General features: G+C 45.2%; 1 protein-coding gene across 1 annotated transcript; it reads left to right on the top strand.

Annotated features, from left to right (window-relative positions):
* The first annotated feature begins 7,915 nt into the window (after positions 1-7,915).
* F11r (F11 receptor) lies at positions 7,916-37,874 on the top strand. Its single transcript, XM_028860087.2, has 10 exons — positions 7,916-8,089; positions 33,699-33,767; positions 33,873-33,980; positions 34,186-34,332; positions 34,605-34,807; positions 34,964-35,066; positions 35,203-35,310; positions 35,688-35,700; positions 35,962-36,013; positions 36,133-37,874. The coding sequence occupies exons 1-10, from the start codon at positions 8,029-8,031 to the stop codon at positions 36,166-36,168; spliced, it is 900 nt and encodes a 299-aa protein (XP_028715920.1). The 5' UTR covers positions 7,916-8,028; the 3' UTR covers positions 36,169-37,874.
* The last annotated feature ends 18,353 nt before the right edge of the window (positions 37,875-56,227 follow it).

Genomic DNA, 56,227 nt, shown 5'->3' with positions numbered 1-56,227 from the left:
ATGATATCCACAGCAGTATCCCATTTACACTCGTACTCTATACTCTCCTTTTGGCCTCAAACTTGGAATCCTCCTGTTTCAGGCTCCTAAATGCTGGGATTATAGGCCAGCTTTTTTTTTTTTTTTCTTCTGTAAGTTAGTCTCACTACATAGCCCAGGCTGGTCGCAAATGCACGCACCTTCTACATTTGCTTGGCATGTGCCAGCATGCTTAGTTTCTAGGCAATAACTTTTTTCTGTCAGCATAAATTAACTAATTTCTAGCTGCCCTCCTGGAATGCCAACATCTTTCTTGTCTCCTGTGGCTTCATAGCTGAGGGTTCAAGAGACTCCTAGAAGGAAAGTGACAAGGGCCTTTACCTGGCTGACCTCTTGTTTGTTCACTGGGAGAAAATTCCTTTCTCTCTTATTACGGAGTTGGTTCATAACCTTGGTAGGCTTTTCAAAAATCTATTACCCACCCTTTAAATTTTTTTTTTTCCTTTTCTCATAGCTATTTCATCAGGACTCCAGGGCTAACCAGCTATACATAGCCCCCTTGCCATTTTTTGGCTTTCCTTTTGATACTAAAGAGGGCCCTTCCAACACACATTCATCCTATTTTATGTCAGATTTCGCTTACCAAGTGTCTGAATCATTGTATCCATCACACTACATTTTTGTTGCTCATCTCCTGAATGGGTGCCTTTAAACGCATGAACCCTTTCTTTCTTTTGCCTGGGTGTTGGGGTTTTTTCCTATCTTTTTTGTTTTGTTTTGTTTGTTTTTTATTTGAGACAGGGCTTCTGTGTGTAACAGCCCTAGCTGTCCTGGAACTCACTCTGTAGACCAGGCAGGCCTGGAACTCGCAGGGATCCCCTGCCTTTGCCCCTTGAGTGCTGGGTTTAAAGGAGTCCACCACCACGCCTGGCATGTACTCTTTCTTGACCTCAAGCACCTTGACCATCAGCTCTCAATGGGTATTTATTGAGCCTTGCTAATCTACTGACCTTCAGAATCTTCTGAAGATTGGCTGCCTGTCTAACCTTGAACTAACATTTTTTTATTAGCCAGAGAGTTGATAATTTACAGCAGGTCTTTGTTGCCTAGTGGCTGGAACATGTCTCATCCCGACTCTTGGAGCAATCTGTGGTTCAGATTTGGTTTCACCCTGCCTTACCAAACTCCTGCCAGTGCTTGCTCCTGGCCCCCCCCCCCGCCTGGGCCCCCCCCCGCCCCCCACTCCCCCCGGGCCTGGTATCCTCAGTGATCCAAACAGTCCTTTTTGACCCTGGCCATCGCTCATCATTTCTTCTGCTTGGGAAGCTTCCAGACCTTCAAACCCTCTGGATTTCATAAGAATTAGGAGAATGTATTTGGCAGGAGCTTTGTGGTTCTCCTCAAGAGGGTTCTTTGAACTCAGGAAGGATGAAAAATAGCCGATGAATATGTAGAGCTGGATTCCCTGAAGGACACAGATGCAAAACAGTAAGGCTCACGTGTAGCCCTCTCTGGTAACCCTTACCACACGGTATAATCACTTGCTTTCTTTCTCTTCAGGCTTATCTCTTTTTTAAGAAAAAATATAATTTAATTTTTAAAATTTTTATTCTATCTGCATTGATGTTTTGCCTGCATGTGTGTCTGTGTGAGGGTGTTGATTCTTGCAGCTACAGATAGGTGTGAGCTGCCAGGTGGGGGCTGGGAAGTGAACCCAGGTCTTCTGAAAGAGCAGTCGGTGCTCTTAACCACTGAGTCATCTCTCCAGCTACCTAGGCTCGGTTTTTTTTTTTTTTACAGAGTGGGATCTTTATTTTATTTTTATAAACTAACCATGAAACCAGATCATGACATACATTCAGTAAGTGAGTTTAGTAATTTCAAGGGGGAAAGTTGGAAATATTAACGAGTGGTAGTAGTTTATTGTGGAAAGGGAATGTTGAGTTCTAGGTCTGGCTAACCATAACTGAATAGTTACCACAAGGCACTTTTAACTATTTCATTTCTTTCATTATTTGTAAAATGGAAATTATAAGATTTATGGCCATATCGAGTTTGGTGACTCTTGCCTATAATCCCAGCAGTTGGGAGGCTGAGGCAGAAAGATTGCCATGAGTTCAAGGCCAGCCTCAACTATAGCAAATTTTTCTCTGTGGATTGTTATGAGAGTTTAATCCCCGTGAAGTACCTGTCACATAGAACTGTACGTGGAAGTTCCTGTCCCACAGCCACTCTCAAATAAACACACTGAGGCTTATATTAATTACAAATGCTTGGCCAATAGCTCAGGCTTATTACTAGTTAGCTCTTAGCTTTAAGTTAACCTTTATTACCATGGCACATTCATCTCCTGCTCCCACTGCTCCTGGCTGTTGACTCCTGACTCTGTCCTTCTTCCAGCATTCTCAATTTGGCTTTCCTGACTAACTTTATCCTGTTCAGCTATTAGCCAGTCAGCTTGTGTATTAAATCAATCATAATGACAAATCTTCCTAGTGTACAAAAGGATTATTCCACAGCATAGAACATATGGATTTGTATACATGTATACAAGTGTAAATAATAAACATCAGAAGCCAGGCAATGGTGGCACATGCCTTTAATCCCATTTGGGAGGCAGCAGCAGGAGGATTTCTGAGTTTGAGGCCAGCTTGGTCTACAGAGTCCAGGACAGGCAGCTTGGTCTACAGAGTCCAGGACAGGCCGGGTTACACAGAGAAACCTTATCTTGAAAAACAAAAGGCATCACACACATCCAGATGATAAAGTTTTACAAATGAATGTATTCATTTGACCAGTACTGGTGGGTGGGACAGAAAACATACACTGTATTATTTAATAAAAACATGTTGCAGTATGCCTTGTGGCTAATTTTTGCTCATGGTCCATGATTACTTAAGAGGGCACAGCGTCAGGTATAGTGACATACACCGGTAATGTTAGCAGTAGGAAGGCTGAGGCAGAAGGATAATGGGTTCAAGGCTAGCCTGGGCTACCTGCAGAATTCCTATTTCAAGAGGAGTGGTAGTGATAGTCAATCTTGATTATCAACTTGAGTCGACTTTGAATCCTACAGGAGACACACATCAGGGAACATCTGTGAGACTTAGTTGAGAGGCTCAATTGAGGTCCCTAAATGTGGACCCCTGGGCTGGGGTCCAGGCCGAACAAAAAGGAGAAGGCAAGCGGAGGACCAGCATTCACCTTTCTCTGCTTTTTGACTGTGGAGGCAATGTGAGCAACTGCCTTACACACCTGTTATCACAGCTGGAGCTGTTCTCTCTACCATGCTTTCTGCCCACAACAGACCGACTCAGACTGCAGCCAAAATAACCCTTTCCTTCCTTCAGTTTCTCTTCTTGGGCGTGTATCACAGCAACGTGAAAAGCAATGCACTTGTGAGCACCGTGTAAGTAGATAAACAGACCAGTTCCATACTTCATGTAATAGATGATATATATGTCTGTGGATCAAAGGTCGAAAACATGGAAACTACCAACAACAGTTTATTATCTTAAAGAGGTAAAGACATCCCTATAACTATCACTCAACACTAAAAGCCACAGAAGAAGCTGATGATGCCAGGTGTGGTGGGTCACACCTTTAATCCCAGCACCCAGTAAGCAGAGGCAGGAGAATGAGTTGGAGGCCAGCCTGCTAGTCTGTGTGGCGAAATTCATTCAAAACCAAAATGCGGTGCAGTGGTAGCACTTGGGTGAAGAAGGAGATGGATCTCTGAGATTGAGGCCAGCATGGTCTACAGAGTGAATTCCAGGACAACAAAGAAAACCTGTCTCAAAAACAAGAACAATAACCACCAAGCTGCCAAGAAATCCACCAATCGAATAACCAAAAAACAAAACCAAAAATCTGTTGAAGTAAAATCTAAACAACCAAGCAAAGCCTTCTGCATGATAGATACATGGCTGCATTGGTAAACATGTGCATAAACACACAAATCAGAACAGCAAATGGGAAATTTTCAACTGAGAGCATACATGGGTGGGCTAATTCATTTAAATATGTGAAGAACACTTACAAACGTGTAAGAAAAAGACACTTATCTTGCTGTAGTTTGCATCAGGTTTGGGTGTCGCCTAAGAGGCCATGTGTTGGACTTGGTCACTAGGGTAGGTGACTGGAAGGTTCTACAGGCCTTTAGAGCAGGGGGTAGTGGTGCAGCCCTTTAATCTTAGTACTTGAGATCCAGAGGCAGGCGAATCTCTGAGTTCGAGGCCAGACTTCTTTACTGGGTAAGTTCAAGGCCAGCAAGGGCTAAATAGTGAAACTGTCTTTATTTATTTTTGTTTTGTTCTTTGAGCCAAGGATTCTCTATGTAGCTCTGGCTCTTCTGGAACTTGCTCTGTAGACCAGGCTGGTCTCAGACTCAGAGATCCACCTGTCTTTGCCTCATAAGTGCTGCCCACCCATGAGGATCTGAGTTCAAGTTCCCAGAGCTCATGTTAAAAGGCCAGCATTCATTGTGTATGTCTGTGACTCCAGGGCTGTGGTGGGTGGAGAAGGGGATCCCAGGGCTGGCTGGCTACTAGTCTAGCTGTAAGTTCAATGAGAGACTCTATTCACGGGAATGCAGTAGAGAGTGACAGAACGGGACACCTGGCATCCTCTGACTCTGCATGTTACCGGGAGTGCATACCGGCACACATACAAGCATTCACATCACACATGGTGGGGGAAGGGAAGGGAGGGAGAAGGAGGGGCCGACAGGAGATCCTCGGGTTACTGGAAACCCTCAAAGGAGATTAAGGAATTTGTGTGACTGCTTAGTGGACTGCTTTTTGGAGGCTGTCACAGGGGAAGCCCAGCTGTACCCAATCCCTGCATCCTGGTTTGAGAGATGACTGCTTTTGAATGCATTCCTGCCATTGCCAACTGCCACCATTCAAGGTAACTCAGAAAGGACCCTCACAGGAATTGAGCTGGTGGGCTAGAGAGATGCCTCAGTGACTGCTCTTCCAGAGGTCCTGAGGTCAGTTCCCAGCAACCATGTGGTGGCTCACAACCATCTCTAGTGGGGTCTGAAGCCTCTTCTGGCATAAAGGCATACATGCAGATAGGGCACTCATACATAAAAGAAGTAAATCTTAAAAAAAAAAAAAAAAAAGACTTGAGCTGATGCCTCTGGAGGAGCCTCAAAAATTCCAGGTTTAACATGCCTCTGTGGTCTGTGTCAAGGATTTTGCAACAGTGATAAAAGCTGACTAGATGTCTTAGGGTTTCTACTGCTGTGATACAACACCATGACCAGAAGCACCTTGGGGAGGGAAGGGTTTGTAGTCCACACCAGAGAAGTCAGGGTGAGAATTCAAGCAGAAAGCTGGAGGCAGGAACTGATGCAGAGGCCTTGGAGGGGTGCTGCTCACTGGACTGGTCAGCCTGCCTTCTTCTATCACCCAGGATCATCAGTCCAGGGGTGGCACAACCTACTGTGAGCCAGTCTGGTGGGGGCATTTTCTCAATTGAGATCCTCTTTTCCCAAATGACTCCATTTTGTGTCAAGTTGACACAAAACTAGCCAGCACACTAGTATATATTCTAATTAAAAAAAAAAAATTGAAGCAAGATGTGATAGTTTATTTCTTGTATTGGGAGGCTGAAGAATAAGGATTGCCAAGAGTTCAAGGCTAAGCTAGACCACATAATGAGAGGCTGGGACAAGCCTGGACAATACAGCAAATCCCTATTTCATCCTGTTCCCAAATAAAATAAAATGAAAACAAAAATAAAAGACGGGTCTGCCAGGGGTGGTGGCTCATGCCATTAATTCCAGCACTTGAGAGACAGAGGCAGGCAGATCTCTGTAGGTTCCAGGCCAGCCTGGTCTACAGAGCTAATTCCAAAACAGCCAGGGCTATTTCACAAAGAAACCCTGACTCAACCCCCCCCACCCCAATATGGCTAAAAATTCAGTGGGTCCTCTGGAAGAGCAGTACACACTCTTAACCACTAAGCCACCATTCCAGCTTTTAATATTTATGTATTTATTTATTTGGTTTTTTGAGACAGAGTTTCTCTGTGTAGCTCTGGCTGTCTGGATCTTGCTCTGCAAACCAGGCTGGCCTCGAACACACAGAGATCTGCCTGCCTCTGCCTCCTGAGTGTTGGGATCAAAGGTGTGCACTACCATTACCAGGTTTTTATTTATTTGTTTATTTTCCAAGACAGGGTTTCTCTGTGTGAGTACTCTAAGTGTACCACCACTGCCCAGCTTATTTTTATTTTTTCTTTAAAGGAAAGCCTACCAGGGGAAAAGAATATTAAACATTTTGTGTAATGTCAGAGCACAGTGGCTGGAAATTTAAAAAAAAATATTTTCACATATTCACTAGGTATAGTTGTTCACACTATAATCTTGGTATTTGGAGAGGCTGAGACATCATGGATTCAAGGACATTTTGGACTGTATAGTGAGTTTCAGACCAGCCTGGGCTAAAGTGAAACCATCCAAAACAAGTCCAAAACTGTGTATCTCTCACCTTACGACTTTAAATTTGTTTGAGAGTGAATAACAAGTTTGCACTTAGCAGGTACCAGATATTTGTTTCAATTTAGTGGTACAAAGTTTCATTCTTGGTTAGGTACTTTCCTGCTTACTCTGTTATGGCTTGCCAACCTTGAAGTCAGAGTTGTTTTTGGGCAGAATTGCTGTTTTTATTTATTTGTACTTCCTTATCTCACCCAGCAGAAGCTTGGTAAACATGTTGTTGCTGTTACTGCCTTTTTGAGACAATGTCTCGCTTTGTAGCTCTGGATGTCCTGCAACTCACTATGTAGAGCAGGCTGGCCTCTAACTCAACAGAGATCCACCTGCCTCTGTCTTCCCAGAGCCAGGAAAAAAGGCGTGTGCCACCACGCTCACTGTAGAGGGCACTCTTAACTGCTAAGCCATCTCTCTAGCCTGTTTTTTGTTTTTGAAATGGGCTATTGTCAGATTGCTACCTTGTCAAGGACAGCCGTAAGTAAACTCCTAATTCTCCTGCCTCTGTCTTTAAAGGGCGAGATTACAGGCAGAGAGAGACACTATGGTTTTGGTTTTATTTCCTTCCCTCTGTCGCTTCCTCCTCCTGTTCTTCTCCTCTTCTTCTAATTTTGAGACAGGGTCTCATGAAGCCCAGGCTGGCCTACGACTCACTAGGTAACTAAGACTGACCTTGAACCTCCGATATTGCTGTATTCACCTCTTGGGTGCTGGAATTACTGCCATGTGCTACGGTATGGGATAGCCTTTTCTACAGAAAGATCTACAGTTTGAGGCCATCCTCAGCTACATAGCCAGCCCTGGTCTAAGAAAACAAGTCAATCCAAATGTAAGGTCCAGCAAAAGAGTTAATGACAGATCATATCCATATAAAAGTCACCCAGGGAACTGTAGGTCAGCTTTTATAATCTGGATGTTTTCTATGTCTGTGTATTAGGTTTCTTTTTGAGATAATGTAACCAGGAGGGCGGAGTAACCCAGTTTGGGGTACTCAATGTTATCTCTTCCTACATCTTCCCATGTTAATTTGTGTTTTTTTACTTACCAAGGTGCGGGGCGGATTTCTGCAGCATTAAGCAATTTAAAAGTAATGGGGAAAAAAAATCAACCAAGGAGATTCCTGCATCTTAGAGGCCTGTGACCTTCCCCACCTACACCTTAGAGATAACTATCAAGAGCCGGGCCAGTCAGAAAGGCCATAGCTGCGAACCTTGCTGCCAATCGGGATGCCCTTACCTGTCCAGGAGGAGGCTTTGGCTTCCTTAAGTGACTGTCTCCTGGGCCAACCAGAGGTCTCTAGGAAAGAAAGGCACCAATCGGATTCGAGAGGGAGGAAAGTTCGGGGCTGCACCTGCGTGCGGTGAGTCCCTCGTCGGAGCTCCCTCTGTCTTCGCCAATCGGAACGCGGGACAGCCGGGCGCCGCCCACCGGGCGTGGAGAGAAAGGCGGGCAGGGCTCAACCTGGCGGCTGGAGTCCAGTCCCAGCGCGGTGGATCGCGAAGCTGTTCCCAGCCGAGTGGCTCGCCCGTCGCGTCGGGATTGAAACTGGAATGGGCACCGAGGGGAAAGCAGCGAGGAAACTGTTGTTTCTCTTCACGTCTATGATCCTTGGTGAGTTCCCGGAGTTTTTGGGAGGAGTAGGTGGGTCCGGTTAGAGGTTGGACGAAGGCGCACCCCACTTGCCCACCGGAAGGGAGGAGTCCAGAAACCTGCCAGCCCGCCTGCCTCGCCCTAGGAGTCCACTTTTCCGCCCGGGTCTGGTCACTCTCCCCTCCCCCACCTGGAGACTGGCTGGCTACCCTCCCCCAGGCGGGTGATCTGTGACCCCACCTCCTACACCGTGGCCTGGAGCTTTAAAAATATCTGGGAGGGTCCACGGTTCTGGGTCTCCCCTTCAGGCCCGAGGACCCTTCCCACACCAAACTATCAAGCTACCCGTTCCCCTTCATGTGCACCTGGGAAGGGCCGCTCTGCACCCCCGACATCTCGGACGACTCAGAGGAACCTTGAGCCTCCCAGCCGGACTCCCTTGGCTCCAGTGCCCTAGGAGGAAATGTAATGGAGGTGGGGGTAGGGAATGTTTCCTTTCCTGGCTTTTGCGGAAGGGGTCTCTCGCTCTTGTTAAATTGTGGACCTTTAGGGAGTTAATGCCGGGGTTCAGCGTCAGAAGAAGAAACGAAATCTCTAAAAATTTCTCAGGTCGTAGCATTCAGAATTCTTTTCTTGACTAACTAGCGAGGAGTCCTTAATTAAGGTTGTTGACTGAGTGACGATTCCCAGGGGGAGACTGGGTCTATTGGTTGGCTGGATCTCCTCGGAGCCAGACCTCTGCCCTCCCCCTTGCCGGGAATGAGAGTTTTTTTGTTTCCTTGTAGACTGACTCCCTTTCCTGAGAAACAAACCAGGCTCGCATGCTGGGGCATGACTGTCTCGAGGTGTGTTTGTATGAGGCCGAGTGTGAGGTTGACTGGTTTGTGCCTTGGTCAATGTGTGTCAGGACCTGTATATTTATCTGTCTGATTTTTCCCTGCCACCACACAAACCCAGGGACTTGGGTGTGCCATGTCTGATTCTTAAGTGCTGCATACACTATTGGGTAGTTTCGTTGGAATGTGTTCTCTATGAATCTGTTTCCCTTCAAAGTTCTTGTTTTAGAGAGGGTAAAGGAATGAAACATAACAGTGGGTATTGGTGTTCTCTAAAGGTTCGTTTTGATGAACTTTTGGAGAGCAGAAATAGATTCCTTACCCTAGGTGGCTAGATCAGCCTTTGTCTGTCTCTGTCACAGAACTGTAAACCCTTGGCGTGGGACTGGACAATAGGTGACCCTACTTCTTTCCACTGTGCAGATAAGGAAATGAGTCTTGAGAGAGGAAATGACTTTTCCAGTTTACAAGGGGAGCAGAAGCTGGGGATGGACCTGAGTCCTCTGTCCCCCGTTCCTGGAGTTCCAGCATTTCAGGCCCAAGGCCCAAGAACTTATCTGAGCTACTGCTTCAGAATTTGCTGTTTTATTTAAAACAAAACAAAACAAAAGAACCTTCCACTGGCTCCGTCTTTTCTCGCTTCACCTTCGAATGCTACTCATCCATCCATTTCTGCTTCTCATCTTCCTTTCTTTGCCCAGCCATCACTTCATTTTTTGTTCGTATCTTAGAAATGTTAGCCACACCCATATTCCTGTTTTGGGTGCTATTTCTTCTGGATCAGTGACAGCAATTGACAGCTTGTAAACTGCCTGGAGCTGCCTTCCGCTAACTCCTTCCCTTCTTCCTTTTCTTTTCTCCTAATTTCCTGGATTGGCTCTGTGGCGTGCTGCCGCCGAAGGATTCTAACAACAGCATTTTGAGCAAGCAGCCACCGTTCATAGGAAGCCTGAGGAAAAGCTGTTGACTTGCTTGGCAGGGCAGTGGATCCTAGGGAATAATGTCGGGCTTGCGGAGGAGGGGTTGGGGGGGTGGACTGTGGACCATAGGGGGTGGTGGGGTGGTAGACTGGAGTGGGAGGTGGTGGTGGAGGAATGGACCGTGCAACTTTTAAATCAAGGCAGACCTGGGGAAGTGGGAGTGATTTGATTAGTGCAAATGAGTAAGGAAATGGTAGCCTGGCCACCTCACCAGGCATCCTGGCTTTGCTTTCTTCTCTGGTGACCTTAAGCTAGTCGTTCAGTCTCTTCAGCTATAAAACAGGAGTAATAATACTGGTCCGGCGCTTGCCATGAGGATCAATGGAGATAATAGCTACATCACATAGACATGAAGGGATTATTGCTGCACAGCTCTTATCCCTTTGGATTTTGTGAGGGTGCAAGAATGCTGTCCTTACTAGAGTAGGTCAGAGGAAGCAGGGAAATTCCCAGTGGTGGGGCTTTATTTTATTATTAATTTTTAAAGTAGGGGCTCTTTGGGGTGGGGCCTCTGGTCTGAAGCATAAGCAGATTGCCACTGTGTCTTGTTCTTTCTGAGTCACTCCTCATCATGGCTCTGCTATCAGGGAGGGAGAAGAAAGGGCAAGATAGTTAAGTATGAGCCCCTGAGTGGCAGACAGCTCCAGCCTGAGGTCCTCAGTGGGCAGGGATACACAGACATGTTGGGAGAGCCGCGGTTGGGGAGTGTGAAATTGGTGTCCCAGAATGCTACATTCCATTCCCTAGAGAACCTGAACTTGGAAAAAGTTCAACTGTGCACCGTGGCCAGTGGATGGGCCAAATTTTACTGTATCCAGAAGGGAGGAAAGCAAGGCAGGGTTGGAATGCTGACTTTTTCCTGCCTCCTCTTAACCGGCTGTGAAGTTCCCTTCCTTCTAAGAGGGGTCGACTACTGCTGTGGCTTTTTGATCAGGACTCCCATGTTTCCTGATGGTGTTTCTAAAGAAGTATCTTTTGAGTATTCCCAATGAGCTGTTCAGGGGACAGACTTTCCCTCAAAACTGTGGACTGGTGAGTCATGCCTACTGCTTCCTCCCAGGGAAATAATTGTTCTCTTGAAACTAGAAGCTAGTGAGTGGCCGTAGCTAGGAGGAAATGGGTGGTGGCAGGGCTCCAGCAGGTGAGGCTTGGCTCTGGAATGTTTCACCTGTGAGACTTCTTTCTCTTCTGCTTCTTTGTGTCCCAGGCTTATCCAGGGCCTCCAGCCTAGTTCTTCTTTGGGCAGAACTGCTGTGATTCTAGAAATTGTTTATTCATAGTGCATTGGTTGACAGGATTTGGGATTCAAAGTACATCAGAGAGGTGGATTAGTTCACTCCCATTCTACTCTTTTTTTTTTTTTTTTTTTTTTTTTTTGGTTTTTCGAGACAGGGTTTCTCTGTATAGTTTTGGTGCCTGTCCTGGATCTCACTCTGTAGACCAGGCTGGCCTCGAACTCACAGAGATCCTCTTGCCTCTGCCTCCCGAGTGCTGGGATTAAAGGCATGCGCCACCACCGCCCGGCGTCCCATTCTACTCTTGCTGAAACTATACCTGGGAGAGTTTATATATATCTTTCTAGTATTTTGTTATTCAGACACATGTGTACAAATGTGTATTTGCTTTCTGACCCTTTTCTTACACAAAAGAGCCTTATGGTATGCATTAGATTACATCTTGTTTATTTTACTTAAGATAGCCTGGAGAGTTTTCTTTTCTTTGTTTCTTTTTTTGTTTTGTTGTTGTTTTGAGACAGGGTCTCACTGTATAACCTTAGCTGGCCTGAAATTTGCTATGTGGATCAGGCTAGTCTTGAACTCACAGAGCTCCAACTGTTTTTTTTTTTTTTTTTTTTTTTTTTTTCATGCTGGTATTATAGGGCTATAGCATGGCTGCTTGTATCTGCCCAACTTCCACACACAGCTGGAATTTAAGGGGGGAGGTCACTGACATGCCCCCTTTCCTAAACCCCCAAAGATGGATTGAAATGCTACACATTTTATGTAGTAAATTAGAAAGTACTGGGGCTTGGATTTCACATCTGTTGGCTTTGAGACAAGAAAATCGCAGAATTCATACCTGTTGCCTCTTCGCAGGCTCGGGTAGGTGTCCAAAGCAAATGTTAAGTGAGAAAGAAGTCTCTCAGAATTGGGAGGAGGCTGTGGGGGTGCAGTGTGAGCTCATGCACATTGGGGTTTCCCAGGCATTGAAACCCTGGAGTTCGTCAGCCTGGGACTCCCTGATAAGCAGAGTTTCTGTCCAAAGTCCACTGTGTGTCACTTGTTTTCCAGGGTTGGGGCGGGAGTAGAGGAAGCATCTGGCTGGCAGGAAGTTGGATGCCAGGTCCCTGGGGTGAGTTCTGTCCTGACAGGAGTCACTGTCCTTTGCCATGGGGGAGGGGGCCGAACAGGTAAAACTGGAAAGTCCACAAAGAGAGGGCAGGAGGGAGCCATGGAGTGAAAGCCCCCGCCCCCCTTCCACTGCCAATATCGCTTTCGCCCATCTTCAGAGGTTTGAGCCTGCTCTGTAGTAGGACTCACACCGCCTTCCTATTTGCCCAGACATTCTGGATCGGATCACTCCACCCTCCAGCAAGCTTTTCTTCATTATGTCCGGAGCGTCTTCTGAAGTCCACATGCCCAGATGTGAAGTACTGTATTCTTAGAGGAAAAGCAGAGACCAGCTGGCTGGCTTCCCTTCTTTTCCTTCCTTCCTTCCTTTTTAAAAATCAAAACTAGTGGCATAAAAGCATCTTGAGGAATATTCTAGGAGTTAACAGGATGCGTATAAGGAGAAAACAAAGGGCTTCCTGTTAAAACAGTAGAAGGAAGGAGCTGGTCTGCTGTGGGTGGACCCCCGTGTTCAAAAACACAGGTTGTTGGGGGGCTCTGCTCAGCGCCTGGAGTCTCCAGAGTCTCTGTCAACTTCTTATCCTAACAGAGCTTCAGGGAGGTTCAGGGAACATACACAGCTAGGGATTGAAGCCGACTGGTTTCTTTGTTTCCAAGGGCTACAAGCGTGATCCCCAACTGGAATATTTGGGAGGCCCATCAACCAAGCACAGAATGTTTTGGGAGCAAATTTGACCTTGCCATTGTGTCCAGTGCATTCTGATAGTGCGCACGCGCGCGCGGTCCCCTTTCACTCTTACTGATCTCCTTTCTGCTCAACAAATTTCCTTCCCGAGTACACATCTTTCCTTTTATTTTTTTAATGGCTAATTTTTTTTCAAATTTCATTTTTGTGTGCGTGTGTATGTGGAGGTCACGGAAGACCTTGTGTGAATCGGAGTCCTGCCATGGGATTGAACTCAGGCCCTCAAGCATGGTGCCGGGCATCTTTGGCCCTCTGCTTTTTTGTTTTTGTTTTGTGATCCACTGAGTTTAACCAAGGCCTTGGGTGTGGTGCTGTAACCTGCTGGCCCTTGAGTAACTCAGCTGTGGCTACACCACTGTAGACAGTGTCTCCTTCCCAGTAGCTGTCAATTGCCAGTAGCTACTGGGTGAGGGGGAGGGCCCCAGAAGCCCCTCTTTCAGCCCTGACAGAATCTCAGTGGGCCCCGTCCTGTGGAGGTAACTGTAGCTGCTCAGGTTATGGGTGAAACAGCTGTGCCATGCCCAGAAGACAGCCTTTCATAACTCTCCTCCACATCCTCCAGCTGTTATAGTCTTTAAGAAACAATTTGTAAAATTTAGTTTGTGTGAGTGTGAGATGTGTGGAGGTCAGAGACCAACTGTAGGGAGTTGCTTTTCACCTTTTTTTTTTTTTTTGGTTTTTTGAGACAGGGTTTCTCTGTGTAGCTTTGCGTCTTTCCTGGATCTCGCTCTGTAGACCAGGCTGGCCTCGAACTCACAGAGATCCGCCTGGCTCTGCCTCCCGAGTGCTGGGATTAAAGGTGTGCGCCAACACTGCCCAGCGCACTTTCACTTTCTATCCTGTGGGGTTTGGGGCTTGAATTCAGGTTGTTATGCTCAGCAAAAAGTGCCACCTCACTGGCCTGACAGCCCTTACATTCTTTCCACTCCCCCTTTTGTGATGTTCTCAGAGCCTTGGAAGGGGGAATGCAGATATCCCATATAGAGATGATCATTCAATAACCAGTTATTTTCAGCATCTTGATTGGTTGTAAGTCATTAACCACCATCTGCAAAAAAGAAGCTTCTTTGACTAACATAAACATAAATATTTAGAAGGCAGTTGCTTAGCAAAATAAAGCAGCAGGGCTCATGGTCTGTGACCTATGACCTCCCGAACCCATGCTTTTGACCAAGTCCATGGTACTGGGCATAATTCCTTCTTGTGGAGTGGGCTGCTCTCTCATCTACTCCGTGTGCAGTTAGTTTTCCTCTAACAGTCCCACCACTATTGCACAGTGGCCACGGTTTGCTTGGCAGGTTGGTATTATAGCACATAAGATCCACAGCTGAGTAACGCCACTGACTACTTTGCTTGTCAGTTGCCTAGATAGCACTTTCTAGCACCGTGAAAAGTCAGCCAGCAGGGAGGAAGCTTCTAGCTCAGCTCCAGCTTGATTTCTCTGTATCCTGCAACTGAAGTATGCTGTATCTTTAACAATTGTATCTTATCTTCTCGTTCTGGTGGGCGTTGCAGACTACTTTCTGTAAAGGTGTGTTACACTTGTTTATGCTGCATTTGTTTAGTTATGTTTGACCTTGTCTGCCTAAGGCACCTGATAGGTCTAAAAAAAAGTTGAATGGCCAGTAGTTAGGCAGTAGAGGAATAGGCAGGGCTGGTAGGAGAGAGGAGGGGAGAATGAGGGAGAAAAAAAAAGGGAGACATCTGGGGCCAGCTAGACAGACATGGAGTAAGACATACAGAATGAAAGGTAAAAAGCCCCAAAGCAAAACGTAGATGAAGAGAAACAAGTTAATATAAGCTAGCAAGAAACGAGGATAAGATAAGGCTGAGCATTCATAACTAATAATAAGTCTCTGTGTCATGATTTGGGAGTTGGTAGATGGCCCAAAAGAAAGCCTGTTACAAGTAGGCAGCTAAGAGCAAAGGGAATAACTTCTGTTTTTTGGGGCCTCTGGGGTTGCCTGATCAACAGTTCTTAAGAAAGTCTCCTACACCTGGTACTGATGGGTTTTGGTTTTTTTTTTAAACAGTTTCTCTGTGTAACAATCTTGGCTGTTTGGAACTTGTTTTGTAGACCAGGTTTGCCTTGAATTCAGAGAGATCCACCAGCTTCTGCCTCCTGAGTTCCGGGATTAAAGCCATGCACCACCACTGCCCAGTGAGATTTCTATTTAATAACCCATGGCTTATTGAGATGGTCACTATCCATCTTTGCAGAGTACTTCTGATAATTTTTTTAATTAATTTATTTTATTTATGTATAGATGTATGTGTGTATGAACATATATGTTTGGGTCCCCAAGGCAGCCAAAGGACACAGCATCAGATCCCCTGGAGCTGGAGATACAGTCAGTTGTGAGCCACCTGGGTGCTGGGAACTGAACTTGGGTCTTCTGCAGGAACAGTAAGTTCTCCTCACAAGTTCTCCTCACAAGCCGTCTCTCCAGCCCCTAAGCTTGCAGGGGTGGAGGTGGGGGAGAAGAGAAAGAAAAATAAATAAAATAAAAACCCTACTAAAGTGATTGAGAGGTACAATTGGTTATGGTGGTGCTGTTTGTAATCACAGCACTAGGGAGCCTGAGGCAGGAGGATGGTGAGTTGGAGTCCTGTCTGGACTATAGAGTGACTCACTTTCAAAACAGAAACAACACAGAGTAATACTTGTAGTTGTATTTTTCTTTGAATCACCAGCTCATAAGTAATGACATGGAGACAGTATTAATTATGAAAGCTTGGCCTTGGCTTAGGTTTGTCTCACTAGCTCTTATAACTTAAATTAACCCAAATTTTATTAATATATGTTCTGCTACATGGTGTTGCCTCTTTCCCATCTTGCATCTCCTGTTTCTTTCCCATGCCTGGCTGGTGACTCTGCCTTTCTTCTTCCCAGAGTTCTCTCTGCCCAGAAGTCCCACCTATACTTCCTGCCTAGCTATTGGCTGTCCAGCTTTTTATTACACCAATCACAGCAATACATCTTCACACAGTGTACAAATATTCCACAACATTTCTCCCTTTTTCTCTAAGTAAAAAGGGAAGGTTTAAACTCTTAACACAGTAGAACTATATATAATAAGGACAATTACCAGGTAAGAATTATAGTCTATGGGCTGGAAAGATGGCTCAGAGGTTAAGAGCACTGACTGCTCTTCCAGAGGTCCTGAGTTCAATTCCCAGCACCCACATGGTCGCTCACAACCATCTGTAATGAGATCTGGCACCCTCTTCTGTATACATAATAAATAAATAAATCGTTAAAAAAAAAAGAATTGCAGTCCATTTTCATTTGGCAAATTTGGAGAAAGTACTATGTTATTTATCCTATCTTAGTGGGTCCAAAGTTTTATACCTAAACCGCTTTCTATCATAGCTGTATTATCAACCTAAAAATATCTTTTTGGATCCAAAAACATTTTCTCAGATAAACAATTTAAGCTTTTGTCTCTCAACCTTAGGCACTTGACATCTCTTTTGTGAGTTTCTTTCTTTCTTCCTTCCTTTCTCTCTCTCTCTCTCTCTCTCTCTCTCTCTCTCTCTCTCTCTCTTATTTTATTTTACAATACCATTCAGTTCTACATATCAACCACAGATTACCTTGTTCTCCCCCTCCCTCCCCCCCATTTCCACCTCCTCCAGGGCAAAGCCTCCCTTGAGGACTGAGATCGACCTGATAGACTCAGTCCAGGCAGGTCCAGTCCCCTCCTCCCAGATTGAGCCAAGTGTCCCTGCATAAGCCCCAGGTTTCAAACAGCTAACTCATGCAACAAGCCCAGGACCTGGTACCACTGCCTAGATGCCTCCCAAACAGATCAAGCCAATCGACTGTCTCACCTATTCAGAGGGCCTGATCCAGTTGGGGGCCCCTCAGCCTTTGGTTCATAGTTCATGTGTTTCCATTCGTTTGGCTATTTGTTCCTGTGCTTTATCCAACCTTAGTTTCAGCAATTCTCGCTCATATAAACCCTCCTCTTTCTTGCTAATTAAGACTCCCGGAGCTCCACCCGGGGCCTAGCCGTGGATGTCTGCATCCAGATTCCTCAGTCCTTGAATGGGGTTTCTGGCACAACTATTAGGGTGTTTGGCCATCCCATCACCAGAGTAAGTCAGTCCCGGCTGTCTCTCGACCATTGCCAGCAGTCTATTGTGGGGGTATCTTTGTGGATTTCTGTGGGCCTCTAGCACTTTGTTTCTTCCTTTTCTCAGGTGGTCTTCATTTACCATGATCTCCTATTCCTTGTTCTCCCTCTTTGTTCTTGATCCAGCTGGGATCTCCCGCTCCCACAGGCTCTCTTTCCCTCACCCCTCACCCTTCATTACTCCCATTCATGTCCAGGTTGTTCATGTAGATCTCTTTTTCTTTTTCTTTTCTTTTCTTTTCTTTTCCTTTCCTTTCCTTTCTTTTCTTTTCTTTTCCTTTTTCCTTTCCTTTCCTTTTTTTCCTTTTTCCTTTTTCCTTTCCTTTCCTTTCCTCTTTCCTTTCGTTTCTTTTCCGAATTTGGTAACAAGAAAACTAACTATAACTGTCTCCTGTTCAACCCCTTCACAGAACTGAGGATAGCTATTACCTGAGTAAACAGAAAGTGTAGAACAAACAACTTCCAAAACTATAAAAAACAACAGAGACAGCTGGCCGCCTGCACAGTCAGCCAAGGTTCTCTGCAGTGTTTGGGCATTCATCTTTGACCTGTCAGCCTAGATATCTGACAGGCTTTTCTGTGAAGCAGGAATTTTGAAGGACTGTCCAGCCTTGGCAAATTTTGTCAGTCAGCCTCTTTTGTGTCTTGCTTGCCCAATTTGGACAACATTCTGTCAGCAGTTGAGGCAAGGGCAGTTTCTTGCCCAGGTGGCTAGCTCTGCCACATTGAAAGCAAATTCCATATGGAGGTTCTTCAATGCCCACTGAGGTAAATTGGTATTGTCAGGAGCAGACATGTCTCACTGTCATGAAGTCTTATGTTATTAAAACATCTTAATTACCATATTCTGTAGGTCTCTGAAGTGTTTAAAGAACATGTCTGTTTAAAATGTGTCTCTGATTGACCTTGAATACACACTTAAACGTGACTACAAATTTGATTGTTAAAAATGACTAACTGCTAGCCTGCATTTCTTAATTATCCTAAACAGTTTGTAATAATAACTTTCAAGAACTAGAACTTTACATTTTAACATCAGCTACATAGGTGCATTACCTTAGACAAGAGTAGAAACATATATACAGTATGACAAAAGTAACCTTAAAATATGTATCAGTATACAAGAATCTATACCAGGGAAAGTATTTGAGATTAATAGTTGTTTTTTAGTTTAAAAGTAGATTAAATAATCTCTGCTTTTAGCCTGTCATTTTTATATCCCCCCTTTTCTTTCTAGAAAGAAATCCTTGAATCTAACATTTTTTGTTTGTTTGTTTGTTTATTTTGGTAACCATGACCAGTAACAAGTTGTAACGAATACCTCCTCACCCCCAAACAATGATAAACATCCATCAGATGACCAGAAATCACCCACCCCACCCCTGGGGGATGTGGGCATGTGTTCTCTAGATTGCTTCCTGCTGTCTGGGGGTGATGGCATTTTTAGGGCACCTTGAGAAAATTGGGATAATGGTCAGGTCCTGGGAGAACTAGCTGTATTATTTTTTGTTTAGTCTCTGCAATGGGAAAATGTAGAGCTTATCTGGTTGGAGTAGTCTGTGAGGCTGGACCATCTCAGCTAACTCAGAAGTTGTTCTGGATTCAGAATTTTGAGGAAAATGTAACAGAGGCATTCTGAAAGGCTGGATCACCTGGGCTATTTGTCTTTATTGGCATCTGGTCCCTTTTTTCGGAAATCATATAAGCTTTTAAAGTTAACATATCCATATTAACACAAGTATGGGATGTACAGTATACACAAGTCAGCTAAAGATTTTTTGTTTTATGTTTGAGTAGGTAAAAGGCATCTGTCAACTTCATAAATCTGTTTGGACTGCAGATCCAAACTGGAATGTAACAAGTCATGAGGACGCTGTAACCAACAAGATTTATCATGTCTCATTCAGTCTCAGAGTTGTTCCCATGTTGAGGGATCAGCATGTACATCACCTGTCATGTAGTCTTTCTTGGCATTTCCCGGCATGTGTTTAGCCAAGATCCTAAGGTTGCCCTCAGTCAAATCTGATCTTTATTAATTTTGAAGGAATCGATAGCTTTTCATCTCCTATGGAAACAAAAGCACAACCTTTCCCCCAACTAAAAACATTTTCCGACTTCCATTCTGAAGCCAAGACATCTCTAAAGGCTAGTTTAATTCAGCAGTCCCTTTCATAATCCAGTGTCTCTCAGCAGCTGTCAGTCACTGTTCATTAGGATTCAAAAAATTCAAAATTAACAAAGCACCATATAAGGTCCAAACTCCCTGTGTTATATAATAATTCCCATTTCTTACATGGCTCACTTTTTAATATTACTTTACTTTCTCTTGAAAGACTTTAAACTTTTTTAAAAATTTATTTATTATGTATACTATGTTCTGCTTGTATGTCTGTCTGCATGCCAGAAGAGGGCACCATATCTTATTACAGATGGTTGGGAGCCACTGTGTAGTTGCTGGGAATTGAACTCAGGACCTCTGGAAGAACAGCCAGTGCTCCTAACCTCTGAGCCATCTCTCCAGCTCTAAACTATTTTTTTAATGACCGTCTATATGTATTTTTCTTTTTCAGCACCTAAGCACCTTTTAAAGCATATGGTACCTTTTTCTAGGTTTTTTATTTTTTATTTTTATTTTTTGTGAGTGAGTGTGTGTGTGTGTCTGGACCTGGCTCTTTGTGAGTCTGTAGCTGTTTGCTTACAGTGTTCTGTGACCTTGGAGACACAGAGTGGTGCTGGAGGCTGGCTGTGCCCCGCTCAGTTCTCTGGAGCCTAGCTGCATTTACCTGCCTGCCCTAGCTCTGGTATCTCTTGTGTCTGCCTGAAGCAGGAGTTTGTGCCCCATGTTGGTTGTTCAAATGCTCAGCTGCACACTAGGGTCTCTTAAAAGAGCCCTACCTCTGCTGGACGGTGGTGGCGCACGCCTGAGTTTGAGGCCAGCCTGGTCTACAGAGTGAGTTCCAGGACAGGTTCCAAAGCTACACAGAGAAACCCTGTCTCAAAAAACAAAACAAAACAAGTCGTGCCTCTGTACACTGAGCCTGCCCGAGAGATCACTTTGTCAGGCCCACTTTGGATGCCATATGCAGTCGGACTTTTCCTTGGGCTGCCTGCTCACACAAGACGACATGGAGACAGACATTATGAATTAGCTTAGGCTTGCCCCACTAGCTCTTATAAATTAAGTCAACCCATTTATATTGATAATCTACATGTTGCTACATGGCGTTACCTCTCTTCCATCTTGTACTTCCTGTTTCCTCCCCGTGTCTGGCTGGCAACTCCGCCATTCTTCTTCCCAGAGTTCTCTCTCTGCCCAGAAGTACTGCCTACACCTCTTGCCTAGGTATTGGCCATTCGGCTTTTTATTACACCAATCAACAATACATCTTCACACATTGTACAAATATCCCACAACATATACCTGCTCCAGGTCAAAAAATGGGAAAGTATAGGATTATAGAGAAACATAATCATGTACACTCTTAATCGATAGCTAAACACTTACTACTGTTTCATCCTAGGCTTCTACGAATTAATGTGATGCAAGCATATATATTAAAACTTAAAACCAGGCATGGTAGCACACACCTTTGATCTCAGCACTCAGGAGGCAGAGGCAGCTGGATCTCTGTGTGTTCAAGGCCAGCCTGGTCTACAAAGTGAGTTCCAGGACAGCCAGGACTGTTACACAGAGAAACCCTGTCTCGAAAAACTAAAATAAATAAATCAGTTAATAATAACAATAATAAAAAGAAACATTAAAAACCGGGATGGTAGCTCAGTGATAGAATGCTTCTCTTAGGTTCAGTCCCCAGTACAGCCTAAAATAAACACAAAACAAAACAAGAAAAAAGTCCCCAAAAGCATTGGAGATGCTTAAGACCCTTACTTCTTTATGAGGCAGCTGTTTGAGGTCTCAGTTTCCTCATCTATAAAATAGGACGAGGGTCTGGGGAGGTGGCTCCGTTGGTAAAATACTTGCTGTGCAAGTGTGAGGACCTGCGTTTGATCCCCAGAAGAACCCTTTTGAAAGTGGGGCACAGCCAGGCCTGGCAGTGGGCACCTTTAGTTCCAGCCCTCAGGAGGCAGAGACAGGAGGATCCTGGGAGCTTGCTGTGGAGACAGTCTAGTTCGTCTTTGAGGTCCAGGTTCTGGGAGATAACTGTCTGAAAAACCAGGATGGAAAGTGAAAGAGGAAGACACTGGCAGTGATCTCTTGTTTACACATGTGTGCATGGTCAGGCCTGCCTCTCTCTCTCTCTCTCTCTCTCTCTCTCTCTCTCTCTCTCTCACACACACACACACACACACACACACACGGTATAATAACAATAGTACCTGTCTCATAGGGTGTTTTGAGATTTTTTTTTTGTTGTTGTTGTTGTTGGGGGCTGTTGAGACAGGGTTTCTCTGTAGCCCTGGCCTTCCTGGAGCTTGCTCAATAGACCAGGCTGGCCCCAAACTCAGAGATCCGCCTGCCTCTGTCTTCCTAGTGTTGGGATTAAGGCACGTGCTGCCATTCCTGGCTTGTTTTTTGAGAATTTAGTAGGAAAATAGCACTAGCTTTAATGCGAAGATTCTGTGTATCATTCTTGGCTATTATTTAGTAGTCACAGGGACTCTGTCCAGGCCGAAGGGAACGTAGACTCTACCCTAGTCCTAAAATATGCATGTGGGAGAGAGAAAGACTAGATGAGTGTGACCATTTTGGAAAAGCCATTTCCCACAGTTTTCTTATTATTACCCAGATGCACTGTTATTTTCAGTAGTTATACAGTAGGCCCCGATTCTTGTCTTTACTTCTGCATTTTAGGTCACCTGATGGTCAATCTGGGTTTGAAAATATTAAAAGGAAACTTCCAGAAATAAACAGTACATGAATCTAGGATGGATTTTGTTGCGGTGGCTTTTGAAATAGTGTGGTCAGGATGGCCTTCAGCTCTGGCTGAGGCTGGTCTTCAGTCCTCCTGCGTCCACCTCCCAAGTGCTGGGATTACAAGCATGTGCTACCATGCCTAGCTATTAAAAACTTTTATCACAGGGCATTGCCATTATCTTATACTATGGGTTATTGTTATTAATCTTTTGTTGTTTCTTATTTATGAATTAAGCTTTATCCCATGTAAGAAAAACTTATCAAAAGTTTGGGGTTTAGTATGCTATCTTTGGTTTCATGTGTTGGCAGAACACGTTGGAATTCATCCCCTGAGGATAAGGATTGGGGGTGGGGAGAATACACTAGCTAGGTACAACCACCAGTTCTCTTGAAAAGAGTCTCTTAGGCCCAGCAGGGTGACACATGCCTATAAGACCAGTACTCGAGAAACAGAAGCAGGATTGCCAAAGTTTGAGACCAGCGTGATACACTTACCGATTTCAGACAAGCCAGGGGCTACATACGGAGACCCTGTCTCCAAAAACCCAGTGCTTTGGGGGCTGGGCGGGGGGTAAAAGAAATCATATTGCTTATGAAAATATATGGAGATTGGCTTAGTTGTTAATATTTTATGATTATTTTAATCATTTCCTGTTCTTGTTTTCACTTCCACATCCTCCTGTGCGTTTCGTTTCCTGCCTTCCCTCGCATCTCGGGACATCTTTGTTCTTGTGACCTTTTCCTCCCTCTTCGACTTCCCAGCAGCTCACATTTCTTCCTCATCTGTTACCTCAGTTCACCTTTCACGTTTATTTGAAACATTCCTCACTCTCCGATATGGCTTACTACTGTTCACTGATATCGGATACTTCCTCGGCTCTTTTTCTCCACCTCCTTTCTCCTGTTTTTTTCTCTCCTCTTATCTTTTTTTGGTAGTGCTAGACATGGAACCCAGAACCTCGTGCAGCTAGGCAAGGGCTCTACCTGTATTCCCAGTACCACGCCCTCAAGTTTCTGCCTGTGTGTTTGCCTCTCCTGTTTATTTGGCTCTGTTTCTTTTTGTAGCTTATCTGATCCTCCTCCCCCTTCTCCCTCCTTCCCTGGTGTTTTGAGACAGGGTTTCTCTCTGTAGTCCAGATACCTGTTTATTACAGAAATACACAACATGGGGCGGGAGAGATAATGGAGACAGCCAAGTGGAGTCATTTTTTTTTTTTTTTTGTTGTTGTTGTTGTTTTTCGAGACAGGGTTTCTCTGTGTAGTTTTTGGTGCCTATCCTAGATCTCACTCTGTAGACCAGGCTGTCCTTGAACTCACAGGGATCCGCCTGACTTTGCCTCCTAAGTGTAAAGGCATGAGTCACCACCGCCGGCCTGGAGTCATTCTTAAGACATTTTAAAATATATACGCTTGGGCTATTTTTATTTTTTATAAAATTTATTTTTAAATTATTTATATAGATTGAAGCATGCTTTTAATCGTAGCACTCAGAGGCCACAGGAAGGCTGAGCTCTGAATTTGAGGCAAGCATGGTCTACATGGCAAGTTCAAGTCAGGCATAGTGAGACTCAAAGGGTGGCATCATTTTATATATGAATTTAATATTTTGGAGACATTTCTGTGCCAGTTCGGATTGATTTAAATTGACTTTAGGGACTGTTGACTTTGGCGCTGTGTTTTTTTTCTTGAGGGTAGGCATTTATGTAGCCCAGTCTTGCTTGTAACTATGTAGCTGAAGACTGGTGACCTTGAATGCCTGCTCCTCCTACCTCTACTCCCAAGGGCTGGGATTACAGGCTTGTGCCATCATGCCTGGCATGTTTTTGTTTTGTTTTTGAACATCGGCCACTTCATGTGTTGTTTTCATTGGCAGGTGGAGGGGAAACACATTTTAAGGGTTATCTTTCTTTCCAAAACACCAGTCATGGAGTTTCAGGCCAGCTGTGGTTATATGTGAGATTTTTGTCTCAAAAACAAAGGGCCAGCAAGATGGCTTAATAGGTAGAGATGCTTTCAACTATGCCTGTCAATTTAAGTTTGGTTTCTGGGATCACATGGTGGAAGGAGAGCAGAGTCCCACGAGATGTCTTCTGCACTCCACGTGAGCACATTGGCATGTACATATTTGTGCGCACACACACACACACACACACACACACACACACACACACACACACGCACACAAGTAAATATACATGGGGGGCGGGGATATGATATTACAGCAGTTGATTGATTCATGCCCCCCCACACACAGGGTTTCTCTGTGTAGTTTTGGTGTCTGTCCTGGTGTCCTGGATCTCGCTCTGTAGACCAGGCTGGGCCTCAAACTCACAGAGATCCACCTGGCTCTGCCTCCCGAGTGCTGCCGCCCAGCCGATTGATTCCGTTTTATGTACTAGAACCAGATGATGTGAGTTACAATTTTAGCATTGCCACCCACTAGTTTTGTGACCTTGAACAAATTAATTTCTGTGCCCCACTTACTCATTACAGATGAGAGCTATAATCGTATCTGTCTCACAGCATTAGTCTAAGATTCAGTGAATTAAATCACTAAAGGGCTTGCAGTAACTGGCACATAGTTGAATATTCAAAAAATGTTACTGGTCGCAGTTATTTTAGTCAGTGGCTTTCTTGATCGTGCGCAGTGTTTACAGTTCAGGTGTGATGAATTAACTGTGTAGGACAAGGTGATTCTTCCTTTGTGCAGATATGTCCTCGTGTCTTCTTTTATCTATGTGGTGAGCAGACGTGGGTGCACATAGAAACCAGGGGACCAATTGTGTTAGTTTGCCGGGGCCACTGTAACAGACACCACAGGTTGGATAGCTTGTCAAAATGATCTCACAATTCTGGATACGGGAAGTCTAAGGTGGATTACTGGCTGGCAGGTGACTCTCCTTCTTGCTGTCTGTTCACATGCCACGAATCCCAGGTGTGGCTCTCTGTGCCTTTATCTATTATAAGGAAACCAGCTGGGTTGGATTGAAACATCCAGTAGTAACCTCATTTTAACATCATTGCCTCTGTAATGGTCCTGTCTCCAAATACATCCTGAGATGTTGGGAGTTAGGACGTAAGTATGAGAATTTGGGGAAAACAACACAGTCCCTAACAACATAAACCTTTTTGGAGCTGACCTCAAAAGCAGTGGACTGGCCAACAGTTTCCTTTTCTGCTGAACTGAGTTTACGTAAGCATTTTTGTTGTTGTTGGTGATGCTGCTACTCTTGTGGTGTTGGGAATGGATTCACCTCTTCCTCCTATTTTTTCCCCCCCAAATAGAACCCACTTTTTAAGTAGCGAAGACGTGCTTCAGGATTAGGGAAGCAAAAGTTCTCATTTGTGCTTTGTTGTTTTGTCTTTGAGTCTGGGCCCCTGGATGTGCAGGGTGGCTTCACATTTACCAAGTAACTAAGGTTGGCCTTGAACTCCTTATCCTTTCGCTACTACGACATCCCAAGTCCTGGGATTACAGATGTGTGCCTAGCTTCCACTTGATTTGGAACCACAAAGGAATGAGGGTGATCACGTGTTTTCCTGGCTTTACGTGAAAGGCCAAATGGCAGCATCTGACTCTGTTCTGAGTCCTTGGAGAGTTTCCCAGCCCTGTCCTAACTCTCACCCTTCCCTTTTCTATTTCCAGTGGCTTGAGACAGCCGGTCACAGGGGTTTCTCCCACTTCTTCCTGCTTTACACTTGACATTAGAAGTTTTTTCTGGCTCTTGGTCTACTCTTGGCTCTGTCCTTACCCTGGAGGTCTGCAGGTACCAGTGTATACAGCCTAGTTGTAGAAGGCAGCCTTTTGCCACTTGTGTATGCAACACCTGCAGACTCACTGTATCCTGGGTGCAGAAACCAGTCCCATTTACAAAACAGTACATTATGGGTAGAGAACTTAAACATTGTTTCAAGACAGTTAAATTTAAAAATCACCTTGTAGCCTGGAGTGGTGATCTCAAGCATTCACTCCTATTTCCAGCACTTGCTCAAAGGCAGGGGCAGAGGATTTCCGTAAGTTTAAAGCCAGCCTGAGATAGATGGCCAGTTCAAGGAAATCCTATCTCAAAAAACCAGAACATCAAAATAAAGCAAAAAACCCCTTTGTTTTTTAAAATATAGAACTAAGGCGGTTGGAGAGGTGGCTTGGGGATTAGAAGCACTTGTTCTTACAGAAGACTGGGGTTCAGGTCTCAGTACCTTCTTGATCTTTCATTACCATCCGTAACACCAGTTGTTGGGGATCTAGCGCCCTCTTCTGACCTGTGTAAGTTTTAGGACTTGAGAGAGGGTTTGGCAGTTAAGAGTGGAATTTGGTTCCTACTACCAGCATTGGGAGGTTCACAACCATCTGTAACTCCAGCTCCAGGGGATCTGCTGCCCTCTTCTGGCCTCTTTGGACACACACACACACACACACACACACACACACACACACACACACACATTGAAACTAGGTTTGAGAAGCTGGGAGTGTAGATCAGTTGGTAGAACGCTTGCTTAATATTCATGAAGCCTTGGATTTGGTCTCCAGGGATGCATAAAACCATCATGCAGGAGGGGAAGGCAGGAGGAACAGAAATTGACCAGCCTGGGCTACATGAGACCCTGTCCCAAACAAAACAAAAAACAATAAATAAATAATTTTAGTCCCCACCCCAACTAGAACTTTAAAAAAAAAAAAAAAAGGATTGTGTTAGTATTAAAATATTACAGAGAGGGCTGGAGAAATGACTCAGTGGTTAAGAACACTGGCTGCAGGGCTGGAGAGATGGTTCAGCGGTTAAAAGCACTGGCTATTCTTCCAGAGGACCCAGGTTCAATTCCCAGGGCCTGCATGGCAGCTCACAACTGTCTGTAACTCCAGTTCCAGGGGATCTGACACCTTCATACCAATGTACATAAAATAAAGAAAAAAAAGCAAAAACAAAACAAAACAAAACACTGGCTGCTCTTCCTGAGGACCCGAGTTCAATTCCCAGCAACCACATGGTGGTTCACAACCATCTATCATGGGATCTGATATCCTCTTCTGGCATAAAGATGTACATGCAGATAGAGCATTCACATACATAAAATAAATAAATATTTAAAAAATATTACGGAGATTGGATTTTGAAACAAGTTTGTTTTTCCTTCGTTTGGCCTTACTGCCATCTGGCCTGCCCATTTAAAAACTGAACTTTGAAGATAAACCTCAACAAGCAGGTATTGAAGTGAATGGTCTGCGATGACCTAATTTGTTTGTGTTCTGTGCCACTCCGCAAATACCTGATACATGGTATCAGGCACTATGCTGGCGGTTGAGTAGTAGTACTTAGAGTGAGAAATGAGACATGGTCTCTGCTGTCTGGGCATTTACTGGAAAGACACGGGAGTGTTTGTATATAACAGCACGTAATTCAGGAAACACTTCAATGGTGTTTTTGCGGGGGCTAGTGAAAGCCCAGGAAAGAGGCTCCGAGAGAACTAGGGGGTGGTGGGTCATTTCCCGGAAAAAAAAAAAAAAAAAAGTGAAGGGCTCCGTGCCAACCAGGCAAAGAGGGGAAAGGGCGGTGCACATAGCAGCAGCAGCTTGAGCAAAGGCAGGGATTGGCCAACAGCTGGGAAGTGGTTTGTGTTGCCAGATGGCCAGTTGCGACAGGAGAGTGAGTGAAAGATGGGAAGCGGATTGCAGCTCGGGTAGTGCTGGAATTTTCTTAGCTTGCTGGAATTTGCATTTTGCTACCTAGGCAGCACGGAGTCATCAAAAACGGGTGGCAAGATTGACTTTGCCTTTGGGCGGGTGGCTGGAGAGTGTAGAGAGGGAGTCAGCGCTGCCTTGCAGTTGGGCTGGATCGCTTTGAAACTCTTCTTACCACTCGCTGTGATTTGGTCTGGACAGTTTGCTTGCTTCTCCAGAATCTTGATTACTCATTTGTTTTCTTTGGGTTTTTTCTTTTTCTTTTTCTTTTTTTTCCTTTTGGAGACAAGGTCTCTCCTATGCAGCCCTAGCTGACCTGAGACTCACTATGTAGACCAGGCTGGCCTTGACCTCACTGAGATCCTCCTGCCTCTGCCTGTCTTGAAGGTTGATTAGTTTTTTATTTGGTGAGACTTTATTTGGTGGGACTTCTTAACTGTTCCAGGTCTTACTTTTTCCACATTGAAAATGGTGGTTGGAATACTGTCACCATCTGTTGTGAAAGAGTACTTTAACTATGTAAAGATGTGTTACATTTGTTTATGTTGTGGACTATTACTTTAACTATGCAAAGGTGTGTTGCATTTGTTTAATTGTGTAAAGATGTGTTACTGTTTCACTTTGCCTGCCTAAGGCACCTGATTGGTCTAATAAAAAGCTGAATGGTCCATAACTAGAGGAGGGATAGGTGGGGCCAATTCTAGAGAATCTGACTCCCTCTTTCTGGCCTGTGTGGGCACGGCACACACATGGTGCACAGACATCCGTGCAGACAAAACACTCATCCACATAAAAAGAAATAAGATCGCCAAAAAATAGATTTTGTTTGTTTGTTTTGAGAAGGGGTTTCTCTGTGTAGCCCTGGCTATTCTGGAACTTGCTCTGTAAACCAGGCTGGCTTTGAACTCAGAGATCCACCTGCCTTTGCGTCCCAAGTGCTGGGACAAAAGGTGTGTACCACACTAGGCCTGGCTTTAAATATGGATTTTTTTTTTTTTTAAGTAAAACTTCAGAATGGAATTTCCTTGTTTTGATTTATCATGTGCGTTAGTAAGAGTATGTAGGAGGATCAGAGGTTACGTTAAAAAAGAAAAAGAGAGGGGCGGGGGGAGTTATGATGAGGCCAGGGAGAAAATAGAGGCGAGATTGGGCAGGCAAATGATTCATCCTGTTGTAGATGGGTGTCCACGAGGGACAGTCCCTAATTCTGCTGTTCTATCCATGAAAGTGATAGAGAAGGGGAAACCTTCCCAAAGCAGTTACAGTCACTAGGGAGATGATTTGGTGGGCTGGGGTATAAGCCTTCCTCATGTAGTACTTACTGCTTAATTAAATGTCCTGTTGAAGACATGTCAATGCCAGAAGGAGGTGTGAACAGGAAAGCTTGTGGGTGGATGGTGTGATAAGATGGTGTTTGTTTGGGTCCTCTGGGTCACGTGCTGTCACTTTGGAGTTTGTTATTGTTTGTTTTGAGACTGTTTCACTGTGTAGCTCTGATTGGCTGAGAACTCACAAAGGTCCACCTGCCTCTGCCTCCCAGGACTGGGATTAAGGAGGTGTGCCACCACCATGCTGGGCGAAGCACTTTATTTGTGTTGTCCTCTTTAACCCTCTTATCTTGACATAGAAACAGTTGTTGTCCCCATTTTACAGACTGCCAGAACTTTCTAAATGGCTACAGTGGCCTGCCTGGGTCACAAAGTCAAGTAGGAAACAGAGCTGGGATTTGCACATAGGTGGTCTGGTTCCAGAGGCATGCGAAGGATGAGAAGGGGAACACGGGCCGCGTTGGTTGTGGTGTCTTTGGTGGATGAATAGGAAGAGCATGGTGCTGAGGCTGGGTTTGAATCATGCGGGACATAGGCAGGCACAGTAGACATTAATTAATTAATTAGTTTTTTAAATTAATTAATTAATTTATTATGTATGCAGAAGTGGGTGCCAGATCTCATTACAGATGGTTGTGAGCCACCGTGGTTGCTGGGACTTGAACTCAGGACCTCTGGAAGAGCAGTCAGTGCTCTTAACTTTTGAGCCATCTCTCCAGCCCATGTGAAACTTCCAGGTTTTTTTTTTTTTTTTTTTTTTTTTTTTTTTTTTCGAGACAGGGTTTCTCTGTGTAGCTTTGCGCCTTTCCTGGAACTCACTTGGTAGCCCAGGCTGGCCTTGAACTCACAGAGATCCGCCTGGCTTTGCCTCCTGAGTGCTGGGATTAAAGGCATACGCCACCACCGCCCAGCACAGTTTTTATTTTTAAATTAAAAATATTTCGTTTCTTTTGTGTGTGTGTGTGTGTGTGTGTGTGTGTGTGTGTGTGTGTGTGTACGTACGTACGTAAGTCATGGTGCATTGGAGTTGGTCCTCTGCTTTTACCATGTGGGACCTGGGGATTGAACTCAGTCATCAGGCTTGGTAACAAGTGAGTTGACTCCCTTGAGCCATCTTAGCTGCCCACAGTAGACTTTTGAGTCTCGGTGCAGGTGGGTCATAGCCAACAGGCATTTGCAGTGGAGGGAGTTGGGTAGACCCTGAGATGCAGGTTCCTGTATTTCACGGGTGAGAACACGAAGCAGGTTGTGTCCGTCATGATTATCAAGAGGGGAGTGTGCCGGTAGTGTGCCGGGGTTTTTGTGTATATATGTGATAGAACCCGAGTGTCTTTTTGATCTCACAGTTTCAAAGGACTCACAACACAGGGATAGATAGGGGCTGGGGAGATGGCCCAGCAGGTAAGCCTGACCTGAGTTCAATGGCCAGAACCCACGTAAAAACCAGATTCGGCCAGCTAGCCTGGAAAACAGCACGGTGGTGGCAGAGACGAGAGACGTTGTCTGCAAGGTGGAAGGAGAGAAATGATTTCCAAAAAATTGTTTACTGACCTCCACGTTCCTGCCCCGGCATGTACACACACACTCCTAATTAATCAATTAGTTTATTAATTAAAAACTGTTCAACATAGAAAATGGTGAAGAATAACTAACATTCGTACATTGTAGTGTGTGTGTGTGTTGTGTGTGTGTGCGTGTGTGTTTGTGTGTGTGTGTGTGTGTGTGTGTGTGTGAATTTCAGAGCCTGCTTTTCAGTAGTTTAATTAGATGTTTGCTCATAATTTGGGTGGTGTCGTAGGTTGGGTTCTTGCGAAGCTGACTCCGAGATGCCAGTTATCATACAAGACACTTTATTAGGGAGTGTTTTTGGGATTCACACCTGTGGAAAGGAGGGGATGGATACAGGATTGGGCAGGAGGAGGGGCTGAGGTGTACTGACATGTCCGCCTAGTACACAGGGAGCGTAGGAGAGTTGGGAAGTAGAGTGGGGGGCTTTACATCCCCCCCTCTTGTCATTATCAAATGATGGTTTCTGCTGCTCCTAGCCCCGGTGGAGAGGCGGTCCTGGGGCAAGGCGGTGCTCTGTAGCTGTGAGCCTGTGGGCTGGCCGCTGGGGCAGTAAGCTCTTCATTCCTCTTGATATCTGGTTCAAGCATCACAGAAGGCAAATTGCAGAACTTCAGAGCCTTTGTAGAACAAGGTTCCCAGCATTCAGGCAAGGATGACTTGTGAGCTACCAGACTCTGGCCTGGAACTCACCATGTAGACCAGGCTGGCCTGGAACTCACCATGTAGGCCTGGAACGCACCATGTAGACCAGGCTGGCCTGGAACTCACCATGTAGGCCTGGAACTCACCGTGTAGACCAGGCTGGCCTGGAACTCACCATGTAGACTAGGCTTGCATTGGTTTTCTTGCCTTTGCCTCCCAAATGATAGGATTACAGACACATGAGAATTTTTAAAGTTTATTATTTGTGTGTGTGCACGTGTGGAGGTCAGAGGACAACTTTGTGGAGTTGGTTCTCTCCCTCCACCTTGATGTAGGCTCTAGGGACCAAACTCTGGTGGTTATGCTTGCATCATCTAATGGGAAGAGCCTTTAACCACTGAGCTCTTAATCATATCCCCAGGAAGATTCCAGTTTAATGAGGGCTAGTTGATTTAATTTCCAGATCTGTTGTTACACTTGAGTATGAATTCAGTATTAAAACTATAACGAGCTGGGTGGTGGTGACACACGCCTTTACACTTAGGAGGCAGAGGCAGGCGTATCCCTGTGAGTTCAAGGCCAGCCTGGTCTACACAGTGAGTTCCAGGACAGCCAAAGCTGTTACACAGAGAAAGCCTGTCTCAAAAACAAAAAACAAAACGAAACAACAAAAAAAAAAAACCAAAAAAACAACCAATCAACAACTCTATAATGAAAAATATGCAAAGTGATAGTATTAGAAATCACTTATAGATCAGTGAGTCTTGACTTTTTAAGAGTAGCATCTGAGGCACTGGAGAGATGGCCTGGAGGCTTGAGCACTTGCTGGTCTTGCAGAGGACCTGTGTTCAATTTCCAGCACCTACTTGGCAGCTCACAACTGTTTGTAACTCTACTTCTAGGAGATCTGGTACCTTCTTCTGACCCCCTGGCATAGTACATATAGATGCATGCAGGCAAATCATTCATATATCTGAGATGTCATTTATTAGGGAGTGCTCTTGAGATCTACACTGAAAAGGAGGAGAAGGGTACAACATCTGGCAGAGGGAGAGTTGCCTACTGTACAGGGAGATTTGAAACAGGAATGGTCCTTCAGAGACTCCCCAGATCCGGAGTTGAGAAGATGCATCACACACCTATAATCCCAGTGCTAGGGAAGTAAGGACAGGATGATCAAGGAGTTCGAGGCTGCTCTGGTGTACAGTGGGATTCTTTCTGAAAAACAAAACAACAAAACCCAACAAAAAATAGTGTCTGAACTAATTGTGTCTGATTGAAATCAGTGCATGTAAAGATACTCTGTAGGCCTGGCTGGGGGTGTGGCTCCGTAGTAAAGCGCATGCCTGTGATGTACAGGGCATTGATCCCCAGCCCTGCAGAAACAAACAAGGTACTCTTTAAACAGTGATGTCAGAGAGTGTGGAGAGAAACAGGCCTTTGGAGACCATATTGTTCAAACTCTTACATTTCAGATAGGGAATGAGACCTCAAAGGCCAAGATATCTGAGAGGCCAAGTTCTGTGGGTAGGTAAATAAAGAAGCGTATTGGAATGCAGTAGACATGCTTGTACTGTGCATTCTGCATTTATCTAAGGCCTCTGACTTAGAGCTGTAAATAAACACATTCTTTGTAAATTTGAACTTTGAAAACACAAAGGAGGGTGTGTGTGTCTGTGCCTGTCTATGTGTGTGTGTGTCCCACCGAGTCCTCTGTCACTCGTTTGGGGTCTTTACTGTGAGCTCTGATGATTCCCCCACTCCCATGTTACTTAATTAGCCTCCTGGCTCCTCATGTCTCCACCCCCAGCCCACACTAGCTTTTCTTTCTCCATTTGGCAAGTATGTGATTCTAATGCGGGGATCTGAGCTCCCTTCTGGTCCTCCCTTGCCGCGTCTCAGCCAGCGATGCGATTTTGTGCACCTGTCTTCACTTGTAGTCTCAGTTTCTCGTGTGAAATTTGGGTGATAACTCTTGTCCGGCTGATACGTCACACTTGTTTCGAGGATCAAACAGTGTAACATCTCCGAGAACACTTTTAAAAACAGCTCATGCTCTACACATGTCAAGTCGTGGTTTTATCCTCATCACCCATCCTTGCTTCCCCTGGCTGCCTTGCCTCCAGCTTGCTGGCTAGCTGGCTTCCTTCCAGGATTGATTGGACAAGTGGCTGCAGTGTTTTGTGGAGTTTCCTCTGAACCATGAAATGTCATTTCTGTCAGCTCCCTTTTGGACCAGTAGGAATGTAATTCGAGTACTGGGAGCCATAGAGGAAGCCACCACTAAAAATAAAAGAAGTATTTCCATTTTAGAAGTAGTACTGGCCTGCCTGCCGTTGTAACAACACGTTTAACGTCTTTAGGATACCAGCCAGCTTGAAGCTCCTTCACCTTGAGCTCTCAGCCTCATCTCCTAGCTTTGTTCTTCCTACCCTGTGGCCAACTCTGCCCCCTGATGGGGTCCCTCTCTTCTCTTCTCAGGCTCTCTGGTACAAGGCAAGGGTTCAGTGTACACCTCTCAACCCGACGTCCAAGTTGCTGAGGATAACTGTGAGTGGGGCGGAGCTGTGGAGGGTGGCAGGGTGGGGGTTGGGAGGACATGGCTTGTGGTTGGGGGCTCCCCCTTTCTCTCTCTCATCTCTGCCCTCTCTGCAGCCGTCAAGTTGTCCTGCACCTACTCGGGCTTCTCCTCTCCCCGAGTGGAGTGGAAGTTCGTCCAAGGGGGCACTACCACGCTTGTTTGCTATAACAGCCAGATCACAGGTAAATTAATTGTCCCAGTGGCTAAGATTGCGGAGCCGTTGGCACTGCCCGGCCTGGATTCCAGAGGTGGGGGGGGGTGCGTCTGGAGCTCGAGGCTCTGAGTACTTCCCTTTGGCGGAGGATAAAGGATGCACCTTGGGTACCACCTTCACCTTCCCTTTGCTGTCCATTTTACTGTGTCTCTTCTGCTTCCATCCCCTGGTAGCTTCCTATGCAGACCGCGTTACCTTCTCATCCAATGGCATCACGTTCAGTTCGGTGACCCGGAAAGACACGGGAGAGTATACTTGTATGGTCTCTGAGGACGGCGGCCAGAACTATGGGGAGGTCAGCGTCCGCCTCACTGTGCTTGGTAGGTGCCATATAACCTCATGTCGGCTTAAAACCAGTTGCTTCCCTAAACCCGGTAGCAAACTGCTAAGCTTTAGGCCTCGTTTGCGGATGGTGGGGATATAGAGGGGGTGAGTGCGTCTGTGTTCCCCTCCTCCCCGTGGGAACTAAGGGCATGCAGGTGGCACCTCCAGCTGATTGATTGGTTGAGAGTGTCATCCTAATTTGTTACCTGCACTCATCGTAACCCTCCTGCCTTTGTGTTCAGCGCCTTTTTCTTTCCTCCCTTCCCAGTGCCTCCATCCAAGCCGACGGTCAATATCCCCTCCTCTCTCACCATTGGGAACAGGGCAGTGCTGACCTGCTCCGAACAAGACGGTTCCCCGCCTTCTGAGTATTCCTGGTTCAGGGATGGGATAGATATGCTTACAGATGCCAAGAAAACCCGTGCCTTCATCAATTCTTCCTACACCGTTGATCCAAAGACAGGGGACCTGGTATGAAAGGGGGGAGGTGAACGGCAGGGGGCCCGTCGTGGAACCCCCGAGAGGGGGAAGGAGGAAACATCGGGGCTAACAGGGTCTGAGGACTAACAACGGGTTAGGTGCTTGACTTATTCAAGCAGGAAGCCCCGTTCATCCTCTTCCCTCTAGGTCTTTGATCCCGTGACAGCCTTCGATAGTGGTGAATACTACTGCCAAGCTCAGAATGGGTTTGGGACGGCCATGAGGTCAGAGGCTGTACACATGGATGCTGGTGAGTAAGAGTGTGGCTACGGCCTGGGAGTGGAGCTGGGGTGTGATCAGAGGCTGATTTTCATGTGGTTATCGACAGTATTGTCAGCACCACAGCTGTGTATCAAGGCGCCTGGCGTCTCATTTGTGTCTTACAGTGGAGCTGAATGTGGGGGGCATCGTGGCCGCTGTCCTGGTAACATTGATTCTCCTTGGAGTCTTGATTTTTGGCATCTGGTTTGCTTATAGCAGAGGATACTTTGAAAGTAAGTATTTGCCACCACCACCCCTTCCCCCAGAAGCTTGTTTGTTTGTGATGGCCCAGGCTGGCCTGAAACTTTGCCCTCCCACTCATAGTGATCCTCCTGCCTCAGTCTTCTAAGTGCTGAGCACAGTAGCAAGTGCTACTGTACCCAGCTAGAAGGTCTTTGTCCTTGCATGGTTTGTGGGTGCCATCTGAATATGGACCCTGATAACCCTGCTCCATGTGCTGGTACCATTTTCCAGTTATCCAAGAGCATGGATAACATGATCTATCTAGCTCATATCAAAAACCACATGCTACTTCCCCCTAATTCCCGTGCCATACTGCATTCTATTCTGATAGTAATCATGGGGTTGGTCTCTCTTTTTTCTTTTTCAGGAACAAAGAAAGGGTGAGCAATGGCGCTGTCCCAGGGTTCTCTCATGAAAGCATGGATGTGTGTGGTTTGGAGCTGAGCCATGGAAGTGGGGAAGGGGGAGTAATGTGGAAGCAGTGGTTTTGGAGGGTATGACACCTGGACTTCTGTTCCTGTCTCCTGCCAATACCTTGCACTCAGTTTTTTTGCAAAGTTTTACATTCTGGCCCCGGATATTGGCAAGGATCCATTATTTGCTGGGGCCTGAGTGTCTCCCCATTTCTGGTTTTCCCTCAGGACTGCACCAGGTAAAAAGGTGATTTACAGCCAGCCGAGTGCTCGAAGTGAGGTGAGTGTGCCTGCCCAGAGGAGGAGAGGCTTTCCCCATCAAGTAGAAGTTTCTAGACTGTTTGTGTGTTGATGAGCAAAATGAGACTGGAATCGACTGGATTTTTTTTTTTCCTCTAGGGGGAATTCAAACAGACCTCATCATTCCTGGTGTGACCTGCTGCAGCTCATCTGTTCTCTTGCCTTACTCAGGTGCTACAGGTTCCAGCCCCCCTGCTGGCTGTAGCTGCACAGGATGCCTTCAATGTCTTCTAGGTCCCACAGGACCCCTTGCTTTTATTTTAGCTAGGATATGATTTCAATAACATCAGCTATTTCTCCCTCCCCTTTCCTGCCCTCCACCACTGGGTGGCCTGAGACTAGTTACAAAGTTTCATTTCCCATTTTTACGGGATCGGACAAGAGTCCTAGACTAGACAGCCAAGATGACTGGACTGACAGGAACCTGAAACCAGTACTTGGCTGTAATGGCCTTTGAATAAGGACTTAAAGCCTAATTCACTAGCTTTCTCCTTTCCTGATGAGGATGGGTGCCAGCTGCTCTAGAGTAGGGGGGACTGGAGAGAGGAGGGGCTGAAATGTTTGGTGGTGACCTCAGCTCTTTGGTCTCTGGAGCCTTCTATCCCCACAAAATGTGCCACTGGGATTCTCCTGGATACAAGCAAACTGACACCATGTCTGTACGAGGAGGGAGAGCTTAGTAATCTCCCAAGAGACTTGGAGTAAGAAAGATTTAAACTACTGATCTAAAGAAAAGGCTGGGACTAGTAGCTGTCAGTCACTCTTCCCTTGGCTGGAACAACTGCACAGACCCTTGTAAAATGTGTGTGGGCTGTGGAGATGGCATACATTATAGTCTTGGCTCTTTGGTGGGCTGGGCTCTGTGTGTGTGTGTGTCTGTGTGTGTGTGTGTGTGTGTGTGTGTGTGTGTGTGTGTGAGAGAGAGAGAGAGAGAGAGAGAGAGAGAGAGAGAGAGAGATGTACTGAATGGTTCTTATACGGAAGGGCTTCCTAGCTTTTTGGCAAGGTTGTGTTTCTGTTTGTTTATATTAGACAGATGTTGCTGGAAATAAAAATTTGGTTTGTCAAACTTGTTTTTGTTGGAAGTAGGGGAATGAGATCTTTAAGGGACTCTGGGCTCCTTTGTATAAACAGGAAAATACCTGAAAGTTCTGCTTCCCAGTAACCTGTGGCTGGCCCCAGGACTATTTTCTTAGCTCAAGGCAACACTTCAGGACATCAGAACGGAGTCCCGTGGCCGCCTACTGCTGGGGTGAAGCTGGGGCTGTGCTGGGAGGAAGTGGGTGGGTTCTGCTTGGCCATTTGGTCAAGTGGAGGAAGAGAGTGCCCATCCACTGTCCTGTCCGGTGTGCATAATGGACACCCCTAAGGCTTCTAAGGGGGAGTTCTCTGATCATTTGAAGAACCACTGTAATGTTTGAGACAGCAAGGATTAGCAAGAAAGGTCTGGTGGTCATTGCTTTCTTCCCTTTGAGCCTTTGAAAACTTAAGCACTCACTAAGGGTCTTTCACCAATAAAGAGTTTTCCAGAGGAAATAAGATCCAATTGAACAATAAAAGAAAGATTTGAAATAGTTCAGTAAACATAAGACGTTTTCAAGTATGTTTCAGTTTGTTGTCATGGTTGGGGATAGGATGGGGGGAGGGTAAGGGTAGATTCATTGCCCCTTCACCCTGTGAGATAGATAACTTCCCCAGGGGCTTTTGATGAGTATGAATCAAGTTGAACAGTTTTGGAGTTCACCTCTCCAGGTTACAGCATCCCTTGGAAATTCCATCTCTACTTTCATTTTACAATGTCAAAACTAATCTTTGTAATAAATGTTTACTTTTCACATTGATTTTGTTTAAATCCTGAAGTTCAGCACTAAGAGAATTGGGACTCCTGGACTGGAGATAAAGCCAAGTTAGTAAATGCTTGTCTAGCATGCCTGAAGCCCTGGGCTAGATCCCCAACACTGAATAAAATCAGGTGGGGTTGTGCACACTTGTGATCCTAGCCTTTGAGAGGCAGAAGTTCAAGGTCATCCTCAGCTAAACAGCAAGTTTGAGGCCAGACTGGGCTACTTGAGACCTTTTTTCAAAACAAAGAAAAAAAACCTAAAAATGAAAGACAGATGCAATTAAGAAAAATAATAATAATTGTGACCCCCAAAAGTGACTTGAATATCTAAAATTTTCCTGGTAGTCTTGTTATTTGAAGTTAGGGGTGTATGTTGTCTCTTGGAAACATTAGTTTTTAGTTTTTAATTATGTATATATATGTGTGGGTATATGCAGGTGCCAAGGAGGCCAAATGAGGGCATTGGATTCCCCTTGACCTTGAGTTAGAGGAAGCGTGAGTGCTGGGAACTAGACTGAGGTCCTGTAGGAGCAGGAAGTGCCCTTAGCTACTGAGCCATCTCTAATAGCTACATTTTTTTTTTTTTTTTTTTTTTTGGTTTTTCGAGACAGGGTTTCTCTGTGTAGCTTTGCGCCTTTCCTGGAGCTCACTTGGTAGCCCAGGCTGGCTTCGAACTCACAGAGATCCGCCTGGCTCTGCCTCCCGAGTGCTGGGATTAAAGGCGTGCGCCACCAACGCCCGGCTTCTAATAGCTACATTTTTAAAAGATACATTTTAATTTAGCCTTTTTTCAGTCTTGTGCTTGAATGGGAATGATCTAGAGATTGCTGCTATATTAAAGATTTGAGAATGGGAGATGGGCCAATCCCATGGATATTTTTTCCATGAGATAGGTACTTAACTCTGATCTGGTACAAAACAATAGAATGTTAAGGATACATTTCTCTCTCCCCCCCGCCCCCCACCCTCCCCACCTTTTTTGGTCAAGGAATGGTTTGCCATGCACAACATTGTGTTCTGATTGTCCCAGTCACTTTAAGGGATTGGACATTATCTAAGGGTAGTTCAGGAGTAGAGTCCTTGTGTACGTAGTCCTTGTGTGAGGCTGGATTTCAGCTTCTACAGAGAGAAAGGAAGGATGAATGTGTTTCATAACCATGCTGCACTTTAGACACCTCAAACTTTGACCAACATGGCTGTGTCTGTTTTGACAGGATCTGTAGATTAAGTCCCATGGTTGAAAAAGTGGAAGAAAACGGAGTTTGTTGTGAATGGGTGACAGTTTAACAAAATGATTAAAAGAGGAAAAAGCACAATTTTTTTAGAGGGTAGATTATTGAATCTACTTTATACATTTATGTATTATGTATACAGTGTTCTGCCTGCATGCCAGAAGAGGGAACTGGATCTCATTACACACACACATACACATACAAGATCTCCCTGTATTTCTTGTAAACTAATCTGGCCTCGAACTTGCAGCATTCCCTCACCTCTTAACTCCCGAGTGCTGGGACTAAAGGCATCCACCACCGTGCCTAGTGGAACCTTTTTTCAAACATGAATTACAAGGTGTTATTACTAACCCCATTTAACAGGCACAGAAAAGCCAAGGAACTTGCCCAAGTTCACACTCCTTTGTTATCTCCAACCCTGAGTGGAAACATGAATAGCTAGAAGAAGAATTTTGGTAAAGATCAAAAACACCCATTGTTCCTTCCCCTAGGAATTAATGTAAATGGTCCTGTAAGTCAGGAGACTAGGAGAGACTTTGGAAAATAAAGGGCTGGGCATATAGCCCAGCTGGAAGAGCACTTGTCTGACAAGCTCAAGATCCTAGGTTCAATCCCTAGTACCTTAAGAACAAAGAGCAGCCAGTTGTGGCCCATCCCTGTACAGAGGCAGGAGGATTAGGAATTCAAGGTCGTTTTCAGCTGCAGTGAGTTTGAGATCAACCTAGGCTACACGAGACCATGTCTAAAATAACAATAATAAAAGTAAAGCCTGCCTAAGAAATAAAGGTTGACATAATGGTCTACTCACCCTATGAGTGTTTTTCTCCACAGTGGTCCTGAGTTTGTAATAAACATGGTATCTTTTGTATTCTGTGTCTTTTGTGAATTCATTCACTGGAAAACAGAAGCCAGAGCAAAATCCTGTATCAAGGTATCTATCTTCTGCTTTTGTGTGATGTACATGCATTGCGTGTATGCATGTATGAGTGCGTGCATGTGGAGGCCAGAGATCAGCGTCTTCCTCAGTAGCTCTCCATCTCTCTCACTGAACCTAGAGCTCACCAACTTGACTAGACTGGCTGGCCAATGAACCCCAGGAAGCCACCTACCTCTGCCCCCATGCACTGGAGTTAGAGATGTGTGCCACAGAGCCTAGCTTTTATGTGGGTGCTGGAGGATCCGAACTCAGGTCCTCATGATTATGTGACAGGCATTTTACTAAGAGCCAGCTCACCAGCCCTCTGTCTTTTTTAAAACAGACTTACTCTAGCCCAGGATGGCCTCAAACTCCCTCTGATCCTCCTCCATCAGCCTTCCAAGTGCTGAGGTTACAGGTATGAGCCATCATGTCCGGTTTATTTCCCTGTTTTGTTTCATGTCTGCCTTGGTCACTGTTCTATTGCTGTGAACAAGGAATGCCTATGAAAGAAAGCATTTAATTGGGGGCTTGCTTACAATTTCAGAGACTTAGTCCATTATCATCATGGCAGGGAGGGCAGCATGCAGGCAGGCACTGGAGCAGTAGCTAAGAGTTTACATCCTGATCTTCCTGATGTGTAGGTAGAGAGTCTGGGTCTGATAGGGGCTTTTGAAACCTCAAAGCCCACCCCCAGTGACACACTTCCTCTAACAAAGCCACACCTCCTGATCCTTTTCAAATAGTGCCACTCCCTGATGACTAAGGACTCAAATAAATTATTGTGTGTGAGGACTCATAAATTATTGTGTGTGGTGTGTATATATATATATATATATATATATATATATATATATATATATATATATATTGCATACAGTATTCTGCCTGCATCCCTGCAAGCCAGAAGAGGGCACCAGATTTCATTACAGATGGTTATAAACCATCATGTGGTGCTGGGAATCAAACTCAGGACCTCTGGAAGAACAGCCAGTGCTCTTAACCTCTGAGCCAGCTCTCCAGCCCTTGTGTGGGGCTATTCTTAGTCAATCTACCACAGTGTCATTACTTTACATGGAAACTGTGTGTGTGTGTGTGTGTGTGTGTGTGTGTGTGTGTGTGTGTGTGTGTGTATGTGAAATCTATGTTAAGCACCTGCTCTGTCACTGGGTCATACTCTTAGCCTTATAAAGCCAATTACATTGAGCACTGCATTGGTGACCTTGCTGAGTTTCTACCCATTTTAATCCTTTTTGGTTTTGAGTATAGGGTGTCTTGTAGACAGTGGTTTCTCTTTAGGTGGCTAGCAGAAACTTGTTTAATCTAGGATGTGTTGACAGATTTTTCTTTGGGCTGCTAGCTCACAAAAAAGACACAGAAACTTATTATTAATTATGAAAGCTCAGCCTATTGGTTAGGCTTGTCCCACTACCTCTTATAACTTAAATGATCCCATCTATATTAATCTATATTTTGCTTCATGGCTTATTACCTCTCTTTCATCTTGTACCCTTTGTTTCCTCTCTATGTCCTCTGGTGTCTCTATCAGGCCTAGATTCATATACTCTTTCTCTCTCTGCATGAAGGTCCTGCCTAACCTCTTCCTGCCTAGCTATTACCCATTCAGTTCTTTATTAAGCCAATAAGAAGGCACCTTGGCAAAGACACATTTTCACAGTGTACAAAAAGATATTCCACAATAAAGATGGCTGCCAGAGAGCCTCTGACCTCAAGATGCTGCTATCTGGGGCTGGAGAGATGCCTCTAAGGTTAAGAGCACTGGCTGTTCTTCCAGAGGTCCTGAGTTCAATTCCCACCAACCATATGGTGGCTCACAACCATCTGTAATGAGATCTGGTGCCCTCATCTGGCGTGCAGATATGCATGCATGCAGAACCCTGAATAAAACTTTTTTAAAAAATGCTGCTATCTGTACGATAAATGATGAACCCTCCTAGCGCTGATAACTGACAGTTGCCCTGACAACAACAGGAAGAAGTATAAAAGCAAAGCAAAGAGGGGGAGCTCCACCTACTACCCGAAGACATACAATTATGACTCCCCTTTATTAGCCCATACTCCCCCCTTTTTATTTTTGGAGGGACAGATTAAGATGGTCTCTCATGTATCCCAAGCTGGCTTTTAATTCACCGTAGCTGAAGATCTTGAATTTTTATTTTTGGTTTTTCAAGACAGGGTTTCTCTGTGTAGTTTTGGTGCCTTTCCTGGATCTCGCTCTGTAGCCCAGGCTGGCCTCAAACTCACAGAGATCCACCTGGCTCTGCCTCCCAAGTGCTGGGATTAAAGGCATGTATCACCATTGCCTGGAAAAATAAATCATTTTAAAAAATCTAACATTACCAAATCTTCCTAGTCCCTAAAGTTGAGAGCTTGACTTTTGAGTTTATCCCTTACCTCTGTTCTTGGCCAATAAAAGTCTTCTTTGGCATTCAGTCAATTGGCATTCAGTCTTATTGACTCCATGACTCTCAAGAGGAAAAAGGGACTTCAGTTTTAGGGCAAATATTGGTAACATTTTTTTTTTCTCAGCCCTTTTGGATACATTTTTGTTTTTATGAAATAAAGTGTTGTTATTCTAGATTTGAAAATATATGATCAATTAAGGTTTTAAGACTTAATTATTATCATTTTGTCCTTTGCCATATTCAATAAATGTGAGAAAAAAGTGGCGGAAGGGAGAAGAATCTGGCCAGTGGTGTCAGCAGGTGCTGAGAACTCCAGCCCTCAGCAGAAGAATGGAGTCAAATCCCAGGTGGTCCGTAGGCTGCCCTGTCATATTATGCTGTTTTTACTGCATATACCAATTATATATTCTAATGGGTTCTTGACACTTTTGTATGTGTGTAAAGTGTGTAGTGATCAGCAGCCCTGCTCTGTCTGGTCTCACTCCCATAGGTCTGTTTCCTCTTCCCAAATAGTCCCCCTTCTATTTTCCTTTCTCTCTCTCTCTCTCTCTCTCTCACACACACACACACACACACACACACACACACACACACACCACTCAGAGAGAGAGAGAGAGAGAGAGAGAGAGAGAGAGAGAGAGAGAGAGAGAGAGAGAGAGAGAGAGAAAGAGAGAAGACTTTAATCAGGGCAACTTTCAATTTCAATGTCTCCTGATGTTTTTTATAGGCTCCATGGGCAGAAGTATAAAGAGCAGGTGAGGCTGAAATGGAGTTGGTAAAAGGATAAACCCTATGGCTTCTATACTAAAGGCCAGTTCACTTACTTTTCTCTGCCAAGAACTTAGACACACACACACTCACTGTGTCTTTTTTTTTTTTTTTTTAAATTTTCCCTTGTTAAAAAAGAATCTTGCTGCCTTTAATTCCAGCACTCAGGAGGTAGAGGCATGCAGATATCTGAATTAGAAGCCAACCTGGTCTACAGAGTGAGTTCCAGGACAGCCAGGGCTACACAGAGAAACCCTGTCTTGAAAAACAAAACAACAAAAAAAGAGACTTGCTGTCTTGCCATGTAGTCCAGCTGGGATTACTGGTGTGGACCACCGCACCTGACAAGAGCTTCTCTTGTTGGATGAGCCCCATGACAAGGAAATAAAGACCCTAGGCACTTTGGGCTAAGATCCAGTATAGAAACGAGGACCATCAAGGAGGCAAGAGACACTGGTTCACCTGGCCTTAATCCACAGCCTGTTAGTCAGCAAGTATGTCTTTCCTTCCTTGCCAACAATGTGTGGAATGTACTTGGTTCCTTATCTCCAGAGGAAAAAACCCAAGTGCAGGATGTTTCCATGGTATTTGCAAGGGTCTGTATCTTACAGAGGAAAATCAAATTAAACCATGAATAGGGATTTTGCTTGTTCGTTTATTTTATTTATTTATTTATTTATTTATTTATTTATTTATTTATTTACTTACTTACTTATTTATTTATTTATGTCTCACTGTGTACTTCTGACTGCCCCGGAACTCCCTCTGTAAACCAGGCTGACTTTGAACTCACAGAGATCTGCCTGTTCCTGCCTCCTGAGTACTGGCATTAAAGGTGTGCTTCATAAGTAGAATTTTTTTTTTTTTGTTTTTGAGCCAGTATCTCTCACTTGCCTGGGACTGCTGGGATAGTAGGCCTGCACCACCACACCCAGCTAACAATTAAAAATACCATCCTTATGACTAAGAAAAACTTCCAGACCTCAGACCACTCCAATAACCTATAAAAGTACTGTTCATTTCTGTCTACAGCCTGAATCTTTTGCAATCAGTCCCATCCCCTCTTTCCCTTGATTCCTCCCTTCCAATTAGAGCTTTGTGTGAACGCTGATACTGTTTCATTTTTTATTTCTATAGTTGTTGGGATAAAGTTTCCGTATGTCTGATATTCTTGTTTGCTTGTTCGGATAGGGTCTGGTGTATGCCAGGCTAGTTTCCAACTCGCTATGTAACCAAGGCTGGCTTCTACCTGCTGTTCCTCCTTACTCCACCTTCTGAGTGCTGGGATTACAGGATTGTGCCACCACACTGGATTGATGAAGTGCCAGGGACCCAAGCGAGGGCTTCGGGCATGCTAGGCAAGTACTGAGTCACATCTCCACCCTTGATATCACTTTCATGCCAATGATGCTTGTTGTTTTGAATGCCTAGTTATTTGCAATTTCTTCAAGTTTGGGGTGCGGTGCACACTACAACACGAGGGGAAAGCTAAGTTTTAATGCAGGGATCATTTATTAATCTTTTGTTTAGGGCAGAAGGGGTAAGAAATGGAGCCCTTAAGTGAAAGTCTAGGGCAAAGGCCCAGAGTTCATTCCGGCAATGAATATGCTGCCGCCAGGTGGCGCCAGACCGTCCTGGCATGGCACTTTCACACTGATGTTAGTTACCTGCAGGATTTGCTGGGGATAAGTTTGCATGAAGAATTAAAAATAGCCTGGCCTATCTGATTGGCAGGGACTCAGAAGCTCGACAGTAGACTCAATTGGCACGGTTATGAGAAACAAGCACTTGCACAGAGTTTTGGAAGGAACACAAAAATGTATAACTCTGGTAGAGAGCAGTTTGGCAATATCTTAGCAAATCTACATATGCATTCAGCCTGTGACCTGGCACCCCATGCCGTTTACCCTGAGGATATATCTCTAACAATATGAGTATACGTATTCACAAAAGTATTTGATTGCAGCATAATTGCACATGCTAGAAACTATTTTAAAACATTGAAAACACAGAATATTGGTTTAATAAAGCACAACGAATGAAATAGAACAACTGTAAAAAGTGACAGGGAAAAATCTCTACAAACAGATTAAAATGTTTCCTGTCCCTCCTGCCCCTCCCCACCTCTTTTCTTTTATCTTACTTTTTTCTTGAGACAGTGTTTCACTCAGTAGCCCAGGCCTGGGGGCTGGCTGCACCAAGCTGTTCCTTCAAAACTCCTCAGCGATAGACTCCTAGGACATCCTGTCCTGAGGGAGGCAGCCTCCAGGACCCAGCTGACCACAAGCATGATGACTCATTCCCATGTCAACCATCAGAGGCTTCAAGACCTGCTGGAAACACGCGACCCTTCCCCTTGGCTCCTTCCGTCATTGACCCACAGACTTGCTCTCCCACGCACCACTGTTGGCTGCCACTCCAAGAACCTTTCAAGAGCTTTCCAATGGGAACACTGGCAATTTTTTCTGTTGGCACCTCTCAGCAAGGCACCCCAAAACTTGCCTGAGGACTTAGACCTAGAACACTACCAATCTCCTTTGGTTGGCATCTGCTGCCACCGAAGGTTGCAGAGTTCTTACTTTCCAATTCAAATTGCTTTTCTCTAGTGGCAAATAAAGTTACCCTTGTTATTTATTCCTCAATGGTTTGCCCGCTCCATCGGTTGTGAGCAAGATGAGAACCTGACCAGAGACAGGAGACAGGCTCCACTCACGGAGAGCATCAGCAGCCCTTGAGAGGCTGGTTCAGGAGCATTATTGGTCTTGATGAACCATGGAGTCTTGACTGGATTCCATCACTTGATATGGATTCCATTTCATAGGATTAAGAGAAAACGACTTATACATACAAAATGGAAAAATGGATTCATTTGCAAGTTGCTGCTAAGCTATTAGCATACTTGAAAATCATTTAAGATGGAGCCTTCCTCATAATCAACAGTTTACAAAGCCAGTAACTGAAACTCTAAGAATCTGGTTACGGCTCATAAGAATGGGATCTGAGTTCTAGCTATAGCCCTGGGCAGAGACAGGACATTCTAAACTGTTCAAAAAAATTCATAAGATTACTTCTAGCTGGAAGTTTTCTGATAAAAGAGTCATAGCATTGTCCCCTCCCTTCACAGTCAACCCAAGACTTGGTGTGGTGGTCTATGCCTGTAAGCTAGAGCTAGGGAGGCTGAGGTAGGAGCATCAGCTCAGTCTCATCCTCTACACAAGTTTGGGGCCAGCCTAAGCCACATGATACCCTTTCTAGGAAAAGTGCCTATGTGTTAATGACTTTTTCTGCTTGGGGAACTGGTATGGCCTGAGGCCTTGGTCCTACTGAGATGCTCCAAAGCTTTGCTAAGAATACCTGGGTAGAGATGGACAGTTCAGCAGTTAAGAACACTAGCTGAGGGCTGGAGAGATGGCTCAGTGGTTAAGGGCACCGACTGCTCTTCCAGAGGTCCTGAGTTCAATTCCCAGCAACCACATGGTGCCTTACAACCATCTGTAATGAGATCTGGCGCCCTCTTCTGCTCTTCCAGAGGGCCTGGCTCACAACCGTCTTTAACTCTAGTCTCCAGGTATCTGATGCTCTCTTCTTGGGCACTGCAGGGGAAATTATATCTATCTCTATATATCAAGGGGGAAATTAAGAGATTTTCATCGCCAGATATGGCAAACACCTATAATCCCAGTGCTCAGAAGGCAGAGGCAGGCAGATAACTGTGAGTTTGAAGCCAGGTTGGTCTGTATAGTGAATTTCTGGACAGCAAGAGCTACGTAGTGAGACCCTATCTCAAAAACAAGTGAGACAAAACAAAATACCCTTAGCAGTTGATAGCCTAACTATCTTTGATTGGGAAAACTAAACAAAACATTTCTCACACCCATAGCAGTTACAGTTTCTTAGAGGGGTAGATTAAAAGTCAGATAATGCTCACATAGAGATTGAGCTGGGCTACCTGCCCCACCTCATCCCAGAGTGAAAGTGAGAGATAGGTCATAATGCTGTTTTGGGGGTGGGGTTCTGTTACATACTCCTGGTTCCAGGAGTCAGGAGTTTTGGGAGGGCAGTTTTTGCTCTCGGCATGAGACCGTTTATTGTAGGGATCTCAAGAAGTAGCTTTAGATCCTAGGTTTTAAGGGGCCCCATTTCAAGAAGATCAGAGTTCAAGGCCAGCCCTAGCTTTTTATAGAAATCCTACTTACAGAAAATCCCAAATCAGCCAGGCAGTGGTGGCGCACGCCTTTAATCCCAGCACTTGGGAGGCAGAGGCAGGTGGATCTTGGTGAGTTCAAGGCCCAACTGGTCTACAGAGTGAGTTCCAGGACAGCCAGGGATACACAAAGAAACAAAGAAACCCTGTCTTGAAAAACCAAAAACAGAAAAAAGAAAAGAAAAGAAAAAACAAAAGAAAGAGCACTGACTCTACTCCTCCATAAGACCTGGGTTCAATCCCCAGCACCCACACGGCAGCTCGCAACTGTCTATATCTCCAGTTCTAGGGGGTCCAACACCCTCACACAGACATGCATGCAGGCAAAACCAATGCACATAAAATAAAAAATAAATAAATCATTAAAAAAAACCCCATTTCTATAGTAGCACAAGAGGTGGAGGCAGGAGGATCAGGGGTCCAAGGCCAACCTTGGCAACATGAGAGCCTGAATAATAATAATAATAATAATAATAATAATAATAATAATAATGATGATGATGCCATACAAAAAAGTTGGATCAGAGAGCAGTGGTTAAGAGCACTTGTTGCTCGTTCGAAGGACCCGGATTCACCTACAGGATAGCTTGTGTCTCAGAGTCATGGTGCTGAAATAAATGGAATGACCGAGCGGTAGCTAGCGAGGTCTGTGGTTGTAGTGATGAAGCTCTTGACACTGTGATGGAGGATCATCACGATAGCAGCAGACACTGGGGGGGGGGTGTCAGTGGGCACCTGCTGGGATTTCTAAGTTCTTCTGCTCTGAAATAAGGAACTGGGCAGAGACACAGGGATAACAGCAGCAGAGGCAGTTTATTAGGAAAGTGCTTGAGATGTGTGGGTGACATCTGTCACCCAGGGTTGACTCAGCTGATATGGTGGTCATGGCCGGTGTCCCTTTCCTCCATTACTTCTTGTTTGGTCCTCTTGAAGCTCATGGACGACCTTCTCCACAGAGGTGGAAGAGAATCCGACTAGCTGTACTCACTTGCTAGAACCTCCACGCAAGCTCTCAACAAGAAATTCCTTCCAGAGGAGACGGTGAGCCTGTAAAGGCACCGCACCGGGACTCTGCGGTCTTGTGAAGCAGGAGCTTTCTGGGTCATCTGCATATGGCGGACTTTCTGGCACATGCTCAGTCTGCATGGGAAGGTGGGTTGGGCTAAGGTTTCAGTTTTCCCTTGGACTGGTTTCATTCATATGCTAATTTCTGGCCTTGGAGTAAAAGCCTTTCAGACCTCTATCCCTACCCCACACCCCTGTCTCAAAGAGACCCCAACCTGAGGTTCTAACCAGCGCTCCTGTCTGCCTCCCCACTACCCCAATGCACACGGTCTTAGAAGGTGCTAAGGTACACAGGAGATAGGTGACTGGGAGTTGGGGCTTTTGTGTGGTCTCTTATGCTAGGACTTTTTTTGTTTGTTTGTTTGTTTTTTTTTTTTTTTCTTCGAGACAGGGTTTCTCCGTGTAGTTTTGGTGCCTGTCCTGGATCTTGCTCTGTAGAGCAGGCTGGCCTCGAACTCACGGAGATCCACCTGGCTTTGCCTCCTGAGTGCTGGGATTAAAGGCGTGTGCCACCGCCGCCCAGCAGGAATACGACTTTTTAATGGTGTGGCTGCTCTCCAGTCACGCAAGCTCCTATGTGTAGCCCTAAGAGACTCATTGGTTCACCAAACTGGACTTGGATGGAGTCCTTTCTTTGTTCTGCCAATTTCTCTGTCTGCGGTGAATAGTCTTTCTTTAGTATCTCTTCAGTAACAGTCATAAGATGGGATTGGTCAGGGTTAAACTATGACTCTTGTTAAAAGGAATTGGTCCTGTGACTAGGGCATCTGGGTTTGTGAACTGATCCTATCTAGGTAAAAAAAATGAACACCCAAATTTTATTTTATTTTATTTGTTTTGAGACAGTACCTTACACTGTAGCCCAGGCTGGCCTGGAACTCATGTTGTAGCTTAGCCTGGCCTCAAAGTCAGGGCAATCCAGACTTAACCTCTTTCCTGAGAACAGGGATCGTAGGCATGAGGCACCATGCCTGGTTTATCTATCAGGTTTAGGAGATACCCATGTTGGAGTTAGGTGCCTCGCTGGCTGAAAGCTACTGTAAGAGCAATTCTCTTTGAACTTGAATGTTTGTGTTTGAGACAGTGTTTGGGTTCTGGAGAAGACAGCTTATAGTGTTAGATTTTAACCAGAAAAAGAAGTAGAGAAAGAAAGTTGGTGTGTGTGTGTGTGTGTATCTGTTGGAGATCAAAAGTCCTGGAAAACCAGATGTGCTGAGCCATATCCCCATTTCTCAACTAATTGCCCCGGGACGTATGAGGACGCTCCAGGACCTATCTTTATTAGCAGGCTTTGACTGGAATAAACAGTCAATTTTCCTGGCACCACTGAAGCTTTGCAGGGAGGCATTTTAAGACATTGTCTAGGGCCAGCCCAGGGACATGCCTTAACTTGCTAGAAGCCATGCAAGAGTCTGGTCAATACGTCTTTTGTGTGTGCATGTGTCTGGGAAGGTTAATTTCTGGTGGTGTTCCTCAGGAACTGTTCATGTTGTTTTTTTGAGATAGGGTCTCTCCCTGGGACCTGGTGCACTGATTAGATTAGGCTGGATGGCCAGTGAGCCCCAGGGATTCACGTATCTTCTCTTCCTCAGAGCTGGGGTGATAAGCGCACATAATCATGTCCAGCTTTTTACCTGAATGCTGGGTACTGGTCTCGGGTCCCCACACACTTCACATATTGAGCTCTCTCCCCAAGGAGTCTTTATCCCCTGGCATTTCTCGGCAGTGAAGCAGTTTTACTTCAATGACTTAGAACAAATGAGTGACTTGTATCACAACAGCTGAAGAAATGAACAGTTTTTAGATGCCCTGGGAAGAATTTTCTTTCCTTTCCTTTTCTTCCTTCCTCCCTTTCTTTTGTGTGTGTTGTTTGGAGGAAGGGTCTCACACAGCCCAGGCTCATCTCAAATTCACTATGTATCTATCGGAGGGTGATCCTGAACTTCTGATCCCCCTGTCTCCACCACTCAAGTGGGACTGTAGGCCTACTTCGAACCACTTGTAGTTTGGGGTGGTGTTGGGGGTCAAACCCGGGGCTTTGCACAGGAGACATATAGGTTAGTACTCTACCAGCTGAGCTCAATCTCCAGCCCCGGTGGGAAGCATCCATACAAGTTGCTGGCCACCCAGATCCCGGGAAACAGGGCTGGGAGGAGGCTCAGTGTGAAACAGGATGCTTAGGAAATACTTCAGGCAACACCGCCAGTTGTGGTGGGAAGATGTAGCCTAGCGCTGATGTCAGGAGCCTGAGGAGTTTAACCGCGTAGGGACCTGACTCAGGTCAGGGCGGATCCCTGGCTACACTGCAGACAAGAGTTCCGAGGCAGGTCAGAGAGAACTGGAGTCATGGGGTTTATTAAGCAGAGATAAGAGCTGGTACACACTTCAGATTGGAGCGTGGGTGTTTAAAGAGAGTCACACAGGAAAAGGACACACACACACCCAAGTGGGGGTGTGGGTTTTCAAGAGAAAGTCTTCACAATGGCTTTCGGAGTTATGTTGCTCAAAGGGTGCAATTTACATGGTTTAAAGATGAAGCAAACTTTATCACGTGAGGAGCTGGGAAGCTGGCTCAGCAGTTAAGAGTACTTGTTCTTTTTTTAAATTTTGTTTTCTTTTTCTTTTTTTGTTTGTTTCTTTTCGAGACTGTGAAACCCTCGTTGGCTGTCCTGGAACTCACTTTATAGACCAGGCTGGCCTCGAACTCATAGAGATCCACCTGCCTCTGCCTCCTGAGTGCTGGGATTAAAGGCGTGGGCCACCACCAGCAGCTTGAAGTTTTTACAATGTGGAGAATCACCTGTGTATATGTGTGTATGGTGGGGGTCGGGGAGACAGGATGATTTAGGGGTAAAACCACAAAGCTGAGACTGAGCATTTTCCAGCTTCAAGATTGGTCTTTTGAAGGCTGTAAAACAGCTCTCTCTTTCTCTCCTTCTCCAAACAATGTCTTACATAACCTAGACTGGGCTCAAACTTGCTATATAGGAGAGTCTTGAACTCCTGATCTTCCTGCCTGCTTCTTTTTAAGTGCCAGAAGGACAGATGTGTAGCACTTTCTGGCTGTTGTCTTATGATATGGGATTCCTCTTCACTGGGTGTCTACAGCCTTGTTTGTCCTAGGGAATCTCCAGCTCTCCCTCAAAGGATGTAACCAACAGTGACCAAGCCACTTTAAAAGGGGTTACTGGCTATTAACCATGCTATTTCTATCAAAAGATGTCACTCATGAGTATTTGTATGTCTCAACAGGGGTCACAGATAGGGTAGGCAATTACTTGCTGTCAGCCTCAGAAAGGATACCGCCAGTCCTGGTTCATGCCGCTGTAGGAGACGAAGCTGACAGATGTCTGTTCTCTCCCAGTTGGTACCTGGGAAGCAACTGACTATTGACTTTTTAGTCTCTTCCTGCCTAGCACCCTCTATCAAAAGGATGTAGACCTTGAGCTAAAACACAGACTCTTCTCTACAGCAGTTTTTGACCCCTAGTCTTCCTGGGGGATGCAGGGGCAGATGCTACAGCAGCATGCTGTCCCAGAGGAAGCATCCAGATGTGACTTCTCTGAAAGTGAATTCGAGAGTCGCCCTGGCCTTACTTCTCACAGTGCTTCCTGAGGCCTCCCCTAATTTGACTCCACTGTGGCCCGTTGGACCTGTGGGGAATTGCCTTGGATGATTAATGAACACCAAAACTTTAGGGTCCAGCCAGACCCTGCATGGATTTGAATACAGCACAGGGGATACCTCTTGAGGGGTGTGTTTTTGTTTTTTTCATGTGCAGATTCTGATGTATGCATGTCTCATGTGTGTGAAGAAATGCTTAAGTCTCGGTTTCACCTGTCAGCTTGGGTAGAACGGGAAGAAGGAGACCAAGGCTGAGCTGGAAGAGCCACGCAGGGGGTACAGTGGGGTACTGTGTGAGCGTACGTGTGTGAGCGTACGTGTGCTTGCTTGTGTGCATGTGTGTGTGCGTGTGAGTACGTGTGCAAGGGCGGAGCTGTTATTCTTTCAGTCACTCAGCGCACCCAGTCTTTGCCAGCCCCGCCAGCATCTCTGACGGCTTCATTCCACTACCTGACAGTAGATCCCCGCCAGACCGGTTCTCAGGTACAGAACTAGAGAGAGGCCTGAACCGGAAAGACACTTCTCACAGGGAAGTTTACTCAATCCAGGCAAGGCAGGGCCGTGTGTGTGCGCGTGTGCGTGTGAGTGCTGTGTGTGTTGCCAGGTGTGGTGGGGCTTGGGAGGGTGGAGGCAGCCCTGGTGGCTAGGTGGGGTGCTGGCTAATTGTCTGTGGATGAGGGAAGAAAAACAGAGAGAGGGGATTATGAAAAGCATGACCTAGGGCCTGCGAGATGGCTCAGGAGGTCCCGACCGCCGAGTTTCATCCTCAGAACCCACACTCAGGTGGAAGGAGAGCTGACTCCACAAAGCGGTCCTGTGATGCGGACACGCATGCGCACACATGCGTACCTGCCGAAACAGTTTTTAAAAATGATGTTAAGATTAGGGAACGTACTCCAGGAAGCTGCTGTAAAGAGGACTTTCTTTTCTTGATCTCTTGTGCTTCCCCCTCCCTTCTTCTTTTTCTTTTTTGATACACGGTCCTTTGTGCCCCTCTGGCCGGCCTGGACTCGCTATGTAGGACAGGCTAGCTTTGAACTCACAGAGATCTCAGCCTCTAGAGTATTGGGCTTGTTTTTGTTTGGAGGAAGGATTTCAAGTGGGTCAGGCCTTGAACTTTCTTTTAAAAATTATATATTATTGGGTGCGTGTGCGCGCACGCTAGTGTTCAAACACTCAGGAACAACTACAGATATCAGAGGACAACTTTGCGGAGTGAGTTCTCTCCTACCTTTACGTGGGCTCTGGGGATTGAACAAGGTAATCAAGCTTTCTGAGCTTTACTGAGCCACCTAACCAGCCTCTAAATATCTGCTATTTAAACTACTTAGTTGGGGGCTGTAGAGGTGGCTCAGTGGTTAAGAGCGCTCGCTCTTCTTGCAGTGGACCCAAGCTGAGTTTTCAACGCCCACATGGTGGCTCCATCTCTCACTTCCGTTCCTGGGGATCTGATGCCCTCTTCTGGGCTCTGCAGGAACCTCAAGCACGCAATCTGTATACATACGTGCAGGCAAAACACTCACATACATAAAATAATAATAAATACAAATTTAAAATATTTAATTGATTTTTAATTACCTGCATATATGTGTCTATGTATTCACACTGTTCTTTATAACTGAACGGTTGTTTTAAAATTATTTATGTTGGGCGATGATGGCATTCACCTTTAATCCCAGCTCTTGGGAGGCAGAGGCAGGTGGATCTTGGTGAGTTCGAGGCCAGCCTGGTCTACAAAGTTAGTTACAGGATAGCCAGAGCTACATGGAGAAACAAAACAGAACAAAGAAATAATTTGTTTATTTTTTATGTGTGAAACAGGGTTTCATATGCCCCAAGCTGGCCTCAAACTCAATATTAGCTGGCCTTGAACTCCTGAATCTCCTGGTTTCACTTCCTGAGTACTTGGATTATAGAAATGGACCGTGGTACCTAGATTTTTTTGTTTGTTTGTTTTTCCTGCCCTTTAAATTCTTACTATGTTGGGTTGATCTGAAGCAGTTGAAGCCCATGTGGTAGTTCAGCTTTTGAAATCACCCTACTCTAGGTGTACCAGAGTCCTTGCTTATCTTTAGTAAATGTAGAAAGAAAGCAAACAGAAAATTACAAGTAACATTTAAGTCGAGGATCCATTTTTTTTCCTGTTTTAATGTTCAGCAAAACAACACTACTAGCCCCACCCATCCCAACTCAAACAAACAAACAAACAAACAAACAAAAAAACCAGACAATAATACATCTTCATATAGAAAGTGGTAAGCTTTTGGGGACTCTGGGTGAATGGGCTGGTAGTCACAACCTTTCTGGGACCCATTAGAGCAGCATGTTTTAATGGCCATAAAATTGTTCACACCCTGAAATCCAGTGATGGCTCTCATGGGAATAAGCCCTTAGGAAACAATTAAACAAAGCAGAGGAGCATATACATCCATATACAAGTGAAAGAAAGTCATTGTAGCGCGATTCGTAAATGTAACAAGCTGGAGGGAGACCAAGTTCTCCACAATAAGCAGATTGTTAAACAGAGAGCACGTAGACCGATGGACTTTTATCCAGTTATTGAATAATAATTATGGAGAACATGTAGAAACATGAAATATATTTATGATTTTGGGGTAGACACTTATTAAATAAGAGCAGAATGAAAGCCTAGTAGAGTGGTGCCTGCTGATAACCCCAACATGCAGAAGGTGTGACAGAAAGATGAATTGGAGGCTAGACTGGGTTCTGGGGCTAGTTTGGACTATATGAGCAGCCAACTCTCTGTTGACATGTGTTCAAGGTTGTGTGGGAAATCCTGCACTGGGATCGGCATAGGTCTCTACAGTTTCTGGAAATAGTGGCGCTCCGCAGCAGCCTGAAGCATTAGAAGAACACAAGCTTCTTGCAGACTTAGGCTTAAATGCACTCCCTACCCCGAGTCCTTGGTGTACATTCAGCAGCTGTGTAAGGAGGTCAAGGCTGTGGACACCCCCACGTGGACACTGAAGGAGCTCAGGGAGAAGAAGTTGATGTAGAAGCTGGCCCGGGACTGGAGACGTGCCTCAGTAGTTGAAAGCACTGGCTACTCTTCCAAAGAACAAGAGTTTGATTCCCAGCACCCACATGGCAGCTCACAACTGCCTGTAACTCCAGTTCCAGGGGATCTGACGTCCTCTTCTGGCCTCCATGGTGCACATATATGCATTCAGGCAAAACACCCTCACACATAAGTAAATCTAAAATAATAAAAAGAGTTATAGGACAGAAAAAAGTTCCAGGAAGTTGAGGTCAATTATGATGCTCCATATAGAAGGAAAAAAATGGAAGAAAATAAAATAAAAACTGATACCTGCCTCTGTCTCTGAGTGCTGGGACTAAGGGCATGTGCGGCCACCACCACCTGGTTGAAGATACTACTTAGCATAGAGTCTTCTGCCCATGCCCCACAGATCTCCTTTCCTTTCCTATATAAAAATCCCTTTCCTATACTTGGGTTTCCTGAGATTGTCTTTTTGGGGGAATGCTAGCTTCATCTTCTCTGCATGTCACTCCTTGAATAAACCTGATTTACCTGCTAGCTCTTGCCTCCTGAGCATTGGCTTTCCAGATGAGCAGGTGCCTGTGCTTTGGGTAACAGTAATATTGGATTCTATGCATGTCTATACATTGTTATGTCTCCATGTCAACACCACAGATGCCCTGACAGTCAACATGATGCTTCCGGTCCTGGAGCAGACCAGCAGGGCAGCGTGAGGTTCATTATACTACTCAGAACTGCATGGGATTTGAAACATAATTCCTTTTAAGTTTCTAGAAGTTTTTCATTTCATATTTTTGGATTGCAGCTTAACACAGGTAACCAAAGCCTTAAAAGACAACAACAACAAAACAAAACAAAAACAAAAACAGATGGAGAGGGAGCTGTAGTTTATATTTGATGTATACCTAGCAAACCGCCAGAAAAATGAGTTAGTTTCACACAGGAGGCTTTGAGTTCAGGTTTTTTAAATACTGTCCTTGGGAGAAACAGAGGAGTTGATGGCGAGAGAACCAGGTGAGTTACAGTAAAGTTTGTTTTGCATATTTAAGTCAGTAGTTCTCTGGTGATGAGAGTCTGAAGTTTGGTCCCCC

Source organism: Peromyscus leucopus, chromosome 15, assembly GCF_004664715.2.
Source record: "Peromyscus leucopus breed LL Stock chromosome 15, UCI_PerLeu_2.1, whole genome shotgun sequence".
In the NCBI taxonomy this organism is placed as follows: domain Eukaryota; kingdom Metazoa; phylum Chordata; class Mammalia; order Rodentia; family Cricetidae; genus Peromyscus; species Peromyscus leucopus.
Note: the sequence above shows the minus strand (reverse complement) of the source record. Positions and strands in the feature narration are given on the sequence as shown.

Excerpts from the sequence above, each read along its gene's own strand:
- F11r (XM_028860087.2), top strand. The coding sequence starts at position 8,029 with ATGGGCACCGAGGGGAAAGCAGCGAGGAAACTGTTGTTTCTCTTCACG. Across the intron at positions 8,090-33,698 it reads CTTCACGTCTATGATCCTTG|GCTCTCTGGTACAAGGCAAG; the intron begins GTGAGTTCCCGG and ends TTCTCTTCTCAG. Across the intron at positions 33,768-33,872 it reads CCAAGTTGCTGAGGATAACT|CCGTCAAGTTGTCCTGCACC; the intron begins GTGAGTGGGGCG and ends CCCTCTCTGCAG.